This window comes from Sceloporus occidentalis, unplaced genomic scaffold (genome assembly GCF_023333645.1).
Source record: "Sceloporus occidentalis isolate IW3139 unplaced genomic scaffold, rSceOcc1.0.p SCAF_89, whole genome shotgun sequence".
Lineage (NCBI taxonomy): Eukaryota > Metazoa > Chordata > Lepidosauria > Squamata > Phrynosomatidae > Sceloporus > Sceloporus occidentalis.
This window is the reverse complement of record NW_028317069.1, coordinates 2,094,725-2,166,813: the sequence shown is the minus strand read 5'-3', so window position 1 is coordinate 2,166,813 and position 72,089 is coordinate 2,094,725. Positions and strand designations below refer to the sequence as shown.

General features: G+C 40.5%; 1 protein-coding gene across 7 annotated transcripts; it reads left to right on the top strand.

The window, feature by feature from the left end:
• The first annotated feature begins 24,715 nt into the window (after positions 1–24,715).
• On the top strand, positions 24,716–71,868 carry LOC149284693 (sodium/calcium exchanger 3-like). Of its 7 annotated transcripts, none has more exons than XM_089496272.1 (7): positions 24,716–26,481; positions 58,182–58,285; positions 66,859–66,876; positions 67,799–67,914; positions 69,388–69,487; positions 70,610–70,885; positions 71,492–71,868. In XM_089496272.1, exons 1-7 carry the CDS (start codon positions 24,716–24,718, stop codon positions 71,866–71,868), a joined length of 2,757 nt encoding a protein of 918 aa, XP_089352398.1. The 7 variants fall into 7 exon arrangements, with proteins under 7 accessions (XP_089352398.1, XP_089352396.1, XP_089352397.1 ...); XM_089496270.1 differs by having other exon boundaries at positions 67,790–67,914; XM_089496271.1 differs by lacking the exon at positions 58,182–58,285 and adding an exon at positions 51,663–51,769.
• The last annotated feature ends 221 nt before the right edge of the window (positions 71,869–72,089 follow it).

Here is a 72,089-nt window from a genome sequence, read left to right as displayed (position 1 = left end):
AGCCTCAAATGTTTAGGGAACCCCAATAATACAGATTACTGGGGTACACTAGCCGGGGCACATTTTGTATGCACCATGTCGAGATGCACCTGGTATTATATTTAGATCATAGCTAGGGTATCATGAGTTCACTTAATATCAAACCTTTTACTATTTTAATGAGAGGGTGGTAGATATGTGGAACAGCCTCCCAGCAGAGGCCGGTGAGACTAATACAGCGAGGGAATTTAATCATGCACTGGCTGGGCATACGGCTCCTAAATCTATGATGAGACCGACGACTGATTAGGTTCTGAGTCTTTACATCATGAGATGAACTGGTGTGAGCCACTGTCATCGATGTCATTCTATTATGGGAATTTTACATTGAATTCTTCCCTTATATTGGATCTAGGTAAACGCAGTGAATAGAATGAATTTTTTTTTTTATTCTACGTATATATATATATATATTGTACGGCAGGGGGGGTCTTCCCACTCTAATGTAAAGCTTGTAGTGTTGCTTTCGACACAGTCCCTGACAAATCCCTGTTATACTGAGCATGTTAAAATTGTTAGATGCTCCCCCAGTGGAAGTCTGCATAACATGGCTGCTATGCAACTGTGCTCTAGATATTTTGCAGCACTAAAGACTTTGCTTATTATGAGAATAGACTTTGCCAGGAGCCTGCGAAGAAAGGATGTCCCCCTGCCCAGCCCGTGCACACACGCTGCGTGAGAGGGGGCTCGCAGATCAGCCCCTCTGCCTCCCAATTCTGTGTCTTTAGATGCACTTCCCTGCTCCCCCTGACAGCTGCAAAAGGGAGAAGAGAGAATTTTTAGCAAGTAAGGCAATTTGGAGTGACATGCGAAGGCTCCCTCCCCCTACCCAGTCACTGATTAACCAGGAGATGCAATGGTCTCAATGCAAGAACCCTGAGGACCTGAATTGGGGAACAGCACCAAAAAACAGGAGCAGCCAGGAGAAGACTGCGAAAGGGGTAAGTGAAAGGCTGGCCACATCAGAACATGGTGCGCTCGGGTTCCATGGTCATTTCGGCCACCAGAAGCTTCAGGGTTCCCCAGTGTTCTATTGGAACACAAGCCCGGAATGCACAGGGTGCCACGGGTTCTACATGCGCTGGGACATACGTGTCATATGTATGATCCAATAGCCTCTACAAACCGGGGGTGCTGATGCCTGAGTCTTAACTTCCACCACCACTGTCATCATCATCATCATCATCATCATCGTCGTCATTGCTGCAATGTGATGGAAAGGGTTAAGGAGGTCTTTCCCTACACAAATAGTGTTACTGATTTAATTAGTGCAACCCTGGGCGATTCGCAATACACAGGGGCATCAGCTGCATTAACTCTTGGCGCAAGGGTGCATAGGTTGAATAGGGGGGTTGGTTAACCCTTGATGCTGTGGCAATGTATGATTTTAGGATTATGAGACTATTAGTTGCCCCCAGGGGTAGCGTGTACTTAAGTGTTATGGCTGAATGGGGGTTTGTATGAACCTGTCAGCAACTGAGAAGCTGCTAATGTGCCAACTGCATGAACCGCTTAAATGTTTTGCAGTATGTAGTACAAATAACAATATTCACCTGAATGCAAGAAATGCATCCATCCTAACCAGGGGAGGAATTACTAATCGAGTATGATGATGCATCAGTCTTGCAATAGACGAAAAGAAGGAACTGTTCTAAGGCATCATCAGAATCGAGGATTTCCATTTGCTCCATGATGGAATACGTATGATACAATATTCCGTGCGTTACGGGGTATATGATTAAATAACCCTTTAGGGGCCACAAGCTAGATAGCATGGCTAGCAGACATAATGGGGCTAGAATTTTTTTTTTTTAATTTTTACAATACTTCTCACCCCGGGCGCTCAAATGATTAACCCTTCGGCAGCGTATATACACCTATTAAGCGCATTGCTTATTACGACCCTTTAATTTAGGGCTGTTTTCAGCGTTTTTTGGCCCCACTGATTTGGAGCTTGGTCTGCATACGATTCCTACTGCATAGGGCTATGGGAGAGGAGGCAACATTAAGCAATGGAGTGATGAGCTGTATGAAAAAGCTAGGTCAACTATCACTGTGGTGGTGCGTGGGAGACGGTACCACTGGTGGGCAATTTTATACTGGAGTTAACATGAATGCCGCTCGCAGACCACAGAGAGGGGTCCCCAAATGTATTTAGTATACATGTATTCATGTATTTATTCATTCCGTCTATGTTCTATTTACGTGCGATGCCACGGGGAGGATTTATTTGCTTTTCCTTTGGTTTTCTGTCCTTTTTTTACTCATTCTGTAAGGATCTGATTACCTTTTATATAATGGATAAAAACAAACATCAGCGATCAGACTGGAGAGAGTATTGCATATACGGTGACTGATGCTGCTAGAACGAAATCTGTTCTGCGGCGGAACTTGCCAGCCACAGAGCCTAATGTGTTCTGGCCCAAAGAGCCGAACAGGACAAGGATTCCCCCATGTTGTTATAAGGCTATTGACCACTTATAAGGTCTGATGTATCCTAAGGGGCACTTGTGAATCCATAGCTACAGTGCAAGGGGGGGTAGAGGCTGCTGTTAACAAGCTGCAACCCTTGCCAGGTTATCCCTAAAGAGAATTTGGTTGCCCTGAAAATTGGCACTCCGTGGAACTACAACTCACATTTGTAAGCAAAGGATTGTGGAGCTGATAGTCCAACAGCAGCCAAATTACTGTTAATGCTATGTTGACTGGAGACAATTCACCGGTTTGTCTAGATGGTATCTGGTCGATTAATATGAGTCGGGGACTCATGTGACAGATGACTATATGCATACGCGCTCAATGTAAATGTTCCCATTGTTAACACAGCAGACATGTTCCCAGTCTTGAGGACCCATCATGTATGAGGATTTCATTGGAATGGGGACGTTAATCAGTATCTCAAAGGTTCTGGCTGACCCGGGATGAGTTGAGGAGATCCTGAACTCTTTCACATGGTATAGGATGATACTTTGTACCTATTCCTTCTTCCAGCTTTGGTCAGAAACTATCCATTGCCATTCCAGCTTAACCATAGGAGTGTCACGGTCTCTCCGACACATGGTTGCCCTGGCATATGGACCCTTAGTACTTCTGATGACCCCCCCCCCCACACCCATGCCTTGTACCGAGGTTGACATCAGACCAGAACATTGACATTCTCCACTGGAACGTTCACACGTCTGATCTGGGTCCATCTGGCCGGTACATCTCCGTCGCACGTCTTCCTTTCCCGAGTAGTGGGTTCTTTTAAGAAGTCGCCCAGGATTCTGGCGAGAATTGGAAGAATGCGCCAGAAAGGAAGCCTAGGTGTTTCAATCAATGTGTGATTCACGTCAGGCAGCTGCTGCGCTCCATCTAACGCCGAGGTCTTGTTTTCCTCGGGTTTCAAATATAGCTTCTGCTCCACGGTCTTCGCTAAATAAGGCAAGAAAAGTGGCTACTTGCAGGGAGTAAGGTTACCGCGCTGGAGAAGCCGGGCAGCTGGGGATCTTCTGGTGACAGATACTCTTACATTTAAAGGATATTTCCCAGCGAGCTGGAAGCGTCTAGCATTAAGTACTTTGTCTTTTACTAATTAAAAGCTCTCACTATGCAGACTATGGGCGTTAATGCAGTAACCTTATAGAAAGTAGCCCATTAAACAGGGTGTTAAATGTTAACCCTATGGAATGGATTTGGGCGACTTTTTGGGGTAAGGAGGTAATCGTGGACAAGCTTTGAATGTCCACATTTTTGGAATTATAATAGCCAATATTTTTTTCACTGTATTATCGCGACGTTGTGTTGACGTCAGCATGGCGTGCTCCTGATGTTGATTTGTACGCTTCTTGGTTGTGTCATTACTAGTCCTTCCGATCTTCCAAATTACAGGGATCTAGAACTTGGGGGCAAACAAGAAGAGCTTAAAGGGATCGTCCCATATAGCCCCACCAATGAAGAATGTATATTAATGGATGTTATAAGTGCTTTAATAAGCATTCATTACCTGTAAGAAAGAGAGGAAAAATGGCTTTCTGCACATGCACATTGGGGGTCCCATTAGACCCCCTGGAACTCTTGTGTGAACCGGCTGGTGGTGCGTCCGACCCCTTACCAAACTGTTATCGGGTGTAACTTAATGCCTGTGTCAGTGGCAGCGCAGGGTGGGCTCCTAGGGGCCTCGGGGCTTCTCTCTTTAAAGCTGGCACAAAAGGCATCTTGTGCTAATGGCCATTGTCTCATTACTTGTTACTCCTTACACATTCCCACCTAACCAGAGTAATACATGGAGTGTGGGGTTAGGTGATTAGATGCCCCTTGGGGGTTGGCTTGCAAGACTTCTGCCTCCAATCATTATTTCTCCTCCCCTTATAATAAAAGGCTCTGAATAATTAAAAAAACGACGTCCTTTTTAAAGGAACCGTGACGGTTTTATTAAATAGCGCTGTCAAATAATATATTTGAAATACCAAATTCCAGAAATATGACATTTTTACCCAAAGCTGCCCGCTGTTCCTATTAAGTAACGTAGGCAGAATTTTATGCTTTTGCGACGCGTGTCAAATATTCCCCCCAAAAAATATGAATGAGACAAAATTTTAAAGATCCCCCGGAAAGGTTTTAAATTTAATAGCATTTGGAATTACCCTCCTAATGCCGCATTTATCCACAAAAGTGTTGCGTTCAGCGCAATTTCTGTATCATTTTAATGAGTAAATTCAGGAGCCACATGCCTATCCCATGCATGTTTAAACTCCCTCACTGTATTAGCTTCTACCACCTCTACTGGAAGCCCGTTCCATTTATCTACCACCCTCTTTCATACACACAATGCACTCTATCCCATACCTCCCTTGCCTGCCCTCTACCACCTCTGCATAAAAATATAAAGAATAAATACACTTATTATCATCACTTTTTTCTGTCCATTTATTCACCGACTGTCCATTTTATGTGCTACGGAATTTGATGGCGCTATATAAAACAATAAATAATAATAATAGTTACAAATGAAGTAGTATAATATGTATCTTAAAATGTTGCAACATTTATTTGTATCCTCCAAATTGTTTTTCACTGAAGGCGTGTATTATAGATTCCTACACAACAACTTTCTTAAATATGATTTAAGATTTGTTATTTCTCTTTGACCCTTTCTATATCAAATTGCCCTGCAAACAGTTTAACAACACCCTGTACGAAATTTTTTTTTCTTCTGTGCAAATTTTATGAAATATGCCCAAATTCTTATTTAGCCCCGTAATTCCTTATCGTAGGATCTTCTCGAAGTCTTTGCTTCTCTTCTATATTCTTCACCAAGCTTCCTTAAAGTGAATCTGTCACCTACGTAGCCCCGGGCAACTTTCGAATCTCGTTGCCTATGGCGCTAGTCCGGTTTCTATCTCCTCTTTCATCTTTACATTCTCTATTCTAATATACAAGCATTAATGCAAGCTTTCTGGAGGCTACGTACCCCTACTTGACTCTAGAGAGGCGACTGAGCGCCTTCAACCTGTTGCTGTGCAAAATTGGTGACCTGTAAGATGTGACCGCATTCTCCTTTCAAGACCAGCCCCCCCACCCCAGAATAAGAAGAATGAGAAGTTTACCCAAAGTTATTCCTAATAGATACGCATGTTTTCATAGTATTTTCTATGTATTTGGAATACAATGTCATAAAAGTCCCTATTGGTGTAATGGCCAGGTGTCCCAATACTTTTGTCCATATAGTGTGTAGTGTATGTATGTGTGTGTGTGTATGTGTATATATATATATATATATATATATATATATATCACATCTACTTTTCTCGGGAGAGAACAAGTGTCAGAGAAGGTCTTCTGCAGCTTGTCTATGTGATGTGTTGTATGATGTGACCTCTGCACATCTCACCGCGGTCCCTGCTTCTTTCCACCCGTTGCTCTGAGAGTATTATTCTCTCTAAGTGTTACCTCTCTTTATTTTATTCTTCTCCCTCGGGTACCGCGGCGCCCTTTTCTTCCTTTGCTTTTTACCCGGCTGCTCGATGAGAATATTTTGTTGCTTTCCGTATAACATCGTGTGGCCTTTTACCGAATAAACGTTTTAGACGTTATTCACTCTCTTCAAAGACACTTTGTATGAAGACAAAAAAAAAAAGATACTTTGTCATTTCTCTATAGATCGCGGGGTCTAGGATAACTTTAGGTTTGAATTCTGTTGTGACCTATTGATGTGCTTTTCATGAGACATATCTGTAGGTTGAACTTGGTGCGCTCAGTGGTTGGTGATACAGATCTCTATTGGATTATTTTCTTATCTACCGTATTTACTAATTCTGCATAAAAAAATCTATTTTTTATTTACATTTTTAAATTAACTTTTTTTTTTTTCCTTCTTTTATTTTTTTTTTTTGTTTGCCATTTTTCAATGTAAACCAATTAATATGATTGCTGGTCTTGAGCTTCTTTCAAGTAAGATAATCACATTTTTAGAATTGGCTTTAAGATTTTAACATAGGGAAAACCGCCAGCGCCGTAATAAGCGTCTTCAGCAGATGTTAATCATTGAGAAGCAGAAGGAATCTGCGTGCATTGATCTGCGGTCCAGTTCTGACTCATCCAGACAGCATGATCTTATTTTCTCATGTCTAACGGGAAGGACTTGCGCGGTTTACAAATCTCATACGCCATTATTTTACATGATTTCAAGTGGCTTCAATAAACCTTGATAGCATGCCACGAAGGGAATTGTTCCTAAGGAATATGTGTCCTTATACAGTTTGACACGTGACCTGTCCTTCCTCGTATAATGTGGTATTAAGAGTGCTAGGAGCCTAGAACTTTGTGGTAGTAGCAAACAATTTAATATGAAAACAAATCCTATGATTTTAAAAATAAATAGAAATATTTTCCCCCCCAAAAAATCTTGAAGATCTGCCAACCTGAACAGTAATATTGCATATCTCCTGAAACAATAATATTTATTTAACTTGTTTGCATATTTTGCCCTGAGGGCAGGACTTCTACAGCCTCATATGGAGGGATGAAGAGGGAAAAAAGGAAAGAAGGAATGATTCTCTTACCCACCTATTGCCCATGACAGCTGGAGTCGATGTTCTCCAATAGGTCTTCTATACCATTTATTCAGACTGAAATGCTAGCCATGGGGTCACTTGTTCTTTGGCTGCCGGTGTATGGTGACCATGTGAAGTCAGCAAGTAGTCATGATATCTAGATCTTAGAGTAGACAGTAGGCAGGTATGCATGGTCATGATCTGATTATTACCATATATTATTAAGAAAGAATAACCTGTTCTTTAGTGGTATTATAACGGGTTACAAGGCAAACGCTATGTCTTAAGTCAACACAAAGATGTTTGTGTGTAGATATACATATATGGAAACCCTTTAGCCCCCGTTGACCTACAGATGAAAACAGTAAAGCAGACCGAAAGTCCCGTTCATGCTGGACAATGAGTAGCTTGTTTGCTGTCCTGATGGCTGCCTCCTGACCTCAGTCAAGCAGAGTACACGCTCCCAATGCATTGTTATTCATCAGGGCAGATTACGGTAACTGGAGAGGCCAAGCAGCTCTCCAAAGGCAGCACAAGGTGGCTCCATGGAGCTCTCCCCCCCCACCACTATTAATTAAATTAGTGGAAGAATATGTCATGACTTTTCTCTGTTTGGAGTTACTCTGTGGAGCTTCTTATTTGTTTGGTATGTAGGACCCAAGTGCAGTCAGCAACTTATTCTCACCATGGCCAACTAGGTCAGGTGTAGGGCGGCATCCAAGGTTATTGCGTCACGGACTACAGTTACGTCATTATAACAGGTTCGTTTCACCTTTAACATATTCTTTCCCTCTAAATGATCTCATAAAAACCTGATACTTTGTATCTATCCACAACCTTCCTGCTCTTGTAACGCCCAACGCATCCGGCGCGCCAAAGCAACCCGGCGGTTAGGTCTTTCGAGGCACACACGAGTTTACAAAAATAGAAGCGCTCTGAGCAATTCTGATAATTAAAAGTGATGCCTAATATAAAGACACCTAACAGAGTTATATTCAATAAAGCCTTGTTGACAGCCCCAAATTAACCTCTAATAAATTAAAATGTACCAACTTCTAGCAATGATTGATGATCATTTAAGTCTTAAAGCACATCTGTCACTTTTCCCAAATATTACATTCTGCGGTTCGGTACACTGAATCAACCCATGTAATTCTGTTCATACATTAAAACAAGCAGTATATATGTGTATTAGAAACCCTTCTTATGTGTATACCTTGGAAGCAGTCTGCTCTCAGGATCTGTATGATTAACCCCCCCCCCCCGCTATGTTTGTCCCCTTTCTTTAAGTTACAGCCTGCTTCAGGTAGCAGCTGGACTGCCTTTGTAAGGGAGGAGAAGGGTAATTAATGAAATTGTGAATTCTATCACTTTTGCACGCATATGTTAGCTCCCATAAAGTAAAATAGTTTCTTACTCTTACCCAAAATGCATAACCTATATGTTTATTATGTTGAATTTAATTGTGGCAACTGATCTCCTTAAAGTCCAATTACATATTTTTTATAGAGTTTGGAATAGTAATTTTGTGTTTGTTGACCCCATGAGAAATACCTTCAAAATTAAAAATGCAACGGTGTCTATAGCTGTGCATCCGACTCATATCTAATAGTCAGCCCTTAAAGAAAAAGCGTGAAGAACCAACCATATCTATATTAGTTCAATGAGTTAAACGTTGGTATTGTCAATTTTTAACGCTAGACAACGTTACTCTGGTAAATGAAGGAGGTCGGATATCATGTGATGAGCGGTATATGTAAGATTTGCCCGTCCTTTCATATCTCTGATGTTACATTTTGGCACAGTATTCTAAAAGGAGTTGTAATTTTTAAGACAGGAGAGGAAGCCCAAGAGATCAATATTCTTTGGCCTTTACACTTGGATTGAGAGATCCTAAGGCATGGCTTCAGGCAGTGTCTGCTCAATAAAGGAGTCAAAGTCATACAAGCAGAAAATGTATTGTGAATACTGAATGTGGGTTGTAAATATTTGAAGCCACAATGTTGATGGAAGACAATAATAACCAAAAGAACCCATTCTAAAATGTAAATGATAACTGGTAATTTACTAACAGGTTTGCTATAAGCACCCACCGTCGATGCGTTGTCTGATTGCAACTTGAAGAGAGGCCCGTGGGATGTTGGTCAGATGTTGGTGGGATGTTTGGCGGTGACCAAATTGTGAAAGCTGGCTTAGATCTATCCACCAAAAACAGGGACATCTTATTACTCTTGGTCCTGCACTATCACATAGGCAACCCAGAAGAGAGAGAACTCTGGGTAACCTAACCCATTAAGTTCCCACAGTACAGCTTTAAAAAATGACCATGATTCACAAGAATACACCAAGTTTTATAGTGAATAAACTGCTTAATTATTTGTCCAAATAACATAATCAAAATTATGTTTTGTAGGTATGAAATTATGACATTTATCTATCTGTGTTCTATTTACTCTTTGAATTTAGACCTCTCTATAGACCTTCTAGATCTTAACCCTTATCAGTAAACGTCTCTGCAGTCCTTCTTTTCTTTTCTAATACAGTAACATAATAGGTACTTAAATCGGGAGCTGTGTGAGTAACGTTGCTAGTGTCCAGGAGATGGTGTCAAAGAAGTTGAGGCTCAAACATTGACCAGAGTGTTGGAATGCAGAAGAGTCAGGAAGGGGTAGAAGCTCAGGTTTCTCTGTAGGGTTATGAATAATTATTTCATCCTTACTTGTCATATTGGATTTGTAGCTGGTCAGAGAAGGCGTAAGAGAAGGCGTAAGAGAAGGCAGAGGTCTTACACATGGTGGTTATAGATTAACGGCACGTAAGAGCAGTAGATGAAATGACTATAAAAGCAACCGTGGAGGTGTAGCCTTCAAGCTATGAATAGAGGAAACTGGGCTTGAGAAAAGCAGGACAATGCATCTGTGAACAGATGACGGACATCCAGTCAACAGAGTGAAAAGGCATCAAGTCTTTGTGCTTAGGAAGCATTGGTGAGTATGATACTCTGCTACATCTATTACTTTAAGAACTAAATAATGGCTTTGGAGTCATCATTCCTTGTACCGCTGAACACAAAAATTATTCCCAGAAATAATTCTTTAACCTTGTGAACTGTTGGCATGTTCGACTATCATGTCACACAAAAGCAGACACCGATAAGTTACCATAGAAAACCTTCTTAACAATTTGTATTTTTCACGTAATTAAAACACCAGATTAAAACATTTCTATTTCCTTAACAAGCTACATAGTTCAATTGCTGTTTTTTTTTTCTTCTAAGTGGGTAGAAACAGATATTTTAAGGACAACACAGCTGAGGTTTCACGTCACAAAGTTCTTCTGCAGAGACCACCCTCAATTTTATTCCAGTTGTGACCACATTTGAGAACTAACAATCTCAAACCAGGGGGTTTATTTCCAGATCATCTCTTGGTCTGACCTGACCACTGTCCCAAGTAATATGTTACATCAAAGAGCAACAGATCTTACGGGTAGTTACGAGAAACCAAACATGTAGTCTGTAATTTGAGAACTTTCCTAGTTTGTACTTCAAGGAGCTTGTTCCACCTCGGCTTCTTCGATACAATAAAAAGAGGAAGATACGTAACCTCTCTGCTTTCTTGCAATAAAAGGGACATTGTAAAGAACTTGTCTTATTAGCTTACGAGCGGCTGAGTCTATGCAGAATGTTCCAGCTTTTTCCAGTGGAATGCGTGACAACCTGCGGAACCCATCTGCAATGCCTGTAACCCATTCATGTTCTTCTGAAAAGTGCCGTCTCCAATTTCAAGGTCACGCTGCATATGGAGCCTCGTCTACAGCCCTTCATTCACGAATAATTTCTTTCTCTAAGGACGGAACAGGTGCTGGGATTAACTTGATGGCCTCTGCTTCCTTCTGAGTGTTGTCTTCGTTAAGAACATAACCTTGATGATGAGAGATTGCACGACGGGAGGACAATTTCCTGAATACGTAGATGTTTGTATGTGTAGGGCGTGCTTTATTGATCATGAGCAGTTGAAGGGAGCGTGACGTTTCATGATGGTTATTATGTAGGTCATGATAACGTTTTACAAATGCCCTTCTTACTATATAATGACACTTTGTTACATGAATTCTCTAATACCGAACTATAACTAAATACATTCTATCTGAAAGAGTGGAGAGAAAAAAAAAAGTGCTCATCTACATGCAAAGTTATTGAGTAATTATTCGCCAATTGACTCAATGAGACTATTATTCTAGCAGTTGAATAAATTAGGCTCCGATATGAAATGAACCCAAAAAAAACTTGACGCATTGTTGCATCCAGAAAAACATATTTTTGCTGGTACTTGTATCTGCAGTGAGTTTTATAGCACGTCGAGTGCTCCTTGAATAATCATTAATATTTTTTCAGACGGAATTTTATTTCAGCTTCAAGCTTCCTATTTTTAATACAAAATGAGTGTTTTGTAGAATAAATAAGGGTGACTCATAATTTCACTAGTATTACTATATAAATTAATTTGCAGGGCAGAGCATAGCGATTACAGATGGCCAGACGCAGGTAAACCACGTACAGCGGGGTGTGTGGACTGAGGCTGCCACAATCATCTGAATAATAAGCTTAATTATAGTTTTATACAGTGTGTGTGTGTGTGTGTGTGTGTGCATGTGTGTGTATATATTTATATAAGCGTTGAGCAAGGCTGGCTGTGCTGATCCCAGGAGAAAGATGGACGCTTCTCTGATTGGCCATTCTTACCCAAAGGAAAACACGGAGAATGTAGGCGCTTCTCTGATTGGTCGTTCTTACCCATAGGAAAACACGGAGAAGGTAGGCACTTCTCTGATTGGTTTCTTTCCCCCAGCAGGGCGGAGATGATCCTCCCATGAGCCACACTGGGCAATTGTTTGCCTCTACCGGTTGGTTGCTTTGTAAATCCATCTGCTGTTTAATCACCTTCTCATTGTACTGCAGTGTATGTGGGACACAGTTTTGTTCCTAATAAGTTTGCACTTGTTTAGCAACACTCAGTACGAGTAGTTGTCTACTTTATTGGGTGGGAAAAGCTGATAGCAAGTCACAAGGTCAAACCTGAAGGACAAAGACAGTAATCCCCACATCGGCCAGGAATTATATGGTCGTCTCACTGATTTAAAAGGACACCCCATCTATCATATGCACTTTAATGCGTGTGAAATCTGTGTCCCCTTTAAATAAACAACCTTATTGGCTCTTGTTCTGCCCAGTAGCTCCCTTGCTTGCAGGAGATGTTTCACCAAAACACATCTCCTGGTCACAAGTGTGCACGGACGCTGTACAGGGGATCTAATCGGGCCCCCCCCACCTGTTCAGACGTTGCTTCAAAAACCTAGATGTGTACTGCAGCTTCTCCTGAAGGTTCATTTTTTTCTTTATTTCTTGGAGAAAGCATAATGAAGTCCAAAAGTATTATTATACATTCTTTGTTGGTGGGTCTGCATGAGGCACTTGAGTCTCCTTTAACTATGCATTAAACAGGGACAGCTTGTTGATCCTACTGGGGCAGCAACTTTTGTTGACACGTGATTATCTCTGAGCTGACGATTTCCATCTCAGATTATTCACTAAATGTTGTAAAAATTGTGTTCTGTGTAATTATTATTTAAATTGCTCAACTCCAACTCCATCACTTGTGGGGATTTAAACATTCAGATGCTCAGCAAGTTTACACAAGTGTTATCCAACATACACTAAAGTTAGGGGTAAGTAATCCCCCCTACTGTGACTGTCCAGGGTCCCAAAGAGCCCATTTACTATCACGACGCAACACAGAAAGTCTCTAAGTGTCTCTGTACAAGTGAAAAGGATTTGCTCCTTACTCCCTAATCCAGTTTGACAGGACCCTCGATGATGCCACTTACGCTGCTTTGGGACTAGCAAACAGCGGAAAGGATCCGTCTATCATCCGAAGAGTCAGGACTTCAGCTACTTGTGCTTCTAGTCAGGTCTTGCAATTTTTCTTAATAGGTACAATTTTGTGCTCAGGGTTGAACTTCGGCTTAGTGTTTGCAGATTTCGCACCGAGTAAGCTCGGGGAAACACAATTCGTGGATTAAAATGAGTTTTTAATCCTTTTGTGTTTACTCTATTTTCTTTGGAACACTCATTTGTAATGGCAAAACTCCGTCCTGCTGTTTGTAATAAGAAGTAACTGCGCAAGGAACCGGATGGGGCTTCATGGACAGCCGATGCTCCGCGAGGTGTTTTGGTCTCTAGTCTCTTGATATCTCGAAATGTTTTCCGCAGTTACTTTGGCATAAGCGATATTTATGTCAGGATTGATAAGGTCACCGTTCTTTTTCTCTCCTTTATAAGGAGTTCTTGCATTGATCTTCCCGCCCACCTGATAGAAATATACTTTATTTTTGTTGCTGAATGTCTTCTGGTCATGGTTCCATTTTATACATAATAATCTAAATGCGCTGTCTGTGGATTTCACTTTTCCGTTTTCAATCATTGAAGATCTCGAACCATTTTTTTTCTTCTTTAAAGGGACACTCCTGGCCACCATATGCTCTTTAATGCATATAATAGCTGTGTGCATATGCATATCCCTTTAACACTTTTTTTATTTTATTTATTTCCCACCTGTACTCCATTCTTTTTCAACAAAGCCGTTCTTGCCTCTCCCCCCAGCCTAAAGCATGGCTCCCAGCTGTTCTGAACGTCATGAGACAGGACTGACAACCAGCCACGCCATCTGTCAGCTGTCCCTGCAACTGTCCCATTCATTGGAGTTGCTGGCAGCTTGGCATGTCCAGCGTTAGAACTGGGCACTGTACACGCTAAAAAAGTTGAGTAGATAGAGCTATGGGACTGTGAGCTTTGGGTGGAGATGTTTGTGGGGTAACAAGATAAAGGTTCTTCTGGAGTGGGACATTCATGCAGAGATCTCCAGGATGCAGGTCTTGGTGTTGGGACTGCCAAATATACCAGATAGCTGTCACGGACGTGCTCTTCATATAAAAAGTGAAGCTGCATGCGTAAACAACACCACGAAGAATAGTTAATTTATATATCTGATATAACATTTAGATATCCACATTTTAAGGAGAAGCCACGGACAGAGCTCTAGAATTGCTCTAGCTTTCTTTGATAAAGTTGAAAATCCTATATTTGGACTAATTCATGAGTTCAACGTTCCGTTTGGGTTCTATGGTGTGTTTTTCCAGATGTCCTCAAATTTTGTCTATCTGAATTGCTTCAGTTTTACTTTGATAAATATGGCAATTCTTATATAGCCAGCAGATCACGTCAAGTTTATGAGCAGCACAAGATAGGTTTTGTGTCATTGGCTTCGGGTAGACAGGACCTCCGTTGCCCGTATATCATATGCACGTACCAAGCAACGCAGTGGAATAATGTATATATAGAATGTAGATCTATTCACTTGTTATACATTTGAAGAACTTTAGCCCGTTTTAACGACCTGTCTCCGCAATACGGTCTTGGACATTTTTGTTTGTGACATTAGATCTTGCCAATAGACATAGTTTAAAGTGCAAATCGTTCGTGCAGTTTTTGAACTGTCACATTCCAGCCTATGTCCATAGGAAATGCTGTTTTTAGATTTAAAGTTTATTCCTTATGGATCAAAGTGATTTATTATACATTCTGTCCTTTTGGGTAATACTTTGTGGATAATGTCCACCATTACTGGTTGATCCAACCATTGCGATCAGTACGGCTTTCCTTCTCGTGGATGATATGGCCACCACATCAACACTCCATCTTCTGTATCCAAGTATTAATGATGTAATGGCTAATTCTATGTTCTCTCAACATTGATCTGCTCGTTATATCTTCCCAGATGTATTTTACTCTATTAATCAAAAGTATCGCTAATGCTTGACTTTTTTATTTTTTTTTTTAATGTTGTCAGCCTCTTTTATTATATCTGTTCAACATGCCACTGTCTTTAGTTCCCTTTAATCCTTAAAGGAAGCAGCTCCTTTTCTTCTATCTGACTTTATTAGTTTTTAAGGAGTAATTTGAGGAAGAAAAAAGGCCAGATATAATGGCCAGATTTAATGGTGTGGGTTGTGAATTTGCAGCCTTATTCTTCCGGTGTAAAAAGAAGCAAATTGAATGGCAGACCGCTGTAAATGACTTGGCACTGTCAGCCTTATTAACCCCAAGGTACTTAGCTTGGAAAAGAAAATATTAAACTATATATATCTATATCTATATCTATATATATATATATATATACAAAACACTTTCAAAAAGATGGTCAGCACTCCAGGTCTTTAAATTGACAATTTCATTTTATTCAAAGTCAAGTCGACGTTTCAGTCATTACTGACTTTCATCAGGACATATATATATATATATATATATATATATATATATATATATTGGAAATGCATGTTTTGAAGCACTATATTTAAATCTTATTATTAAATGTAATTATTATTGTGCAGGTTTTTTTTTTATTAGCCTGTAGTAAAGGAAGTCCCATTGTATTAGCTGCTACGACTTCTGCTGGGAGGTCGTTGCACTTACCTACAACCTTCTCAGTAAAGTAAAACGTCCTTACATTGCCCCCAATCCAGTTTCCAAGTCGAGTACATTAGTTGATTTTTTTATTTCACATGCAATATAATGGAATGTGCTCGCTAGTTTGGAATGTTGATTAACCTCTTATACCATGTACCCTTCCTTCCTGTTTTTAGAAACGGTCATTAAGACGCTGGTCCCGGATGAAATTTTAGAGCGCGTTTTTATATACCAGCTTTACTAACCTTGACACATCGGATATTTGTAGCCATTTCCAGACGCAATAAGCCAGATCAAGGTAGCCTTCCTTATTGAATTCGTTTTGCGGTACAGACCGCCCGTGAGATGCTTGGCAGTAACAAGCACTTCATGATTTGGTTCTCCACACTCAAATAACCTTGAAAAAGCTTGCAGCTTTGTAGTCGTTGATAAACAAGGTCTATAAAGTTGAACTGACAGGTACGTGGACTCCGAGCGCAGAGATCTAGTTGGTCCTTTTTAAGTATTTGTTATTCCCTCGTTTTAAATTCATACATTTATTTCCTTCTGATCGTATCAGTGTTTTATGCCTTAAGGATAACCGTAAATTACTTTGGACATCGAAGACATCTCCGGATCACTTGTATTTTCCGTCCACCATCGGAAACTCTTTGTGAAGATCTTTTTTTTTTTTTAACCTCCTATGGATATATATGTGGAGTAGATTGTCAAATGCAATTCCTAAGTGTTCTACACTAGATTACAGGCTTCGGTTCTTGCATCAAGTCCACCAACTTCACCCCTGCTGTAGATCTAGAAGAAGGAAAAAAAAACCTGTCTAATTGAAGCAATTTCCAGTTGTGCTTGAAAAAATGGGGGAAAAAAATTCTTCTTGACTTCATCCTCACTGGATGGAGAAGGTCAGTTGCATGCTTTTCCACAAGGATAACTGGGAGACTCTATGTACGACAACTGTAGTTTATCAGAACATATCCAAAGCGTGGTACACCATGTCATGCAAGGTCCACCTCCCACCAAATCTGTTGGTGGCTTGAAGTCGTTAAAACTAACCGTGGTGACCACCCAAAAATATAAGGCTCTAAGCACTGGCTAAATGCATAGAGACTTTGCATGCCAACATTCGGGAGTCGTGTCTTCACAAGCGCTTGGTTCTAGTTCTGGAGTTGGTTATGGAAGCCAGTTTGGGAAAGCTTTAAGTGCAGAACAAAAGGTGTAGGGGTAGGACCTATTGCAGATCCGTTGGGTAACTAAAATAGCATTTGGTTAGCCACAGTTTTAAAATCCCAATAACCATATTAAACAAAATTCATGTTCCTGGGTGCATCAAGATGGCTAGGAGCGGGTGTCTAATGTACGTATTTGTTGTGCCCAAAGCTTTGTGGTAGCGTTGTTTCACCAGGTTCATGGGAAGGGGTGCTCCCATCATTTTAGATTTAATTCGAGCATGATTTGTTTAAATAGTTATTATTCATATTATTTTATATGGGGACTTCAAATTCTAGATTGTAAGCTCTGCTCTCTCTACCTTTTGTTTTTGTAAATCCATATTGTTACGTGACGCACTACTTGTTATGTCTTGTTTACCCATTGCACAGTGCTGCGGAATAGGACGGCGCTAAGTAAATCAATAAATAATAATTCTTCTCCGCATGGAGATTAACCATTTGATCGCTATTATTTTCTGGGTTTAGAGATTTCAAGTCACTTTGTTTCTGCGTCTGCATTGCTCTGAACCTGCCAGCGCGTGGAAGACGAGGCTGTCCATGGACATTAGTCTTCTTTCTGTCGGTTAGGATGCAGTTGGCTTGGCTCCCAGCTGACACTTAGGTTTACGTAGAGCTCGGCTTGAGAACAAGGAGCATTAATGGAACTTCAAGTTCTGGGATTCTTCCAGCGACATCATTTCTTGCATCATCTGGGAGTCTCTGACGACTCTTGGACCATATTTACAGACGCAAAGCCAAACATTTTTGTTGGTTTCTTTCGTGATTGCTTTACATTTAGCCCTAAGATCCCTAATTGCCCCAGTTGTGCCTGCATAACTATGGTTGATTGAATTTAAGCTTCTTCATTTTAGACCCTGCCAAACGTGATATTTACCATTAATGTACGGCTCAAAATAGGTTAAAACTTCTTGTAGATCCTCCAATTTTAATTAAAAGCATGCCAGGGGCAATTGCCCCCCTCCACACACACCCCATCTGCTTCAAGATCCATTTTCATATCTCATCCAAAGAACAAAATAAAGAAGTAAAGCAGAGCCGTATATTGGAACAGTATTTCACTCCAAAATTCATTTATTGAGACCGCTGCCGCCTTTCTGCTGTAATACCTTTTGTGTTCAACCAATTGACCTCTGTTCCAGGACAAAGCGCGCGTCTGCTTAATAATGCGTCCAAATAGTAAGCAAGCTTTCCCCACCAAGATAAAGAAAGTTAAATGTATGGAGTGAGCGACTGAAAACAAATGAAATACGTTTGAAACAAAAGCATAAGCATGTGATGTAAAGATCCCATCTGTAATGATTTAAATCGTTATAGTGGATTGAACATTATATCTATAGGTACTGGATACCACTGATTAATTTCCTAAAAAAAAAATGTATACAAAAATAAATAGATAGATAACTAGATAGATAGATAACCATAAAAAGCACAGATTAGTTTAAGTATAACACAGAGAATGAAGATACTTTGAAAAGCATTTGGAAACAGCAAATACCCCAAATAGGGACGTTTTCACCCAGTTCATGTATACATATGAAAGCCAATGTTCGTACACATATGAGTTTGCCAGTGTGAATTCGTATAACTGTGGCGATATAGGTTTGTACGTTTGTGAATGTATTTGGGTTTTTTGGGGGTTGGGGTGACTTGAGTGTTGGGTACAGGGCTCTTGATGGCCCACATGGTTTTGTTTCTTAGACATATTATGTGTATCACTCCCCTTATGTCTTTCTCTGGACCACCTAGAAACATCCCATTGACTGTATACTCGGAGAGTGGTAGATTAAAGGAGCAGTCTCGAAGCAGAAGTGGTAGAGGTTAATACAATGAGGGAATTTAAACATGCAGAGGCATATGGCTCCTGAATCTAAGACGAGACCAACGACTGATTTAGGTTGGAGGCTTCAGAGCAGAAAAATGGGCAGATTAGATGGGCTGGATGGGTCTGATTTGCCGCATATTCTATGCTTCTATGTCTCTGTACATTCGTGGTAAAGCTGAACCTTTTTATCATTCTCCATGCAGCCATCATCCAAATGTTCTGCCAGAGCTCATGTCATTTTTCTAAACTCATTTCAGCCGGAGCAAAATCAATATTGGAATTTGCATAGTGTGAAAGACGTGTCCTTCTACCAGAACGACTTAACGCGTTCCAGCTTTATTAGCGCTTGGACGAGGAGACTGTGTATGTGTTACTTGAGAGGTCACGCGATTGCTTGTTGGGACGAGAAGCCTGGCTTTGATAGGCAGCATATGTGATACCTTCTGGCGGGTCAGGGAAGCTGGACTGGCATGGAACCCAAATCTCTTACTGTTTATAGTAAGGATGACTACGACTCACGTCAAACCACCTCCAGTATCAAAACCTGTACTTTTAATGCTATTAGTTGGGGAGTTTTGTTTTTTTATAGCAACTTTTTTTTTAAATTACTAAAAATAACCATCCCCCCCCCCCACATTTAGTCTAGAGAGAGGTCACAATTATTCTCTTGGTTTAGTGCCTTTGAAAGTGAATTTGCTTTGAGTTCTATTATTGCCAGAATAATAAAATGTAACAATGTTAACCAGAATATGTATATCTCGGATCAGGCTTTGATAAAATTCTGAATTTGAATCAAATTCTTGATTACCAAACAGAATGCTTGATATTTTTGCAAAGTGCATATAATCATCTTGCATTGGGTGGCATTTTCTTTATAAGTAAGAAGTGGTATAAGCAGAAAAGATGAAATAAATGGGGTGCCAACCAATAAGCCAATAATTGAAAAACTTTGGGGTTTGTAATGTTGTATGTCTCAAGTACCGAACAGAATACCGTAGGTGAGGTCTGACCATTGATTATGGAGAAGCAGGGCCACCTGCCATTTACTGCTATTACAGGGACACCACCCATGCACATGCACACCTATTTTTTATTTATTTGTGAATAGTAAGTACTCGTATTCTGACAGTCATAGTTATTGCAACGCTTTCCAGCAAAGAATTTGTAAATGTAACTTATAGCTGTATTTTAATGCCATCTGCAGTGACCAAATAGAGCCTATTGATGCCAAAGTGTCCAATTTAAGGCCCCAATTGGAGCCGGGATCCACCAGTCTTCATCTTTGGGGTGGGGGTCGCACTTCTCAAAGAGATATGCGACCTCTTCCTTCACTCCTCAGCAAGAAGGCCTGTTGGAGGGTTAGATCTTCTTGGTCCTTCTTCGCAATTTTTTTCCCCTTAAAGCCTAGGATGCCGTGCTTCCATTGTCCTTTATGTTAAGGTCACCTGGAGACCAGATCCCCCGTTCTTCTGTTTCTCTTAGAGGGACTGCAGCCCCTCCCCTCCCAGACTGAGGTCAATGGAGGGCCAGATCTTCTAGGGTCCCCTCCTCCGAGGAGGCCTACTGAAGTCTTCAATATTTCCAGGGCTTTTTTCTGCAGCAAAAGGTACCAGGTCACCCAGTGAGCTCCACATAACACCACATACATTTGGGGTGGGTTAAGGTTCCTCCATTTAATTTCTGTGTGCACCATTATCTTTACATAATAATACACTTCTGCTTCTAAGAAAGGCAGGATAAGGCATGATTCATTTCTGGTTAAATAACCCATGTGGTTCTTCATACATCGTAGTTCTCTTTCCATTCACACAGAAATGGATAGAGGACGTTCTGGATCAGAAGTCACGGTACCCGACCAGTCATAGTAATAAATGTTCTTTGGGTTCGATTTAGTCAGCAAAGCTCTTGGCTGCTCGAGAGTACATCTCATTTTTCAGAGCACAGAAGAAGTCAAGCCCTTTTCATTTACATCATAATAAATATATTCACGACTCGAGGTTAGACCTTTAAATCATATTTGTTTACTTAATCTGGTATATTTAGAACCAGAGTGATGTTATACCTTTGCTCCTTGATGCATCCTACTGTACTCATAGAGATGATTACTAAAAAAATATTTAAGTATAATTTATATATATTTTAATTACAGAAGTTATAGTTGGTAAAGGTGATGGAAAACCCCACAACAGATAAAATATGCGATCGATTTGTAGAAGACAAAGTCATACAAGGTCACCTTACATGTACTTTTCTATTAAATACCAGAGGATGGTTGTTTTTTCATAGATGGTCTTACCATAGGCAGCTGCATATGGTCCCGTCCTTCTGTACGATGCCCCTGTCTGCCGTAATGCTACGTCCTGTAATATATTTTAAGGAATATATGTATCAACTGTATTACTGAATGAATTAGTGAATGGATCTCTAAATTTAAAAAAAACAAAAACTCTGGTTATCCTGAGCAAATAAGGTCCGTAGAGTTCGTCCCTGGCTTTTAGAACTTGACCAATTTTCTATTAGTTTATAGAATAACGACATCCACTTGATTAATGTTGTACTTTTGGCTTGGTTAGATTCTATTTTTTTTTGTTGCACATTTTGACTTTTTTGAAAAATGTTTTCCTGACACAAATTGTTCCCGTAATGTTAAGATTTAAAAGGGCAGCGACATCGTCCTTCGACTGAAGAATTTTTCATTTGAAGACCTTACAGAGCTCTTGATGGCATTTTCTAAGAGACACGCATCAACCATTAGAATTTACATCAGATGAAATCGGCTTCTTCCTTTCCAAAATGACCTTATGAATAAAGCCGAGTTAACGTTCAGTGCACATACCGTCAGTGTTGTTGTTGCTAGACCTGACCTTTCATTCCTTGGCTTGTTTGCTGTGTCCGGTCGCCATCGAGACAGCCGCCCATGTACCAGTTTAAATATTTAGATTAGGCACCTCTGTGCTTTATGAAACCACATCTATTAATCTCCTTTTTTCGTTTTAAAAATGTTTAGCATAAACACTTTAGCAGATCGGTTCTTCATTTCTGTGAAGGTTCAACCTCACGAAAACATCACACAGAAACCCTTCAGTGTCTGCTTTTGTATTGCGCAACAATGAAGCATTTCTGACCAAAATTCTGAATAAGGCAACATTTAATATACATTAAACTCTAATGCATATGATAGCTGGAAGGGGTCCCTTTAAATTTATGTGAAGTGCCTGTTGCAATTGCATGGGGGTATTCTGCAGAGCCCATCTCACCCCCCAGCTATTTGCTCTGCAGGAGGTGTGTTCGGGCGATCGCTTCTCCTGTAACGTGATCTCTTTTACCACCAGTCAGCTCCAGTTCATGACCAATAAAATGTCCTTTTGAAAAGAAGAATATATCAGAAAACAATGACAAAAACGTAGTTATATGTACTGAGGCCACCTACCATTTACTGCTGGAGACTATCTGTAACCTCTTGCTGGGTGGCTTGGAGGCTACCCTCGCAGGGCAGGAGTGAATGTTTTCTGTGTGCTCTATGCTTCCCACTCCTATTGTGTCTCCTTTCCATTTGTTCCTACATCCCCCAATGCATCTGAAAGCTGGTTCTTCTTTTCATGTCTGTCTTTGCAACTCCTTCTCACAACCAATCAAATTGTTGACGTCTCCGCTTTCAACATCCCTTTGTCATACTCCTCACAACGTTCTCCATTACTGCATCCTCACACTTGCTGTGATATCTGTCATAGATTTCCTTTCAGTTCTCTCCATTTATCACAACTACCTATTAATTGGATATCTACATGCTTGCTTCAGACAGCTTCTCAATTTTCATGCCTTCAGTTGCATTATCATTCTGTGCATTCTAATGGAATCTGCTTGTGAAACGTCTGCTTCTATACATTGGCCTTTAGGAAGTCGAGAGACAGACAGTTAGCTCACTTCTTGTAGTAGAAGTAGATTGAAGCAAAGAAGTAAAATACTTCTGACCATCCATTGAGTTGTCAGTAACCAGTATTTCCACCACAGTCATTAAGAGGATCATGGATTAATTTCTTAATTTTAGGTGGGCCCTAAAGTTCCATCACATGTCACAAATGATAACAGTCCTACCTCACAGTGAGCTCCTATACATTACAACAGTGATGACTCTAATGTATATTAATACCCTTCAACCAACAAAGATCGAAGGGTAAAATTGCAAGGGTCCTTGTTGTCATTGGAAATCCTGAGGTTCTCACGTGTGACATGTTAAGAGATCAGTTTCCTGATGGATTGAGAAGGCAGTTTGGAACCAAGTTCAACTGTGAATGTTATAACAAAACATGGGTTTGGGGCATAATAGATTAAAAAAAGTAACCCTTGAAATTGTGATGCCCAGGACCACCTGTTAAACCTGCCGACTTCCAGTATGGGTTACCAGCTGGTCAGGGGGGGATATGAAGAAGCCCTCAGCCCATAAAAAGATTGTGTTACTGAGCATAACCCAGACCGAAAAACTCTTCCCTTTTAAATAATCCAGATAAAAAATATCCTTCCTCCCGCCACACATGATCAAGCTTGCCCAGGTAGGGTGAGTAAGATGAGGACACCCAACTCTTGGCCAAAAAGCTTCCATATCTGAAGAAGGAGATTATTTAACTTGTCATTTAATGTCCAACCATGTCTTCTAGTCCACCTTTCCATGGACGTCAGTCACTCATGGGTTTCCTACGTATGGTATTATATTTCCTATGTGTTCTTCCTGCTATTTCTGAATACTTAGAATGTTGACTGCTTCAGGAAAAGTTCTCATAGAAAACAACCAAGAATTGTGATGGAATAAATGGTTCTTAATAGTATGGAAGTAATGCTACTAAACAGCCCTCTAAAATAAAGTGATGGAAAAACACCGGGTACCATACCCGTGTCTCCCAAAATAACCAACCCTTTTCCAGAAAGTGGTTGAGTTGTGTGGATGGCTACCGAAACTTATTGAAACTGCTGGCTGTATTCAATTACCGAAAGAATGATCAATACTATTGTCCATTACTGCAATAATTGAGTGACAAAGCCTCAGGGTACGGTGATGGAAGGGCTGCTCAATGATGTTGAAAAAAATAGCTTAGTAGCATTAATTGTATAAATGCCCCCAAAGGGTAATCGTCGCCTGGAAATCACTTTGCTTATCCCCGTAAGATAGATAAACAATACAGTATCAGGTGACTTCATTTTCTTTTTTTAATGCATAGTCCCACTGCATAAGAATTCTACCATTTGAAGAGAATGGTCTGCATACAACCTATATAATATGTATATATATCTATATGTATTACATTCCTTTCGGCTGTGGCTATTGTGATAGGGACAATAGAGATTATGTTTGCTACTTGGAGCTTCCTTAGTGACTTGTTACAATATTCCATTAGGATGCGTTTACACAATATGATTTGCAGTGACATTTAAGATATCTACAGAGCTGAGCTCTTTATCATAGTATGATACTTAGTAGTGATATTCTATATGCCCTGTACCTTAACCAAAGGTTGTGCTGTATTATTTGTGTGTTCATGATCAAGTAATTGACCCAGATGGTGTCCATCATGTGCTGGGGCAAGTCAGTATTTTAGATCACCCAAAAAAATTGGATTAAGGGTAGTTCTTTGTAAATTGTTTTTTTTTTAATACCCCTAAGGGCTTTTATATCAGAAAAGGCAAGTACATCCCCTGTCCTATATGTCTTTATGTCTTTGTGATGAAACAAAGACCTCAGTACGTAGCCAAGAGGCATCATTTTTAACATTGTCGAAGTCCCGGGAATATGGACATCATCTGGCTAATCATGAAATATGTGAATTACAATATGTTTGCGACAGGTTTTATGGTCCAGTGGGTTAAAATGTGTGAATTTAGGATAAGCAGAGGTGCCCTGCCAATTTTGCGTTAAAATTGTGGGCAGTTTAATTCCTCGTTGATATTGAAGCCAAATGCCAAATAAATGACAATGCATATATTTCCACATCTGATATATTCATTTTCTTTATTGCAGGTTTGTATCCGGTGTTTGAGGAGGAATACTTGGCTCTAAGGTTTCCAGCTAAGCATATGTATGGCTCGATTAAAGCTACAGCCTCTTTCCTCCTTGTTTCTCCACTTTGGACTTGCTACCTTTATCCTGTTCCTTCAGAGTTTGCATGTTGATGCAGCTGACTCTGGACCTTCTCCAAGCTCTGGACAAAACAACACATGCTCAGGGTCCTATGATTGTAAGCCAGGGGTAATTTTACCAATATGGTACCCAGAGAACCCATCCCTCGGGGACAAAATTGCCAGAGTCATTGTGTACTTTGTGGCAATGATCTACATGTTTCTTGGCGTGTCTATCATCGCCGACAGATTTATGGCATCCATAGAGGTCATAACATCACAGGAACGCGAGATTGTCATAAAAAAGTCAAATGGAGAGACATCTACAACAACTATCCGGGTCTGGAATGAGACAGTGTCCAACTTAACCCTCATGGCTCTTGGCTCCTCTGCGCCTGAAATCCTCTTATCTCTGATTGAGGTATGCGGCCATGGATTTGTTGCTGGAGACCTTGGTCCTTCTACCATTGTTGGAAGTGCAGCTTTTAATATGTTTATCATTATTGCTATCTGTGTGTATGTTATACCAGATGGGGAAGTCAGGAAGGTCAAACACCTTCGAGTATTTTTTGTCACAGCTGCATGGAGCATCTTTGCCTACATTTGGCTATATATGATTCTTGCCGTGTTTTCGCCAGGAGTGGTTCAAATCTGGGAAGGTTTACTCACCTTATTCTTTTTCCCCATATGTGTGGTCCTTGCCTGGGTGGCTGACAGACGTCTCCTCTTCTACAAATACATGCATAAAAGGTATCGCACTGACAAACACCGGGCAATCATGATTGAGACAGAAGCAGAGCATCCCAAAGGTATTGAAATGGATGGCAAGGTGATGAATTCTCACTTCCTTGATGGAAATCTGTTAAACATGGATGGGAAAGAAGTGGACGAATCCCGTAAAGACATGATTAGAATCCTTAAGGATTTAAAGCAAAAACATCCAGAGAAAGACTTGGATCAGTTAGTAGAAATGGCCAACTACTATGCTTTATCTCACCAACAAAAAAGTAGAGCATTTTACCGCATACAGGCCACCAGAATGATGACAGGAGCCGGTAATATCCTGAAAAAGCATGCTGCAGAGCAGTCAAAGAGGAGCCCGAGCAGGCCTGATTTATGCTTAGAGGAATCAGAAGAGTTTGTGTCGAAGATTTCGTTTGACCCTTGTTCCTATCAGTGTCTTGAAAACTGTGGTGCTGTCTTGTTAACGGTGGTGAGAAAGGGAGGGGACGTATCAAAGATGGTCATGGTGGACTATAAAACCGAAGACGGCTCTGCCAATGCTGGTGCTGATTACGAGTTCACGGAGGGAACTATGGTTTTTAAACCTGGAGAAACCCAAAAAGAGTTCTCAGTTGGGATCATAGATGATGACATATTTGAAGAAGATGAGCATTTCTTTGTAAGGCTTGGCAACGTCCGAGTAGTTGAGGCTCCAGAACCAGTGGAGCTCAACAGTTTTAGCTATCCAAAAGTGGTTTTATGCCCACCATATGTTGCATCAGTAACTATCTTGGATGATGATCATGCCGGCATTTTTACGTTTGAATGCGACATCATACGTGTGAGTGAAAGCATTGGCGTGATGGAGGTTAAAGTTCTTAGGACATCTGGCGCCCGTGGCACTGTCATAGTTCCTTTCAGGACGATAGAAGGGACTGCAAAAGGAGGTGGAGAAGACTTTGAAGATGCATATGGGGAGCTAGAGTTTAAGAATGACGAAACTGTGTAAGTAACCAACTTTTGTTTACCTTTAAATGTATTAATACTGGAATCAAGAGATAAGTAATTGTTTTATACAAGCGATTATTTCCATACAATGTTTATTTTTCTCCTTGGCTATTCTTATGCCTGGAGAAGTTTAGAAGAGTTTGTTAATCTCTGTTCCCAATACCTGATACCCTGGGGTTTTGCTCAGTTGAGGTGTCTTGTTGGGATTATGTAATGCAAGTGAGCACTACAATGTGTTCTTGTTACCATGGAATCTCTCTGCTGATTGAATGATTCCACTCGTTTCTATGGTGATAAAATCACTTTTCAAACTTTACACCACAACTTAAATGTATACATCTGTTGGTTTTTGATAACATTGAATGTTTTATGGAATCGTAATGGGTTCTTGAAATCATTGTATCCCAGCAAAGTTTCATACTATGTTAGGGGCCACACACATACATTTCCCTCTGTAACAATTACTTTAAAAGTGCTTGGAATAGCCTTATGCTTGGTTTCTAGTGTTTAGAATATAAAAGCGGTATCAGTATTTACCCAGAGCTGTTATTAAGTTCAGTACAATAAATTAAACTTTACAGATTAAAGTAAGTTTCCCATCCTGTTATGAGAAAACCTGTGAACTACACAGGGAAGGGAAATTAAAACTATCTTCTAGGGGAGGGGCTTCGTGAAGGGGGCTGGACTAGTCCCAGACTGTCTTTAGTTGGTTGTCCCCTGCCCAGAAAGAAGAAACTGACCTGGAGACCCAGGGAAGCAAAGCTTTACCCGGAGACTCCATGTGAACCTGGAGGGTTCCCATGTGATTATCATGGTTTACATAACAATTTTTTCCCGTTATGTTAATTTTACCTTTTTGCCAAGTTGCTGATGCATTTTGGTGGCAACTTTTCTGGTCGTCGCAGCGTTTGCAAATGCGGGATGTGATTGAAGGAGCAGATTTCAATACAGTAAATAGGTATACTAGATTTGCTCTCCTTTGCCATAGAACTTTGCTTTACTCCAGTAAAATACCCCTTACTTTTAAACCTAGTATCTCCAAAATAGTTTGTCTCTAAGAGAACCATCTATTTACCCTTACCTTATGAAACCATCTCGTTCAGGTTTTTCCTTTATCTTTGTCGGTTAATGTGTTGTCGTATTTTCTGGTCCAAGTAGTTGAGGATGGCCTTATTCCGTCGATCTTTACCGGCTATATGTACTGTTGACTGTAAAGATACATTTAAAAGAAAGAGGCTGTGGAAGACATCTCCTTGTAGCAAAAGACAGAAGAGATCTACCACTTTACCGGTCCTAAAGATTTGTCTCTATAGATCGCAAGGCCTTCTATACCATTTCTGGCTTCCTTTGATAGGATGGGGTCAGGCGAAGCAAGAGGCTTCCGAGACAATAACATTATTATGCTAGTTCTTCCAACTTTTACCACGTTATCCCAGCTGCGCCAAGGCCATCAGGTCCTTTATTTTGAACTTAATATCTCCCAAGCATTTATACTGATTACAAAACAAGCCGAGGCACGTTTTAATAATTTATTGATAAAAGTGGTAAGTGGACAGTTTGCTCTAGGACACCATCTACAGCTGACGCAGGCTGTAGCTGTCATGCCATAAAAGAATGTGCCACAAATGGGATCTTAACATTGTAACTATTATACCACGTGTTCCTCTTTAGAGAGCCTCTTATGTCCCATTTCTGTTTGGCGTACTAAAAAAAAAATAATAATTAGCATTCATGAGTTTCAAGTTGATATCCGTACCAGTAGGCACTACAAAGAGAGGCTTCGTAGTCCCTTTAATGCATATGACGGCTGCATGGTCCCTTTAAATACAAGGTGCCTTTAACTGGAGGGATCCATAATTAACAAAGCATTACGCTCGAAGGCTTTTATTCTGCTTAATGGAAAATTAATACAGATGGTTGTGCTGTTGTAGTTCACTTTCTGGTTTCTTGGCACCAAGTAGGATGTTTAAATAAAAGTAACACATGCAAAGTGTGGACGCCTGTCGTGTGGGTGGCATGGAGTTAGCGGGGTACGCGACTGTCCCATGTGAGCGCTGAAGCAAGTTGGCAATTGGCTCATTTCAAAGCATAGCAATGCCAAAAAAGCCTGTGGTGCCTGCCAGTGGAAACGGGATGATGACTAGTTCAGCCGCGATGATTATGATTCAGCAGAGCGTACAGTGTGTAATCTATTGTTTGGAACAGTTACAGCTCAAGGAAAAGAAAAGTCCAAGTCTTAATGAATCTTGTCATGTCTATAAATATCTGGTTATCTGGCCATATATGAGTCACTATTAAGGACTTCTTTTGTACAAGTTTTATACAAATGTATATTTCATGCAGGAGATAGAAACATGGAATGTGGCTACAGATCAGACCCATTCGGCCCATCTAGACTGCCCATTTTGCCTGCTGTAAAGACTCCGACCATAATCAGTCGTTGGTCATATGCCTATCCCATGTATAGTATGTTTAAATCCCCTCGCTGTATTGGCTGTAAAATGTTTATTGGTGGGCTGTTATTAGGTTTTTATGCTCGTATCTAGCTGGTGGCCACACACCAGAGAACCTTATCGGCAGACCGGGTGCGTATGGAGTAATGTTTGGGCATTTGCTCTGTGTGCCAGACGGAAGGTTCCAGACGTATCGCAGGTTGGGGAACCCACTGTAAGTAAAAGGGGGGACATATAAGAAAATAAACTACTTGATGGGGGAGTTAAAAGAAGAGGCGCAACAAAGAGGAAGATAAATATCAGGTGCGAGTAAGAGACACTGGAGGAGCAATGAAATGCCGGGTGGGTTGAAAGCTGAAGGCTTCTTCCGAGGACATGGGCATGTTGGGTAATATATGGTGTGGTTGGCTCATGTAAATGTAACCAACCTCTCCGTTTCCATCCGTGTGATGAATGTGGGTGTCCTTGCTTCATTTTTTTTGGCTTATGGGACTCTACGGACTCTTCTCCCTGCTATCGGCTGTAATATAATACACATTCAGGAACTGTACCAGAGCCAGAGAATTTCAATCTCTTGGCCTTGCATGACATGACTGGTGAGGATACACAGACATGCGTGTGCCGGACAGCAAGAGCTAGCATAATTAGAATGTTCTTTTATTCTACACGGATGGCTTCGTTCCAGCTTAGAAGAACTTGCTGATGTTAGTTATTAAGTTTCAGATGACACTGGTGTGCCTATGACATCATACTCTGATGCCATGCAGTGCCCTTGTTATAAGGGTCATGGTGTGACATCACGGAGCGTTTTGTTAGCATAATCGCAAGTTGTTTGGACGAATTCCAACTGTTTTTCGAACTGTTGGCGGTTATGCTTGTCAGATAATACAACAAACAAAAACCTTTCAGATAATAGTGACAAGATGAGGCTTTTTTATGACAAATGCAAAAATAGAAAAGAATAGAATTTTTTTTTATGGATCAAACTATGGACAGGATCCATATGGTCCATGCAAATGTATGGTCTAGCTCCGTGTAGGCCCCAAAAAGTTCAACACAGTGGCGTCTGTTCACTAAATGCAGCCCCAAGTGAGCTTCTGCTGCAGGACGAGCTTGGCTTACCTCGTATAGTTTAGCGTTAACTAGTTCATTTCTTCTAAGTCTCCTCGTCCATTGAACTATACATTATACAGGGCCAGTATAGCCCATGATGCTGGAGAAACCTGTCAGTGACAGTTCTTCATAATGAATAGCAGAGTGAGAGAGTTAATAAAACAAAAACCCACAACTCTCCCTTTAGTGAATAAACCTCAGCGAGCCATCAGAACATCCCTACATCAGCAGTAATCAGAATTAAATGCTGACTTTGTAAACCACTTAGTTTTAAGGGTTCTCACGGCGGCACAGAAAACATTACATTTTTTGGAAACCAACCTCTCCAAGGAAATGTTTTCTTTGTCCAAGTGCTTTTAAAACTGTCCTCCTGAACTGTTCATATCTGACAACACATCAAAAAGCTGTTTTAAGTGGAACCCTCCATCTGTGACAGACACAGCCGCGGTAACATTATTTCCCTCGTGTTCCGAGGATGCTGAGTGAGGGACTACTATACAAGTCAAATTCCATTTCTGAGAAGAATGTCGCATATACGAGTCAAGTTTTTTGGTCTCTAATGCCCTCTGCGTATTTCTTTCCACGTGCCCACAGTCCTCAAGGATTCTCGAGCATAAAAGACTTATAATTACGGAAGTCCATAAGAACATGACTGCTTTGTAACACGCCACTGTTATGGTTAATTATATATGTGACACGCAGATTATACAGGTGTTCTTGCCGTGTAAGAGCCCTGAATAAGTGAGACCTTGTTTGCATAATTACAGGGATGTATGTGCTGCTCCATGGGGCAGGCAGACGCCCGCAGAGTGGCAGCGCTGGGAGCGAGATGGATTTCTACTGCGTGGTCCGCCACGGGGCGCGTGATCATTGACAGAGCTGATGTCTGATTGAAATCTATGAGTTGGGGGCTACTAGAGCATACCTGCCAACTTTAACCTCCCTCCCCCCCACCCCGGTGAAATGTTCATCGTCGGAATGAAAAAGAGGTATTTGCTGCCAGCAGGGGTAGGGTGCGGTGATTAACATGTACACATCTCTGGTGATAGTGGGAACCCCTGACAAGTAGAATGGCAACCTTGGACAGAGCCTGGAGATGCAGAGGCTGTTTTTAAAAAAAAAATGATGTAAGAGGAATATAAATATCAGCCGGCTAGTGGCCGCCTTTCATCCAGAGGTCTGGAGTGTATTAGCACCTGGTTGGTCTGATCGCGTTTCAGCCGCGAGGAAAGCATTCCCGGTACATCAGCAAGTGGCCCGGAATAGAGCAGCCAGGCTGATCTTGGGTCTACATTTAAAAAAACACATGAACGAAAACCCCTTAACCCCTGCCTGTACAGACTGCAGCTGCCAGTCTCTTTTATAAATTCCAGATCATGAAATCGTCTGATTAAAAAAAAATATGTATATGTTTTGATTGGAAACAGCTTCAACAATAACCTATTTCATACTTACTAGAAGTCCTGATTTGTCTAGGACTGCTTGGGAACTTAACATAAGCAATGACTTGTAGGTGCAAACTAGCAAGGGTTGCTGTTGAGGGACCTTATTACCTTGCCCTGCTTCCAGCATTTGTCAGACCTTACTAAGCATACTAACACCCCCCCACACCCTAATATTTCAGGGTCCAAATCAGTTCACCTGTTGTTTGGGGGGGGGGGCAAGAAACAAGGATGAGGCCAGGTTGGAGGAGGTCTTACAGCTCATGGACTGGTCAGAGAAGATCAGAAGATCTCCCCAAATAGCCCATGATCTCCTCTGCTGGCAAAAGCAGGACAGTGGGGCAGCTGCCTGAAACCACATGGCAGTCGCAAAAAATCCTGACTGTTGGGAGATATGAGAATGAAGAATCTGAACCTTCATGATTCTGTGTGAAGGTATATCTATGTACCCTGAACCTCAAAAGAATATCGTGAGTCAGGGTAATGTTATGAGGCTGACTGCATATTGTGGAGGCGGAGACAGTACAAAAAAGGATTGTTTACAGTAAGGACAATAAAGATGTGAAAGGCACTACCGACAGAGGTTGTGTTATCAGATCCAATAGATGTCTTTAAATATAATATATAATATGATGAATATACATGGATATAATATGTTATAAGGACAGAATTAGTTATAGCTGTTGATTCAGAAATTGGATCCTATTTTGGAGTTCAGAAGGAATTTTTCTCCATTTTGAGGCTCAGTTGGGTTCTTTGTCTTCTTCTGGATCAACAGGGGAGTTGAACTTGATGGACTTATGTCCATTACGATGTTGCGTGCATTTTCTTGTCCCAGCAAGGGAGCATCCAGGGCCGTAGGAAGGGTGAGGCGAGAGAGGCATTCGCCTCAGGCGCAGCTGCGAGGGGGCGCACAGCCACTCGATCAGCAGCCTGCAGGACTGGTTGGGGAGCTCATGGATCTCCCGAACCAGCCCAACATTAGGGAGCATGAGATCTGTCACTTCAGACCTCGGCTTCTGTGCTCCGTAATGACTACATAGTGACTACATAGTGATAAGGGAGCTCTAAAGCCTCTGCTGGAGCCTGGAGTGACAGACCTTGTGCTCCCAAAATTGGATGGAGGATGGAAGATGAGAAAGATAAGAGATGGGGAGAAAAAGTTGTAAGGGCAGTGTATGTGTGTATATACGTGTGTGTTTGTAAGCTTGTGTGTGTATGGGCAGGTGTGTGTAAGAGCAGTGTAGGTATTTGTGTGTTTGTAAGCTGGTGTGTGTATGTGTATGTGCATATGTGTGTGTAAAGGCAGGGGTGTGTAAGAGCAGTGTATGTGTATATGCGTGTTCATGGGCAAGTGTGTGTAAAGGCAGTTTGTATGGGCAGATGTGTGTAAGAGCAGTGTACGTGTTTGTTAATGGGCAGGTGTGTGTAAGGGCAGTGTATGTGTATATGTGTGTTTATGGACTGTCATGTGTAAGGGCAGTGTATGTGTATATGCATGTTTATGGGCAGGTGTGTGTAAAGGCAGCATGGAAGGGCAGTGTATGTGTATATGTGTGTTTATGGGCAGGTATGTGTAAAGTCACTGTATATGGACAGTCGTGTGTAAGGGCAGTGTATGTGTATATGTGTGTTTATGGGCAGGTATGTGTAAAGGTAGTGTAGGGCAGTCATGTGTAAGGGCAGTTTATATGCGTGTTTATCTGCAGGATTGTGTAAGGGCAGTGTATGTGTATATATGTGTTAATGGGCAGGTGTGTGTATATGTATGTTTATGGACAGTCGTGTATAAGGGCAGTGTGTGTATATGTGTGTTTATGGACAGTCGTGTGTAAGGGCAGTGTATGTGTATATGTGTGTTTATGGACAGGTGTGTGTCAGGGCAGTGTATGTGTATATGTGTGTTTATGGACAGGTGTGTGTAAGGGCAGTGTATGTGTATATGTGTGTTTATGGACAGGTGTGTGTACGGTAGTGTATGTGTATATGTGTGTTTATGGGCAGGTGTGTGTAAGGGCAGTGTATGTGTATATGTGTGTTTATGGACAGGTGTGTGTACGGGGAGTGTATGTGTATATGTGTGTTTATGGGCAGTCGTGTGTAAGGGCAGTGTGTGTATATGTGTGTTTATGGACAGTCGTGTGTGTAAAGGCAGCATGGAAGGGCGGTATATGTGTGTTTATGGGCAGGTATGTGTAAAGGCACTGTATATGGGCAGTTTATATACGTGTTTATCTGCAGGAGTGTGTAAGGGCAGTGTATGTGTATATATGTGTTAATGGGCAGGTGTGGGTAAGGGCAGTGTATGTGTATATGTGTGTTTATGGACAGGTGTGTGTAAGGGCAGTGTATGTGTATATCTGTGTTTATGGACAGGTGTGGGTAAGGGCAGTGTATGTGTATATGTGTGTTTATGGACAGGTGTGTGTAAGGACAGTGTATGTGTATCTGTGTGTTTATGGGCAGTCGTGTATAAGGGCAGTGTATGTGTATATGCATGTTTATGGGCAGGTGTGTGTAAAGCCAGTGTATGTGTATATGCGTTTTCATGGGCAAGTGTGTGTTAAGGCAGTTTGTATGGGCAGGTGTGTGTAAGGGCAGTGTATGTGAATATGCGTGTTTATGGGCAATTGTGTGTAAAGGCAGTTTGTATGGGCAGCTGTGTGTAAGGGCAGTGTTTGTGTTTGTTAATGGGCAGGTGTGTGTAAGGGCAGTGTATGTGTATATGTGTGTTTATGGGCAGGTGTGTGTAAAGGCAGCATGGAAGGGCAGTGTATGTGTATATGTGTGTTTATGGGCAGGTATGTGTTAAAGGTAGTGTAGGGCAGTCGTGTGTGTAATGGCAGTTTATATGCGTGTTTATCTGCAGGAGTGTGTAAGGGCAGTGTATGTGTATATATGCGTTAATGGGCAGGTGTGTGTATATGTATGTTTATGGACAGTCGTGTGTAAGGCAGTTTGTGTATATGTGTGTGTAAGGGCAGTGCATATGTATATGTGTGTTTATGGGCAGGTGTGTGTAAGGGCAGTGTATGTGTATATGCGTATTTATGGGCAGGTGTGTTTAAAGCCAGTGTATGTGTATATGCGTGTTTATGGGCAGGTGTGTGTGAGGGCAGTGTATGTGTACATGTGTGTAAGGGCAGGTGTGTGTAAGGGCAGTGTATGTGTATATGTGTGTTTATGGGCAGGTGTGTGTAAGCCCCCCGCTAGGTACGTGTGTTTATGGACAGTCATGTGTAAGGGCAGTGTATGTGTGTTTATGGGCAGGTGTGTGTAAGGACAGTGTATGTGTATATGTGTGTTTATGGGCAGGTGTATGTATATGTGTGTTTATGGGCAGGTGTGTGTAAGGGCAGTGTATGTGTATATGTGTGTGTAAGGGCAGTGTAAATAAAATAGCCTCTGTAAAAAAATAGCTGAGGGGCACAATTTTCCATTCTTGCTTCCGCTGCAGAAGGAGTTAGCTAGCATCGGAGGGTTGCTGTGTATTGTGATCCATACGTGGTGTTGTATATTACAAACATTATGTCTTCAGCATATGACTCGGTGACTCCATTCTCCACATTTTCTAAATGTATCCTTTTCACCAATATGTAAAAAGGCAGAATTTGTTCTAAGAGCTTATAGAGCAATTTGAAGATTTTGGAAGGCAATCAAGGGCAATTGTAATAAGGGGATTTTACAAACTCAGATGATACGAAAGGAAATAAATGAGGGCAAATAAAATAAGTGAGAGAGTTGGACTAAATAAGACCAGAACTGTGTTTGAAAGGAAGACATATTATTTTAATCTTATTTTCTTCCCCTACCCTGGAAACATTTCTGTGCTAATAATGGAGTCTTTCTTCACTCGAAAGGGATGAATGACATTAACGGGTAGCAATTGATAATTCGTATTTAGAACTGAATGTTATTGTTAAGTAACATTTACAGTGTTTGGCACATTCTCTACTTCTTAACATATCAGATTCAGATGACCAAAGAAAGACAGAATCAAAACCTGGCACTGACTTAATCAGCCGAACGCTTCAACACTTCAAAGGGAGAGCAGTTTGATTTTTCTCCAAATCTTTTAGGAGATCTGGATCATTATTGATCTCTTCCAGTAAGAAGAGATGAACTGTATCTACTTTGTGTGTGCACGTTACAAGCTTAATTTTAAAGTATTGTGGTTGCAGTTGCCTGACGAACAGACAAGGGTAGAACTTTGGGGTGTAGAAAAGTCGTTGTTGGAGTACGGCAGAATTGAGTTGAATGTGAGTTCTTTCCTGATGCTGACTGGCTGCCCAAGCAGCGGCTAGGACCATGGAAGAGACTTTCTTCCATAGCTCTGGATCTGCAGCTTCTCCCAAAAGGCAATTGCTTTGCATATTAATGTACTTACAAAGTACCTTAGTATGATTTATTTGTTTAAGAGTGTCCTTTAATGACATGCTCTGTGTTCTAGAGTATAGAAAACCATGATATTACGGCCGTAAATTTAATTATGCAGTTTTTGTGGCAAGCCTGGATCCTTTTAGCTGCAGGAAACTAGTATGTGGTCCCTGGTAAATAAAATTAATTAATGTAGCATTGTGTTATTCTCTTGGTGCATAAATGGTTAAAGAGGATCCAGTTAGTATAAGTTCTAGTATAACTTAAAGAGTAGGTGCCATGGCTAGTACTACCAGCCTTCCCGTTTACCTGGGGCTATTGGGGCTCATGGGCCGAGAGGGGACATCCTCCGATCAACCTTGATCTGCTCACTGAGGTGTGAAATCCTCGTGATGTAGCAAAGCTATGTGTCTGGATATGATGCCATAAACAGGTGTTTGGCGTCACTACCTTGCCACTTGACTTTGCCTAACCAAAAGGTGCCCTTCTCATTAATGTTTTGGTTCTCCACCAATTCAGGTTTTACTGAATGAGATAAATATATTTCATATATATATCATATGTATTTTTGAAGGTAAATTTTATAAGCCCCCCAAAAATCCCATGACAAATCAAAGGCCATTTTTTAGTCAAGAAGGATTTTTTCCTCTTCTTTGGGGCACAGTTGGGGGTTGTCTTTTGCCTTCTTCGGGATCAACAGCAGGAGTGACCTTGATGGACTTTTTTCAGCCTAAAGTTAAGATGTTCTCATCAGCATCTATAGGCGTACAGTGAATTTCCAGTACATATACGTTGCTTAGACAGGTTTATTTAGTAACTTGAGCTCCGAAATGTAAGATTCACTTAGGTTTTATTGCCACCTTTTCACCGCAGCGTTTTAAATGGCCTACACAAAAGTGATATCACATTAATGAGCCGAATATTAAAAAAAATTTCTTATCGTCCGTAGTCATAAATTCCCCGTATTCCTCGTTTCTTTATACAATGCGCCATTGTGAGTTTTTCTTGAGTGTTATTGTTACTTTGAGGCTAGCAAAGATTGAATAACAGTAGGGATCCTCTGATGCCATGCAGATCGGCAGCATGCACCTTCCATAAGAAAACCATTTAACAGCCACTGCTTGGCAAAATCGACACTATTTCACATGAAGGAAATGTAACGTTATGAAGTGTTTGAGCTTTTAAAGCTTAAATGTGCTACAAAGGGCCATTTTGAGAAAAGGTTGACAATACAACAGCAAGGAACAATGATGTATCCTATTTTTGCCAATCTCTGATTCAGCTTTGCTCATGTAAAAGCACGATCCTCGTTGACCCATGTAGTGTAGTGCTGTTAAACTACCGACCACGAGGACCACACGTGGGTCAAGAGGCTTCTTTCAAAACAAATGGAGCAGATTGAAGGAATATCCAGGTCCAGGGTTGTTTGTGACCCTTGAGAGTCCGAGATCCGTTGATAGCGGTATATAATATAGATAATAGTTAATTCCCTCTTCTCCTTGTATATGTTGGTTTATGCCTTCCAGAGGTAATCACCAGGCCCAGACTGGCCATCTGGCAAGGGAATATCTGAGAACTCTCCAGGTGTGACCAGGAGTCTCCGGATGAATCACTGCTTCCCAGGGTCTCCAGGTCACTCTTTCCACTTTACTATGCCTGCCATTCCCAATTCTCCTCCCACTCGCAGTGAAATTAATGACTAACCATCCCCCTTCTGTCACTAGCCACACCCTTATGTTTGGCTAGTCCCACCCCAGCAAAACCTCTCTCTCAAAAGGTAGCGTACCCTGGACAGTTCCCAGGTATGCCGGGGGGCCACTGGCTGGGTCCTGCTGTGTATGACCACTGGCTGGATATGAGCAGCTACACGTACACCATTTAGCAGTCTCTTAACCACTCTCTATAGGGAGCTTACAGCAGTCTAAAAGTATTGTTTCATTTCATGATGTCCACCTTATAGACTTCATGGTAATTTTCAGTTAAAATCTTATTGGTTGCCCCCCATGCGTTATTTAAGAGTATCTGAGACTCTCCAAAACTCTGACATATATCTGTCTAGGTTCACATTTTCTTTTTTCACAGTATGTACTTTTTATGCACAGAGCCGCGGGATACACCATTACTACTGGAGGATTAGGTCCTTAATCGTTGATTAATCTGGGTAGCGAGTCCCTCCGATAACTAATATGCTAACCATCTGCTCGCTGATCCTCTCTGACAGTAATATTTACTGTTGGGAAACACTTTTGTTGCAAACAGACTTGTCTGAATTATCATTGAATGAATTTTCATTCCAACAATTTGAAAGCTTGGCTGCAGACTTGGACGAGTTCACTGCTACTGAATATTGTAGTGTAATAAACTTGAGTTAGAAAAGAAAATAAATAAATATATATATATATATATATATATATATATAAATGGGGAATAATTTTATTTATTTCATATAATAGTGAATTCTGTAAGATGAGACTAACAACTAATTAAGGTTTGATTTCCTACCTTAGGAGAAATGGGTGGAATAGATGGGTCATCAAAATTCTATGTTTCTATGTTGTTTAGTATATAGTGCCTTCCGCATCCCCGCATGCTGTCCCTTTAATCACAAACATATGGATTATTGGTGGTTATACTTCATCTAAACAAGACTTAGGAAGGATAGCGAGTCAAACAAAGTCACAACTTTCTGAAGAATTTCTGGTGCTACAATGTGGTGGTGGCACTTTTTAATGTACGTGGAAAATGGATGATTAATAATAGCAAAGAAATAGATGTAATTTAATATTTGTCCAAAGAACTGGTAGCCAGACCGTACATGTTTAAAGGGCTGTGTCTTTTTCGTCATAGCTACAAGAGAAACGGTCAGGTCGGCAGGGACATTCTGTTGGTTGCTATCGTGATAAGAGCGCTTTTCAAACTTTATATCAAAATAACTTGATAGATGATGATGAGGAGATCACCAAGAGGTTCTCCCGACCTCTGGAGGTCCTGACTCTTGTAGACCCAGTATGTTTTCATAATTGAGCTTCATTATTTCTAAGCCTTTGTGTTAAACATGGGCAGGACTGGCCCTTTGGCACTCTGGGTGCTGTTGACCATCGACACCCCATGCTCGCCCTATCTGGAGAAGGATAATCTTGGCTTTGTCTTTGTCTGTGTCTAATTATTAATTTATAATGGACTCTACGCTTCGTTCCCCAAATATCTTTATTCCACCATATCGTGGTTGGGAATCAGTGGCGAGAATCGTCCGATAGTCTTCTTCAGCACATCATTTTTATTTTGTTTTTAGTGCATATTAAAATGCAGATAACTTAAATATGCTTTTTTCTTTAAACATTTCTTAAAGGGTCCCTTTAAGCAATTATGCTAAGTGAAGAATTCAGCTTCATATGGATCTGATTTGTCCTTCTCTGTTATGTAGAGTTTAAAAAGTCCGCCTTGAGAGCTGTCAGTAAGATTTCTTAGTAGTTTTTCTTCACGTCGTTCCTTTTGGCTTTGAGACTTCACTTCTCTGCCATTCCTTACTCAAGAGGAAGGAGGACACAGCCAAGGTGGTAATGAAGAGGATGTCAAATTATATTATTATAGCAGCCTCTAACGTGTGCACGGGAGCGCAAAACAAAGCCGGTGAAGTGATACTGATGTGCCTTTTCTATTTTTACCACCTGCCGACTCCGGCACGTTGAAAGGTTTTTATTTTAAGAAGAATTATGTTTTATGATGCATAACATATTGTAGAGGAGCAGCGGGTTATCTTTAGCTCCCGCGCAGGAAATTCTTGTTTTTAAAAGTTCCTGTTATATATGTCCCCTAAAACTTTGGCTGGAAACAGCTTAATACGGATAATGTATTAATAGGAATATGACGTGCGAAGGACGGTAGTACACCTGCTCCTAAAATGCCAATGAAAAAGGTTGGTTAGTAATCGGGGAATGTTGCTATCTTTATACCGTCAGTATTCTTCTTCTTTGGGGAGGGTGGGATGTTCTCAGCTTCAGTTAAATGTCAATAAATCCAAAAACATGCTCTAGATCTTGCATAGAAGTGGGCTATTATCAGCGACGTGTTCTGGCGTAGGCGTAGGGCGGCAGATCCAGGGGGCGGCAGTCCTCGTGGTCAGCAGATCCAGCCACCGGCAGTCCTCGTGGTCAGCAGATCCAGCCACCATCCGAATCTGTCTCTGGATAAAAACCGAAAGAAGGTGCTTAAAAAGTTGCCACTACGTCATGTGTCTCTTCCGTCGCTCTCATCACCAGCTTTCCTCTAAAACGCAGGCCTTCTGGCAGAAATAAAAGGCTGAGCAGTCGTATTATTGACCCCTTAAAATCTTAGCTTGTGTTAGTCACCAGAAGTCAACTGGAAATAAAACACATTATGTCAGAGTATTTATGCTACAAACGCTAGGAGTGTTTTGCGGTGTATATATAAGCAGACGCGGTGTATGTATGTATTGTTAGCATGTCTGGGTTTCTGTGATATCGTCTGACGTCCATCCCATGCATGTTTAAATTCCATTACTGTATTAGCCTCCGCCACTTCTGCTGGAAGCCCCCCAGGCTGATCCGAATACTCCATGCAGAGTCGGTCTTCTTAAAGCGTGACGTTTCGTTCAGGACTGGGCTGCTCAATGTTACGTCGTTGCGAGACTCTCGCATTAAACTGGAAGGGGGCAGCTGGTGGGGGGGGCATGGGGCAGTCCTCGCTTCCCCTGGACGCTTCACATGGTTTGCTGTTGGTAAACGAAACGCAGGTGCCCAATATTTCCCCCCCACATCACAGACAAGGGTTCGCCTGGTAAACAGAGTCAGTCCTGTTAGACGTCCCTGTCTCTTTCCATTTCTGCGCAGCGGCGTGGCGCTGGCTTCCGGCTAGAAAACTGTCGGAAACATTTCTCTCGTCCACCCTCTGCCAGCTCCGGAGCAGAACGTAACGTCTACTGTCTTAATTCTATCTGGGTAAGCAGTAGGCACCAGCGCAGGCAGCTTTAACCAGGTTTACCATTGTCTCAGGACAATGATTCGGAAGCCATTGGGATGGAGCGGCAGGCGGCATGGCGGTGGACTTGCAAGCATCTGTACGAAGTCTAAGGCGACGTCTAACATTAAGCAACATTATTGAAGAGATGACCCAGAGTCACATGATTAAGTCTATCATGAATTTAAGGCATCTTATCTTTTTTTTTGTTTTCTAAAACTAAAAAATTCAAATAGGGGAAATAGACAATTCAAGTAATGGCTGCATGCGCGCAGGTTGGGAATCAATCCTGGCACCCTGATAAGCATCTGATCAGTTCCATGTCTAATCTAATTTAACAGAATAACATGTTTATTCTGAATGTTTGACTGCGTTGTATTCCCCCCAACAGATAGCTGAATGTAGAGCTGTGTAAGTAAATCTCATATCAGGAGTGGAAAAAAAATGCACAGTAATTAATGGTTAGGGCATTCAGCAGGAAGCCGATTATTTATGCTTCCCAAGGAACAATATTTAAGAAAAAAAAAAAAAGAATGATTAATAATGACATCATTCCAATACTTCCTGTTAATAGAAGACCTCAAACTGTATATCTTTCTCATAACCCCTTTTGTAAACTGATTTTTATAACAATTATCTGTACTGTGTATTGAAAAAGCCCTGTGATATACATTATTTTTATACCTTCTATATACATTTCTGTACATTCCGCAATGTGTTACGTTTGTATCTTTCCATCCTGATGCGCAAAAAATAAAAATGTTAACAAAAACTAGACGCTGCAGTTAATAATGACATTTAAAAGATACAGAATAGCCGACGCCGTTGAGTAAACAATGTAATCATTTGAAATAAGGAGTTGATTCGGGATGACCAGAGCCCATTTAACACATCCATTGATGGCAATGTCTGGCTCTACACTGCCCCCTAGTGTATAAATGGGATTTAACGGCTGACACAAATCATCATTCCATGGGCTACTATTTTTTATTTAGCTCAGTGGGGTATTTTTCTAGAATAACGTTGAGTTATTGCTCTGTTGACATATGTCGGTTGACATAGTATTTAACGCGGCATCTAGTTTGGTAGATAATATTCCATACAGTAGGATCATTTGTATACTGATCCCTTATTTACTGAATGCCCATAAAACAGAATGTGATGGCAGGTAAGATCCGTCCTGACCATCTAATCTACCCGTTTTTCCTGCTGTAAAGACTCCTTTTCATACCTTGATTAATGTGGTAGCACATGCTGGTAAAGCACAAAATAAAGTGCTCAGAGCATATACTGATGCAGTCAAAGACCTAAAATGTCAGCAGAAGACTCCTGCCTGCTGATAATAGGAATGTTGGCAAGCACAGAAGCGCTACAAGGACATACACCAGCTTTAAAATATCCCTTGCCAGGAAATGAAAGCACATGTGACATCACACACTGCCATGATTTGTGTGTGCAAGTTACTAGCAGTCTCGGATGGACTGGAGGACGGACAGGGGGAATAGACAGATAAGAGATAAATGGACAGGAGGATAGACAGGAGATAAATGGACAGATGGATAGACGGATGGATAGGTGGATGGATAAATGGATAGACGGAAGGATAGGCGGATGGATAAATGGATAGATGGATGCATAGATGGATATACGATAGGCATATGGATAGTTGAACAGACGGATGGGTAGATGTTAGATGGATAGTTGGACTGATGGATGGATAGACGATAGATGGATAGTTGGACAGATGGATGGATAAACAATAGGCAGATGGACAGAAGGATGGATAGATGAACAGAGAGATGGATAGATGATAGACAAAAGCAACAACACCTAATCTGTATAAAAATGTAAATAAAAGCAAAAAAAAGTAGTAACATATATGAAAATTATAATTGAGGCAAAAATTAACAATTATAGTATCAACTTTATCTTTGATGTTGATGGTTTTCTTTGTTTTGTCTCTGTAGAGTGATCCTTGGTCATTGTACATTATTTTGGAATAAGCAGGAGGTTTTAGACCTGTTCAGTTTTAATTAAGTTCTCATCAATATTTAATTGTATCCACCATAAGAGGGATCATTGTGCCAGGTGTTTGTGGCCATAGAGTGGGAGCGTCTTGCACAGTTTATTTGTGCCAATTCGTCAAGCCCTACTGGATCTCTGTGATGAAAAACCCATGATTTTGGATGCTTAGAATGCGAACCTTTTTAAGCCATTAATATATTCGACTATCACTAATTTCCACAATAAGCATTTTCTTCCTGGACAAACGAAGCTTGTTCTTAACCCTCCAGTTTCCCAAGCTAGCGGTTTCGCTCGTGCTTTGATTCCGTGGCCATTATGGCACTTTTAATCCGTCTTGTAATTCTAAATCACTGAGTGCTTTTGACAGAAAATCATTATTTAATCAAAGCAGTCATAAAGGACAGGCTTACACTTCAGCGGCTCCGAGGCTTCTTTTTCATGGACCCCATAATCTCCCCCTCCAGCCATATTGGTGAAGCATTGTATATGGTGGGGGGGCCTCCTGGTCATCATGTGGGTTACTATCTACTTACTGGTCTTTATACACAACCTTCTATGTTATTTCAGAGTAAGCTGGGGTGATTGTGCAAGATAAAAACCTTTATGATAAGATGAGCGCTGACCGACTTGTCAGATGCAGTACAAAAGCGTAAGGCTGTTCTTATTAAATGTAACTCCGGGACACCTTACACCTCTAGAGGACCTCAGTACATGTTTACTTTGTGATTTATTGATAGCTATTTATATAACAGAGCAGGTTTTTTTTAATGAGTAATAGATTTTGTATACAAAGTTTCATTTGGAAACACGTTTCCTGCTATTTCTAAACACATCATAAAGACTGTTAGGTCTGGAGAACCCTGTGATTGCCTAATACCTGGCAAACATTCTGAGCTCCTACAAAATAGGGGCATCAGGGGAGGAAAAGAAGGCATTTGGGTCCCAAAGAGGGGCTAAAGTTGGAAGGTACGGGCAACATCTCCCTCCCTGCCCCTTCCAGCAAACCCCGCTGACCTCCCCTAAGAAGCCAGGATATTATCTCATATCTAGCTCTGTTCTCTTTCTAAGGTGGCCTGTGAAGGAGCAAATGATAAAGATATGTATGAGAAGAGGCACAGATCTGTTATCTAAGGGGAAACCGGCAACAGTCGAATGGCAAGTCTCCCTAGGTCTAAGCCTTATCAACCCTAGGCTTAACCTTTCCTGACTTCTACTACACATGATTAGTGAGTTCATCCATTGAAGTCCCCAGGAAATATTCATAAATATTGTCAAAAAGCATCAATTACACAAAATACATAAAGCACCAAAGCAGCTCATGTTTTATTTCTGCTTTAACAATGCCATTGATGGGCCATCCATTTAATATTTCCATTGTGACATAACATTGCATTTGTAAAATAGGAACTCAAAAGCCTTTCTCCTAAGTCCTCGCACACCTGATCTCAGTTTGCAGACATGAACTTTAAATATTAAAATGCCATCTGGGATCACAGGCGTAGCCAGGGCCGTAAGAAGGGTGAGGCGAGAGAGACACTTGCCTTGGGTGCAGCTGTGAGGGGCGCACAGCCGCCTGATCAGCAGCTGCAGGACTGGTTGGGGAGATCACAAACTCCTCTAACTGGCCCAACATTAGGGAACGCGAGGTCCGTTCGGCTTCCGTGCTCCCTAATCACTGCGCGCCGGCAAATTATGTCATCCCCGCGGTGTGTGTGTGTGTGGGCAGGTGTGTGTAAGAGCAGTGTAGGTATTTGTAAGCTGGTGTGTTTGTATGTGCATGTAAAGGAACTGTATGGATATACATGTGTGTGTGTATGGGCATTGGATGTGTAAAGGCAAAGTATGTGTATTTGCGTTTTAATGGGCAGATGTGTGTAAAGGCGGTGTGTATGGGCAGATGTGTGTAAAGGCGGTGTGTATGGGCAGGTGTGTGTAAAGGCAGTGTATGTTTATATGTGTGTTAATGGACAGGTATGTGTAAAGGCAGTGTGTATAGGCAGTCATGTGTAAGGGCAGTGTATGTGTATATGTGTGTTTATGGGCAGTCCTGTATAAGGGCAGTGTATGTGTGTTAATAGGCAGGTGTGTGTAAGGGCAGTGTATGTGTATATGTGTGTTTATGGGGAGTCCTTTGTAAGGGCAGTGTATGTGTTTATGCATGTTAAGGGGCAGTTGTGTGTGAGGGCAGTGTATGTGTGTTTATGGGCAGGTGTGTCTAAGGGCACTGTATGTGTATATGTGTGTTTATTACAAGGGTGTGTAAGGGCAGGTTATGTGTATGTTTGTGTTTCATGGCAGGTGTGTGTGTAAAGGCAGTGTGTATGAGCAGTGCATGTGTGTTTATGGGCAGGTTTGTGTACGGTAGTATATGTGTATATGTGTGTTTATGGACAGGGGTGTGTAAGGGCAGTGTATGTGCACATTTGTGTGTGTGGGCAGTCGTGTGTGTATGGGCAGTTGTGTGTGTATGGGGAGTGTATGTGTGTTAATGGGCAGGTATGTGTAAAGGCGATGTGTAACAGCAGTGTATGGGTTTATGCATGTTAATGGGCAGGTGTGTGTATGAGCAGTAGTGTGTAAGGGCAGGGTATGTGTATATGTGTATTTATGGGCAGGTGTTTGTAAAAGCAGTGTATGTGTATATGTGTATTTATGGGCATGTGTGTGTAAAGGCAAAGGTGTGTGGGCAGTCTTGTGTAAGGCCAGTGAATGTGTTTATATGTGTTTATGGACAGGTTTGTGTAAAGGCAGCGTGTGTGCAGTCGTGTGTAGGGGCAGTGTATGTCTATATGTGTGTTTATGGACAGATGTGTGTAAGTGCAGTGTAAATAAAATAGCCTCTGTAAAAATAGCTGGGGGGGCATGATTTTCCATTCTTGCCTTGGGCGCAAAAGGTGCTAGGTACAGCTCTGGGCGTAGCATTAGAATTTCATATACTTGGATGAAGAATGATGCCGTTGACCAGTAAAGCTCAGAATATGATGCACAACATTCATCATACAAGAGATGACTACAAAGCCCATCATCTGCCTTCAAATTGGCTTCATGGATACTCATGTCATATCATGGAACGAGTTACCTCTGTAGCACCAAGCGACTGACGAAAAGTAGAAGCCAGTAAAGTATGTTACATTGAGAAAATGAAATTAGTCATTTAAGTATATAATTTAAAGGCAGATAATGACTATTCAGCCCACCTACTGCCAATTTGTACGAGTTCTCGCTCTGTTATCTAAGCCCAATCTAATAGGCACCCCTGACTCCTTATTGTACTGCTTGTGGTAAAGGATAGAATTGCTCAGTCTTAATCACCCAGCATGACACTGACTAATAAAAGCCTATATGGGATAGGGCGCTTTCAGCCTGTGGCCACCAGGAACTTCTTGATGTGCCAGATTAACAATTTAAGACTCCTCTACAAACTTTGAAAGCGAGGAACAAACAAATTGTTGGCTGGATTTCATGTGTGCTCCTGGTTCCTGCTCTCTTTATATTCCTAAGAACACTCATTTCTGCATTATTTTTTTTGTTTAAAAATCATGTGTTTAACAACGTCAGCAACTCTCACTGCATACACATATTCCTTCTAACCCTTGACTAGTTAGGTTTTCTTCTGCAGAGTTTTGCCAGGACTTGAAATGGTTTTATGATGTAATAAGGATATTTTGATCTCGCAGTGGCTTGGGAATCACAAAATAGCCTGTCTTCCTTGGTTCTGCTCTTCCCCCTCAGGTGTCTCCGAGCTCCGTTTGATGTATGGCTTTCTCCTCTCAGTGACATGTTCCTGCTTAGCGTGGCTTCCTCGTAATGTCTGCCTTGGCATAGATCACCGCAGAGAAAGAGTCCCTCACTGCCGAGCAAGATCAAACCCGTTCCACAAGGAATACCACGATACATGTTATTATCTCAACTTGCTTCGCACTCTTTTTTTCTTCTTTCGTTGCCTCCCTAACATCGCCATAGCAACGCAGGATTTCAACAGAAAAAAATAACTCTAAATATAGATTTCAAATCCCTATGCTTTCAGCTAAAAGCCCGAAGCCACAGTAGATGGCCGGAAGGATTAGGAACCGAACGCAGAAAATTTTAGACAGAGTGGATTGAAGTGGAAGGGAAAATGGCAGATTGTTATCTTGGAAGCTTCAGGTCATTTCCGACTGAATGCATGCGCAAACAGACTTCCTGCTTTCATGTCCCGTCGGCCGTGAGGCTCTATAGCGGATACATCATCGTATAACATCTAGGTTTCAGATCTGTGGTGGTCAACCCCATGCAGTTATGACTATAGTTATATATTTTGTCTTCAATACTCAAATGGAGAGTTTGCAGGAGCAAGAGCTTGGCTGGCCCTGTATAATGTATAGTCACATCGGTGACAGTTCTCCATGGTCTCCTTGCCTCTATTGCAATTATGCAATATACAGGACCAGCTGTGCCATTCTGGCTGGAGAACCTGCCAGTGTTGGACCTTCGTAATGAACAGTGAGATGAGAGGATTGAGACCACAACTCTCCTGCCAGCCCTTCCTTTAGTGAATAGAACCCATGGAGAACTTAACTTTGTAGATCAGAAATTTCTTTACTTACCACTTCAGCCCTTTCTCTCTTCTTTTTGATGGATTACTCTTCCACATTCTCTTTTTCCTTCTACTAATTCTCATTTTTGGTCTTCTACTACTAACCGACCCCTTTACATCATGGTGACCTACTCAGAAACCTACTTCTTTTTTTATGCCTTAATGGTTTACAGAGAGGCAGCAGGGGCTTCCATTTTATTTTTGGTCACAAGGACGTTTCATAACATAAAAAGTACTCTTCTATTAACCAGATTCTTCCTTCTGCTGCTTCTTGAGTATTGATTATTCTTGAAGACTCCACTCTTGACTTGAGCTTCTGCCTCTGCCTTTATACATAGGAGACTAGTTTTTTTTGTCTCTCTCCAATGTAAACGAGTACTAGTTACTTGCTAGCCACTTGTCTTTAACCAGACCAAATAAGACGCTTCATTATATTTTCTGTTCTTCTCTCCCATAACTCCTGGCAGACCAGGGTCTTGTCTTGTATATCTGCAATCTCAAAGATATTCATTTCTGTTACAACATTGGCAATTCATGTTACTTTTGTTTCTTGTGTTCCCAGCGTACTGTGTTGTGCTGCGGTTCCTTTATAAATAAAAGATAATTATATGAACGGTTTTGTCTGTATGAAGAAGGCTTCCCAGCAGCATTGTCAACTCTGCTTATATTCATCTAGAACAAACAAAAATGCAAATGCTCAAGGTTATTCTTTACCTAGAAATGTATTAGGCAGAACTGATCAGCCCGTTGAAAAGAAGAAAACCAAAATCCATTATATGTGCACCAAGCCTCTGAATTACAATTAAATCAAACAATAAGGATTTAATATTTTACCAGTAAATGGGCTATGTGATATGTAATTTGTCATATTGGACCTTGTACTGTCAAGCACTCTCAATAGAAGTTTGGAACTCTATTGTTACAGTGAAACAATCTAAAATATTTCCGTGCTTTAATTGTAACCTTCTAAATGAAAAGTATATCAAGTACTTGTTATAACATTAATATTTTACAAAAAGTTTGAAAGATGTCATAAACCTTTCTTTTCTCAATTAACCTTTACTTATTATTTTTGGAAGAGCTGTTACTAGAGCTCCATTTGCCTTGGGCAGGATCGCAGGTCCCTCACCCACATCTTATTGCCACCAGCTGCCCCTCTTGCCTCATGGAAGTCACAGCCTTGATTCCTGGTATAGAACTAAAATATTTTAAGGTTTCTTACATGGTGTAGAGTAGTTCTCTTGCGTATTTACTGCCTAACGTTGGCATGTTGACCAAACCTGCCTTACATTGTGTTACATAATAAAGAACATTATCACCATGCACAGGTATTCCTTTAGAATTTGTGTTGGCATAGTCAAAATATGAGTTTGACATCTACAAAAGAGAGAGGGCGAAACTGAGCTAAAAGAGAGTGGACATGTATGTAAATGGCTGCAACCACCATGAAGCCCATCTTCTTTGGATTGCTCAGTTTATGTTATAACTTGTAAAAAGAATAAAGCTTGCAAAACTAAGTAACGAGTCTTCCAGTCCAAGTGGCAAGCCTTGTCAACAGGGCCAGTAAAATAGAAGCCCAGAACATATTTAGCCAACCACATGTGTATCCAAAAAAAGATCAACCAAGGATGTAAGTGCTGCTCATGTTTTTTTATGTGGAATCTCAAGTAAAACATTAAAACTTTGTTTTAAAAATTTCCAGTAGTTGTCCTAAAACCAAAGCATCCCAAAGTGACCAGAAAGTAGGTTGCCCTTTGGAGCTTTTCAGATGTCACCAGTGATGAAGTCTGTGACCCTACCTGGCCACGTCCTTCGTGTCCCACCCTGCCCCCTGCTGTCCTATGTCTGCCTTAGAATCGATTCTGTTAGATTTAACAGTGTGATTTTGGGCTTGTGAACCTGGGCTTCATTACCTACCTGCTCCTTTTTACTTTGATCTTGATGAACTTGGTCTTCAACATGGCCATGCTTTGCCTAACCCCATCTCAAACTACTGCTTTACTACTGGACCAAGTAAAGTCCCAACATGAGACTTGTTTTATAGCAGCCATAAAGCAGGCAACACATAACAGATAAAAGGCACCAAGTGAAACAAATGAAGGCTAGTTTCAGTGAAAAAAACAGTGCTTATCACATCGGTAGCAAATGGATATCACCATGTAACCTCTAATACAGTAGCAAACATTTGAAGATACATTTAACAGAATATTAGTAATAAGTTCCTTTTAACAGTGTTTTAAAATGAGAAATCATGCCTTTTTATTATAAAATCAGACACGGTTCCATTACTTATTGTTTTATTTTCTTTTAAATAGCTGTTTGACTGCCAACTAGGCACAGCCAAAATTGATTTCCAAGATGCATGGTCAACATTACAGTAACAGTGTTCAGCAGATTAAATTTCTCTGGAGGATTGAGACGTTGCTTCAGATCATTATTTTTAATGGTCCTCTTGGAGTGGGTTTGTAATGATAGATGATTTTCAGCATGTGATCTTTATTACAGGTTTCTAAACACCAAAAGGAGGAAGCATCCGGTAATCAAATAGCCTTATGTTCACCGGTCTCGCCCAAATATTTCAGACATCATGTTTCTGTTATATTCCAAACAATCATTGCCTAAATGTAAATACAATATATTTTCCTTTTCTTCTACTCATGGTTTTGAAATATAGGAATACTTTAAAGGGTAACCAAGAGCCTTTTCCAGCAATACTGAACATCTTTTGCTAGATAACAGAGAATCAATTGCAGACAGTTGCAAATGTCACAGGAACATCGCTTCATGGTTCTTACGATGGAAACATAATAGAAATATTAAGCACTCCTACCAAGCTGTCGGAATTGTGAGGGTGGAATAGAGTTGTGGTGGAAAGAAGCTTGAGCTCTTAAAAAGCAGCATCAGTATTCTGGAGTGCACACAAGGTTATTGAGTCAGTCTTCGGTGTGTGTCATGAACAATATACCTCTGCTGTGTCTTTCAGACAAAGATGTCTAGCAAAGAAGCTTGATAGCTCTTAAAAGAAGGTAATGGCTTATTTGCTGGTTTTGTCCTGTATGTTAGTAGGTTTGGTTGGAGAACCCATACAGCCTGGTCAACCACATCAAAACCATAGGGAATGAAACCTCAGAAGGCGCAGACATAGATAAGGTATTTGATAGCCTTGCCTATTATAAGGGTCATGCGTGAAATGATGTTGCGACGTTGCTGAAGTGATAGCCGTTTTAGTTATGGTCGTCAGGTGGCATATAGTCATACTTGGCAACGTTCATCTTTGACCAGCTCAAGCGTGGACAACCAGAGACGTCATCAAGATCTAGAAATAACCCATGCACCTTAAACATTAGCCAAGTAGACCATATACATTTTATGTTTGTGTTTTGTTGAAACTTAACATGTGAGACCCAGAGATCTTCCAGTCGGTTGTTGAAGAAAGTAGATTGTTGAAGGGTATCTGTTCCAAACCACAACTGGGTGGTTTGATTACACTTTACCAGTGCTGTCCAACTGTCAACCATCAGAATGTGAATGCATCTTATAGTTGCTGCATTTGAATATGGCTATTAATATGTGTGAGAAAAAAATGGTATTTATGACATGAATTGATCTGCGTAGTTCTGATTAGATACAATGGTCACGGTAAATCATGGATATCCACTGGAGACCATTAACGTCCTGCAAAATCCAGCTCAACTTGACAACTTTAATAGTGATATTAAACCAAAACTGTTTTGGTGCAGCAGAGTTGTTGTCCAACGAAGTTTAATTTAGTGCTGAATTAATTATTGTCTGATTCTTGCTAGCGATTGGCAACTGGGGAATAAACTTGGGGTTCAATGAGTAGACCCAAGTAGGCTGTCCACAAGAGGAGAGGTCGGTTGTCCTTAAACCGAACACGGTTATCGATCAAAGAAACAATGTTATCAGCATGGAATGTTGACGATCAGTTCTTGATCTATTTCATTGTAGGGTATTGATCCAAGTACTGTCTTCTGAAATATACTCAGCTCATCATGAAAAGAAAATTCAGATTTTTGGTAGGGTCTAACTGCTTTTCTGCTTCCCTTTTGCATTACTTGATGATGGCTTCTTAACCCTTATTACAGTGTGAGATTAGTAACAACTGGGGCTTTCACTTTCACCCATTTCTCTCCTTTCTTTTCTGATTTATTCCTTCTTCTTGCCTTGTGACAACTATTATTTTTCCATCCACAGCAAAACTATTCAGCTCAAAATAATTGATGACGAGGAGTATGCGAAAAACAAGACTTTCTCCATTGAACTGAGGGCGCCACACCTTGTGGACTTGAGTGTGCAGAAAGGTGTAGTAGCTGCACTGCCACACTAACTGCCTTTGCTCTTTGCGCTAACCTTCCTACTACCTCTAACTCATCCACCCTCCCTGCCGTCCTTTCCCTGAGCTTTTCATTTGCTTTAACTGATTTAACAAATCTTTTCTTCCTAACAAAGCTGTGCGTGTATATCACAACTCACCCCTTTTGCTGCCAGGGGGACAACGTTTAGTTTTTTCTAATAATTAGCCAAATAACATTAAATAGATTGTTTCAAAAGATATGTCTGAGGGATTTTAGAAGACTATAATAGGGCAACGCTAACATATAACCACATTTACCAATGAGACCCATTAGAAACATGGCGACTAGCCCTGTCTCCCCACCATTTTTGGACCCAAAGTCAGCGGTCCTCAGCTGACTGGTCAAATTAACAGCATTGTGGCTTGTGGCAAAGTGAAAAGAGGCCAAGATGTCTCTAATGGTGTCACACAAAGGATTCCATTCCTTCATTCTATCCACTGTCTGATACTAAGAGGGTTATGTTTTGTTTCTTTCTGAAAAAACCTTACCCCCTGAAAAAACCCTTACATAATTTTTACTTTTTGCGCTGCCCTCTTTACAAAAATAGTAAAAAGAAATATGATCTGCTGAGCTACACACATCTCCTTCTTCTCTTTCATTTAGACAACCTCCACACTGTTTTTTTCACTCACCTCTTACCTTTCACGTCCCCTTCTCTGTCCATTTTCCCTTCTTATCCTCCTGCAACCCATAAGAGTTCCGGTAAAGCCGGCTTCCGTGATCTCCGTTCTCCAGTCATGGTGCTGGACAGTTAAAGATGAAACAAGGACCTCAAAATATGATTTAGAAACTGCACGCCAATGAGCGATGGCAGTGATGTTTAACATTAAACCCCTTGGCAGTGCACATTTTAAATCGAGGGCAGGGTAATTATAGCGGCCGCAGAGTTTAGCCCCTGCGGACCACAGCTATCCGATGTTATTTACATTTACTTGCAGGCGTAACATGTTGCTTTCTATGCCATTAAAAGGTATATGGGTCAAACCAACTGAGAGCTGCATATGTAAAAACATGAATATTTCAGTGAAATAAGAAGTTTCCCAGACGATCCATTGATACTTAATTCTAGCTACAGTATTATTTAAGGTAGCATAGAGAATGCAGGGATACATTATTAAAAATGGGGTTCTGATCTTTTTTTTTATCACATACAACCCATCCTAAAGTTATTAAACGGACATTCCAGTCATCATATGCTCTTCAATGCATGTGATACTCAGGTGTCCCCTTTTTGAAATGCAAGTAGGGATTCCTCAGAGAGTGTTCTAGGGGGTTAAAGGACACCAGACCAGCTGCTTCAAGCAGCTAAAAGTGGTGGAAAATCAGACTGTAGCTTCTCCTAAAGGTAAGTTGCTTGATCTGTTAGTTCCCACAGGTGTCCATTTGTTTTTGGACAACAAATTCAGATTGCTTTTTCCATTGACAAGCTAAATTCATTGTCACTCACCCTTGTTCTCACAATGTCTCCCTACCTTCACTGACAACTGATTTTCTGTCCCCCATCTCCTTTTTTTTTTCTTTTTTCCGCAGCTCTGCTTCTTGTCTTGCCTCTTCACGTCTTCTATCCTCTTTCTTGGTCTGCTTCTCCCCGCTATCTGCTGTGGAGCCACCATTTGCGGAAGTACTCCAAGACGCCAGAATAATGCAGATGGATTTGCGGTGATAGAGGTGCAGAAATGCTTCTCTTTCTTTGTAGACATATCTTCATTATTCTGGCCTCTTGGAGTACTTCTGCCCTGTTGCCGAAACTCTCCTGGAGGCGAGGAGCGGATAGCGGGGAGAAACGGACTAAGAAAGAAGACAGAACAAGAAGAGGCAAGACAAGAAGCTGAGCTGCGGCAAATGAGATGGGGTACGGAAACGGTTGGTGGGTAAAGTACGGAAACTTTGAGAGAGAGGGCGTGAAAGAGTGAAAGTGAAAAAACAAAAATGTGTTCTGATAAATCCCATAAGAACCTTGGATTTGTGATGTCAGCTTTTGGCAGAAGCATGTTACCCTCTATGTTAAGATTGCCATGGTTGACTTGTTTGGGAATGTCGTGAAAGTAATTCTTGTATATTTCTTGTTTTAATGATCACTCTTTAGATTGAGGATGGTTTTTTTAACGATATATGAAATGATTTTGGGTCCAACTGGCAGCATATGTGCATATGGATGCTTCTCTCAAGGGTTTTTGGACTAGCCTCGATTCTTTGTAACAAGCTAATTATTTTAATTGCATTACATAGATAGCTTTGTTTTCCATTATATGCAGCGCTTATCACAATAAAGGTTGGACAACGTTAGTCTATGAGACACCCGCTATTCTAGAACTAAGTGATCATATCTGTCGTTGCCAGTACTCTTACGAATAAAATGGAACAATGGCCGTTGTAGGAGGTTGGCTGGTTTATCCTGTGGGACATTTGACAGATATGACACAACCTAATGTACTAATTTTAACTGAAAAATCAGATACTTTGGCTGTCCTTGGGGTAAGATTTTGTCAAAGGGCTGGAAACTTTCTGGCATTCGGTGCCTATGCTGGATTAGCCATTCCCGTTCTTGGAGGAAGTCCTGATATGCAAGAAAAAAATCAACCCGAACCTTCTTGGTGAGGGTAGGGACACCAGACAGATCTTAGATATGTCAGATTATAGTGATCATCAAATGAAATGGCAGGATGGGTAGTTTCATGGTGTTCCATTCCTCTGTTGCCTGCTTGAAGAGTTCAAGGTCCAGAACATAAATTTTTAAAACATTTTTATTTATTTCTTTATTTTTTTTTACATAAGACAACTAGGGTATGCATGTCTCCCATGTGGCTCTTTGGCAAAGAATGACCTCCCTCACTGATCTCTGGGTCCTCTATTCCAAGGGAATGGAGACATCGTGAGTCAGCGTGGACTGTGTGATTTGCTGAATATGTTCTTGAAAGAGATGGAATTCCCACTATCCCTGTGAAGGAAATGACTTTGTCCCATATGAAACTGCCAAGTACGCAGACCCCAGGAGTCTAGGGACTGCTTTATATATTTGAACGCACTTAATTTCTATAGGGTGGATCTGCATGTTTTGTAGAATTGCTTTTAAGAACTAATATTGGATAAAAATAAAGGAAAAAAAACATTGTTATTGGTCTTTGGGATGAATCGTGACATAATGGAAGGCCACCTCGGATGTTGTATTGGTTTCATCTACACCATTTTGTTCGGTTTCCGTTCCTGAAATCTCAACAACCTCTACATTTGTGTTCAGTAAGCCTTACTTTGTAGGGTTAGAAGAGGTTGAGAATCATCATAGCTGTAAGGCTGCTAATCAGGCCGTGTAGCCCCATGTTCTATACAAAGGGAAGGGTATTATGCATGCCTTCAGTGTTTCCGTAACCTGCCCTTTAAGTGCTTACAGTATGTTAATTGCGCGCTGAATATATTGCAAAGGCAAGAAATTGCTCAAGACGACTTTAATCCTATTCACTTGACTGCGTGGAGCTTGAAACAGAATGACGATACTGAGCCCAGCCTTTTGTTACAGAAATTGTACACAAGCTGCTGTGAATTGCTTCTGAGAATTAATTACTCTCACTGCGCAGTCCTGACTGGTAACAGAATTTAGGACTAATGACCAAAATGTGTTTTCTCGTTTGTGCGTTTTCTGTACTAATCGCTCAAGAATCATCGTGAGATCTAATGTCGGCCATTAACACAAATAGAAGGAAAAAAAAAGACTACTTTTTATGGCTTTTATGGTGAAAAGAAATTTGGTGCTTAGTGGTGCTTTTCTTCTCTTCTTTCTCTCTGTTACATTACGGTCTCTGGTTTTTAAAATGGGTAGTTTTGCTGTAGATTATCAAGTTGGAGAGCTAAGAGCATCTCGCTGATCACCTCATCTGCTCTTTTTTAATCTTTATCCATCCATAGGAACATAAGTAGCAATATAGAAGGCGGATGAGGCTCATTTAGCCCGTCTAGTCTGCCCATATTGACTTCATTGGTCTATTTATTGGTAAGAAGCCCTCTCTGTGATCTGCCCATCGCCACAGAAGGTCGTCTATGGCCCTCCTGTATTTTAGGAGTAGCTCTTCTCTGCATCTTGGAGGAAGAGGACAACATAAGGCAAGTTCAGCCGTCGAACAGTAAGGATCCAACCTTATAGCCACTATCCTTTAATAGTAACCTTTCGTTGTGACCTCATGTTGCTTCCACATCTATGCCCAATCATTTTTTTTTCCTATCTTGGCTTGTTTTTGTATTTTTTTTTTTGTTATCAGAATGTAGATAACAGATTTCGATGGAACACACGGTCGTGTTTCCATGACACCAACTGCCTTAAAACAGGTAGCATTGAAGCTGTGACTCAGTCCCTTTCCAAACAGATACAACGCTTAGTAACATTACTTCAGCAAAGACATGACAGATGACAGCAGTAGCATTCTAGGGGTTTTTCTTTATTAGTCTGGCTAAAAATAACTTGACTGCCTTTCACAATAACAGGGATTGTATCATTAGATCAGCCTCGCTGGAATTCAAGGAGGTTCTGATCATTTTTATATTGGTTGATGCCTGATGAAGGTCACTGTTTTGAGGGGTGAAATGTCGGCTATCTCTAATGCATTAATATTTTTTAATTTCTTTTAGTGGTGACCCATTGTATTTCAGGGCTGTTGGTGAGGTCCGGTGGGGCTCAGGGTGGGATTCATTTGTTTGAATACAGAAGTTCTTATTAGACATTGTGTTTTCCAGCTGGTTCAGCCAGGATCAGATAGGACTCGACATAATGGGGGTACTTTGACATAATGGTCGTCTAAGCAATATATAGCCATATGGTGTGATGGAATATCTTGCCTTTAGGCATAACTGGGGTATTAGATTTTCCTTAAGGGGCAAGGATATAAAAAGACTAAGACTAGAAACCTGTTATATTTGACGATTGACTCCTTGCAGATAACCTACCTGTTGTTTGGTGGGACACATCAAATGTACATGGAGTTAACACACAACGGTGGGATATCTCTTGCTAAATATTTGCTCTTGTACCAAGAATCAATGAGCCCTATTAATAAACAAGAAAACAATAGAAAATCTCCCAATTGTATCTATTTGGGGGGTATGGTCCCTCTTTTACACCCAAATCATGGTGTTGCTCTTTTGTCCTCTGATGTCCTTCTTTTGTAGGAGTCAGAATGTTTGGTGGGTATGAGAGTATCACAGGATGCTACAGTTACAATAATATGTATAGAAAGAGCAGTAGGCCCATTCGTGAAAGTGAAAATTAGTCTTTTCCTAAATGTCTTAGTTACATGGGGTCAGAACGTGACATAAAAAGTCTCTGCCCATTAGCCACACCCCTAACCACACCCATCGAAACTATGGCATCTCCTGTTGGCCAATTTAAATGTTAGGGGGAATGACAGTTTGAGGGCAAAGTTCTAAATATGGAACTTGGAATATTTGTGCCGAGTGTATAAGGTTCTTAAATTATTTTTAAAACCAAAAAAAAGACTTTCCAATCATTTATCTAATTTTTTAAGAAGAAATATTTTAGATAAGGCTTTTCTGAGCAACTGTAATGTTGTGTATAATATTTTAGAGCCGTTGGTGTTTATATTATATTATATTATACTATCGTTCATTGGATAAATATTTACAAAATACGATATATCCAGATTATCAGTGGTCTAATTTCACAATATAATCACAAGATTAATTTCCATTGAATGAATTACACTTATATCTCATATTGCAGTTAAATAGCATGGTTCTGTCGGCAAGCTCCAGAGGTGGATATAATATGCAGTATGTATTATGGATACGTATTTGTTCATGCTATAGAATAATATAGAAAAGTAAGCCCCGATTGGTCCATATTGGTGGATTCTTGAAGGTTAATGAAGTCCTGGCCTTTTGAGTGATACTAGTTGTATGCCTAGATGATGATGATGATGATGATGATGATAATGATACCTCCATCCCTGGCAGAGGGTTAGAAGTACCATCAAATGGGCTTATTCCCTCTGGTTCATATACTATGGACTGGGGATGGCTCAGGGGTTCTTCCGATACCAATCACACTAGATTTTCTAGTTCTTTGCCTTAAGTTCCTCCTGGGTCTCGTCATATGAGCACATACTCAAACTTAGTGTTTTGCAGACCTGCGGGAGCAAGAACTACATTTTTGGTGGTGCTGGGCAGCCTGCATTTGGAAAATCACCAAGAAATCGGCATTTGACAAACATTTTGTGCAGGACATTTGGTATGGCGTATTCTCCGATAACGGAATAGGCATTCGACTCGTATCCATGCATAAGCAAGGTGGCAACTTATTGGAAAATACTGACTGTTCCCTCTATATACCACTGTTTCTCTTATGTTCCTACAGGAAAACCATAAGGGTTAAAATAATAGATGAGGAGGAATACGAGAGGCAAGAAAGCTTCTTCATTGCTCTTGGTGAACCGAAATGGATGAAACGCGGAATATCAGGTGTGAGACAGCTACCCCCCCCTTCCACCTAAAACCAAACCAGTTACAGCTTTTATTCATTTTTATTTATTTTTTACTTTGGCTTTCCCTGCTTCCGCTCCATAAAATCAGTTCTGTTTTCTTTTTCCTCCTGTGTATTCCAGCTCTCACCCTTTTTCGGTCATCTACTTTTGAACTCACATCCATCATCCTTGCATTCTTCGCATTTATTTATTTTGCGGCCCCTCCCTCCCCACCCTTCATCATAATGAAATTAATTCTTGTCAATTGTTCTTGATCTGGTTGACGGTAACAGTTTTATAACGCAACACATGTCAATGATATTATATGACGCATGGCTTATATTTGCAAAGATGTTTTTTTTTATTATGGGGAAATTGAGTGGTTACATTACCATTGTTATATATAATTCATTAGAAAAAAATATTGATATTATTGAGAACATCATGTAGAGGAAATCGTATACATTTGGCAGATTTTTTTATACATTTTTGATTTTGAAACTAATTTATCACCATTTTTTTTGTTTTTTTTTACATTTTATAATCACATTAAAATAAAGTTTAAAATAAGTTTAAAAAAAGGCTAATTGATCGTTATAAAACCCTTTTGAAATTATGGTACAGCTAGAAATGTCCATTTCCAGGTAAGTGACCCCAAACAGTAGTGTGTGTATGTATGTATGTATGTATGTATGTATGTATGTATGTATGTGTGTGTGTGTGTGTGTGTTCTAGGGCTCTAGAACACTGTGATACATCTAGACACATCCTGAACTCCTAGAAAAAAAAGAGATATTAGAGGAGGAAAAAGGGTTAGAGAGATGCTGTATTCCTCAGAGTCACTCTCCCTCCTAAAGAAGCACACTTGGGAGTTCACAACAACCCCCCCCCACCAAAGAAACCCAACACATTTCCCTTTAACTAGGTCATGGACTTGCTCGCTCCCCAGCAGTGTCATTCTGTATGTTTAGTCACACACTTTGATCTCGATGCAATTTCCTCGCTGCCTGACATAATCACATAATCTTTTAAACCTTTGCCATTTATACTTGTGGAAAAGTTACAAAGAAATGGAATAAGCTTCGGTTTCCTTGGACATTCATGTTTAGGTGATGTTTATCATATCCGAACATTGTTTAATCTAAATAATTTGTAACCATAGTAAGAAAATAACCACAAAAAAACTGCTACAGATCTTCAAGATCTCTTGAAGGCATCTTGGCTGTAGTCATCGGACTAGTGACCATCGCTATTGTTATGTAGCACCACCAGCACAAAGCCCTCTTTTGGCCAACATAAGCTTCTACTGAAGTTACCAAAATATGGAAATTGGCTACTTTTTGAAAAACTTTTATTACAACACATTTAAGCCCCTTCAATTTATATGATAGCTGAGTGGTCCCTTTAAATTTAGATGGTGCCCACCTTGTAAATGCATAGAGGGGTTCTACAGACATTGGGACATTTGGCTCAATGGCCAAAGGAGAAATAGAACTTCTGAAGCTTGCCCCCCCACCCCACCCCGGGAATCCCAGCTGAGCCAGACATTGAGTCTTAGTGTACTCTTGCTTACCCAGCTCTATTTAAACCCTGTATAAAGGGAATGTTGCATATTATCATGTACTTGAAACATATTGTGAAGGTAGTGATTATGTTTCCATTCTGCGTTCTGGCCCTCCCTTGATGTCTGACAATGTTGTTCTTCCAAATCTCCCCTGCAGATATTTTTTTATGAGTCTGGATTCTGATTTGTATGGATGCCCAGACGTAACGGGCAAACACCAGAATATATTAATTTACAGTGTAGGTTATTTGATTCAGATCGCCCAGCATAAACATTTTAGTCTTTCCTCTGTAAACATTATTATTTTGGATACATAGATAGACACACTACAGCTGTGATACTTCCATTTGGAGATTTTAAATACCATCCATATCGAGACATAGAATCATAGGTTCAGCCCATCTAGTCTGCCCATTTCTTTTGCAGCAGAAAATATAACTCAAAAGTACAAACTAAATAAACAAAAAACAAAAAGTCTACGAAATATTTCTGGTGACTTATATGTATCGGGACTTCGCTACTCTAGATATTAAAATCCGGAAAATGTTTGGGTTTCAAGTTTTGTTAAATAAAGGTATTTTCTGAATAGTAATTTAACAGAGAAAAGGTGTTCTGTGCTGCTATTTTACCTAATTCTGGAGAAATACACATCAAATTTGACGGCAGATCAGACCCACTGCCCGTTTTTCCTGCTGTAAGGACTCTGACCTTAATTAGTCGTCGGTCTCGTCTTAGGTTCAGGAGCCGTATGTTTAAATTTCTTTGCTGTATTACCCTCTACCACTTTTACTGGGAGGCTGTACCGTTGTCTACCACCCCCAGCCTCTGACCCTCTTGTTTCCGATTATGGCATATAAACTTTGCTCCTGTACTTTGTTAAACCCGTTTATGTATTTAAATGTTTCTATTCCATCCCTTCTCTCCTCTCCCCCAAGCCGGACATATTGAGGTCCTTTAGTCTCTCCTGATCCTTTTTATCCTGCGAACATTTACTATGTTAGTAACCAATCGTCGTCCTATTAGCATATTTAGAGGCACTGTCGGGGACAGCAATACCTTCAGCTTTCTGCGTTGGCGGAAGTAGCAGCACACAAGAGGTTTTATCTCATAGCGCTAAAGAAAAGATACAGAAAAGATTCCTCCTAATCATACACGCTAATGCAGCATAACCCAGCTGTTCCCAGGAAATTATCAATATCGGAGATTATTTTCAAGGCCCATTAAATGTATCCATTATTGTGATTTTCTTCCCCAAGGAATGTTTAGCAGCCCTGCCTAAATAACCGTAAGTACGGTTCAGTTGCAAAACATCCTTCAGCGTTCTGTCTGCTTATTGTTTTGTATTCAGCTTGTAAACCAATGCAGGCAGGCAGGCAGGCAGACGGAAGGAAAGTCTTTGCAGTCAGTTTTGCCGAAGCGAGTGAGAACGAAGACTTGAGTTTCACGTAAGCTAAGCACGTAGAGAGTATTAATGCGAGCTTCACATGGGTGTCAGAGCTTTGAAGAGTATACAGACAGCAGTGTGTCGGCAGTAGGTTCTGTCGAACAAGGAACAATTGGAATATATCTGGTCTTTGGTGCTAAACTCGGAGCAATCAGTATAACCACCTCATTTCTCCAAATGTAGCACTTTAGTTCTGAATTGCCTTGATAAATATAGCAGGGTCCCTGTTACGCTGAGGTGTTCCTCCTGTGTGTTCCCAGGAACTCTTGGGATTTGACCGTAAGTCTAAGGCTTTTTGACCCAAAGTCAGGGTAAAGGGTCTCTCAGGGTCACACAGCCTGGAGGTGGACTGGAAGACTCCTTCCTATTCTACACAGCTGTGCTCATATTGTGTTTCTTTAAATAATGATAGCTCAAGGATTCCATGAGGTCCGGTATTAGAGCCATTTGGTTAAGCCATTTATTGAGTCACTGCATAGAATCGTTACTCTCAGTGTCTGCTTATTTAGAAAGTTCCCAGGTATGATCTATCAGTGATGACACAGCTGGAGGGGAACACCCGAACATCCCCTCAGGCATTTTTATCACTTTAATTGTAACAGCGCTCACAATGAGCACTGTTTCATTGAATGTGCCAGCCAGTGATTTTGTCTTTTACTGACATAAGGGAGAACAGGTTGTCAACAGCCAGGTTGTCAACACAGAGGTGTGCTGTGATCATTAACCTGCGACTTGCCAAAGCATAGTAGAAAGGTTAGAAATCTCTGCTGGTCCTGACATCTCGATTTTTCCATGGCATAGCCTACCTTAACAGAACTTTAACAAAACCTTTTTTTCCCCAAATTTTGCATTATTTTTATTTTTTGGTGAGGGAATGTGTGTCATGTGACACAAAAGCAGTAAGAGATATGTAGTTGCCATAGAAACTATACAAAATGTTAAGTATTGGGTTCTGCTGTGCCCCATCTACAAAACTCCCTGCCCTCTCCCTAAGAGAATCAATGCAAAATCAAATAAAACATGTATTTGTCGAGCTGCCTTCGTAGAAGGGACAGAAGCCGCGTGTTCCCTAAAGGACTGATAATAATCTCATTTACAGCGATTTAGACAGAAGGGGCATATTTCAAACACATAAAGCAGTCATTGGACCAAATGTCCTCTAAAATTTGCAGAGCATTCTAGGAAAATTATTCTAAATCTGGGTATTATCACAAAAGGATAATCCAGATTACATCAAACTAATGCCATACATGCAAACCTAAATATAGTAAAACAAATACTGAATGGGTAAGAGAAAGACAAATTGCTTGCAAAGAGTAAATAGGCCAAAACGCGGGGCTTTGTAAAACATGGAACAATGGTCCTTGGTGCTTGAAAAACAGATATTTCTTATTCATTTGCACCTTTTTTCATTTGCACAGATTGATTGGTTTATTGTTACCGTGAAATTGTTTGCGAATAAACATCAACAGAGATATTCTATGTAGGGTCTCTCCAAATGCAATAGGTGACCCCTGATGTTGAGCTCCTTGCCCATTTATGTCTATTCACTAAAGGGAGAGTTATCAGGAGAGTTGTGTTTCCGCTCCTTGACTTCATCCCTAGCGGGATTCTGCTCCAGGAAGAGCTTGGCTGGCCATGTATAATGTATAGTTAAATCAGCAAAATTTCTTCAGCCTCCTCGCCCATTGAATTACACGTTTTGCCTGCCAGAGTTGGCTCTCCTACAAGCTCTTCTGACAACTCTCCTTTTAGTAAATAAACCTTGCTTTGGCTAGAGGAATACCAATGAAGCTCCTCTCAACGGCCAAGGAGAAGTCGAAATCTATATCTGGTGTTGCTGGTTTCTTTTGTGCAGCAGAAATGTGTTCCTCTTCTAGACTGCCCTTGTGGGGGGGATTAGTCTGATATGTTTTTGCCTAAAATGTGAGACCGAACATCTCACTGTGTAGGGCAAGTCATTTAGACATTTTCCTTCATACACTAAAGACTTACATGCCTTGGTAGAGATTTTTTTTTCACATCTGAGTGAGGATAGACATTACTACCCCAAGAGGAACACTTTTGTTTTAGGAGTGTGATTAGATGCATGGTCAGGGGAGAACGATATACTGACACTTTCTATGTGACTTTGTAATAGCTATGTGTGAATGAGACATTTAGAAGAAGAGATAATTTGGAATGCATTCTATTGTGATGATGAAGGCTTTAGAATGCTGTGATATATCTAAAGATTCTAAGTGCCTCAGAGAGAATTACATATAAGGATAGGAAAGAATATTTTTGCTTGGCAAGCTGGGAATGCCTATGGTGGTTTTATCCAAGATGATAGTGGTGGCAGGGCATTTTTGACATCTTTGTGGATCCTGTTGGTCCATACGTTTTGATCCAAGACTTTGTTATTCCAGTAACTATGTAATTAAGAATTTTTCAGTCTCTCACGCCAATTTGCTCTCTTAAAGCAGAGGCTACGGGAAGTCTTAAGATCTGAATGCTGGAGAGGGATGTATTGAGCAGTTTCTTTACCTGTAAAACTATTTTTCAGTTGAAGTTCCAGTGCCAGGAAGCTAATGGAGTATAATATTTCTTTAATGCATTCTGCCCCTATGCATTTACTTATAAACATTGACTGGTATTTAGTTCCTGTCTGGGGAAGACAGCCAACTTACCTTGAAGGCTATGTAAGGGACTTCATGTCCCTGTGGCTAGACATGTCCACATTCTGTCACCGTGCTGTATGTCACCGTGACATTTCATTGTCACTGTATCCACTTGGAATCAAGTGTCACTTCTTAGCACCCTTTTCAGAAAAAGTTGCAGAGCTCGGAGACATATGATCTGCAACAATGGAAGTTTGAAGATCTGTGGCTCTGTCGAAGCACTGTGGCCTTTATCCAACAGTTATAACAATACTTCTGCCTGTGCTTCAAGATTAGAAAGCATGAGTTATTGAGTTCTTCAGGGTCTGCCCCATCGTATAGACAAGCTTGATTGCTCTCTCTCCTGTGTTTATATGGATACATGGTTTGCCAAGGCTCTAGAGCAGGTAGGTTTGGGAGTGTTGAAAGACACGTAGACTATTTTAATTAAAGGAGGGTTTGCAACTTTCAGCCCGGTGGGGATTATGGGTCCAAGAGCCTGCCCCAGACAGGACTGTCTGATTATGAGTAGATGTTATGATTTTCTGGAAGAGTTGACCCAGCCATTGACACCAAAGGATTATTTTTCTAGTTGATTATACAAAATATATTTTCATAGATCAACTTCATACACTTTTTAATCCATTGATAAGTCTGCAACATCTGGACAAAAGTAATAGAAAATCACATGGCACAGTATACCACTTCTGTCAGTTTCAATAACACATCGGCATGTCTATAATCATATGGTGGAAGGGTTAGGTTCACCCCTGATCCCATGCATGTTTAAATTCCCTCACTGTATATGTAAATATGAATAAAAACTAGTATATTTTCACTATAGTGTTCATAACATTGTAAAAAAGGAATAATTTATAGGCAATAAACACGAATATATAAAAATTGGTACAGTTTGGTTAAAATTGAGCTTGTGCTTGCCTTAAAAATAAACATTTCAGACAGAATAACCAAAAGCGAAGGGAAGGTGACTCAGTTTTATGTGTATTAAGCTGTTTTAATGATGATTTAAAAACTGCATACGCTTGATTTTGGATACTAACCGTATTGTTTGACATATTGAATGTTTTTCAGAGTTGGTATTGCTTTGTTTCTGCTGGAGTCTGGGCCGCAGCCAACATGGAGCTGAGCCATAGACTCAAATTTTAATTAGCCGGATCGTAAGAGGAAGCTGCAGGTTTTTGTAATACTCTCTACTTGTGTGTCCGAGTGACATTTCTTAATGACATGTGATTTGGCAAATAAGAGTATGGGAGATACAGAATATATACAGGTCAGGCTCCTAACCAAAACTCTACACGCAATAAGTAATAGGTCATGTGGATTATGCCTTATAGTAGTGAGGTCCTCTCTAAGTCTCCATTGCTAGATGTCCAATTTTAAATTCCAAACATACCCTATAGAGATTGGCAGAATAACCATTACACCGTGCCCATCGGTCCAGCATGACACATAGCCTATAGAGATTGGCTGGATGGCCATTACACAGTGCCCATGGGTCCAACACCTTACGTAGCCTATAGAGACGGGCAGAATAACCATAATACAGTGCCCTTGGGTCCATCGCGTTACATAGCCTATAGAGATGGCCAGAATAACCATTACACATTGCCCATAGGTCCAACGTGACCAGACCAAGCTCAAGTCAGTGCCAGCTCCTCTAGTGACACCAGTATGGCAGGGCTTCTAACTACGGCTTCAATAAATAATATAATTACAGTGATTTAATAATACATATAGTATGGATTACAGTTTTTGAATGTCATTTGTTTTCTAGATTATTGTTCTTACCGTTAATGGACTGTTAGTAGGCTGCCAAATGGCAAATAGCTGAATGATTCCGATGGAACCTTGATTGGAATGTTAATTATTTTGTATAAATTCTAGATTATATTTAATAAATTGAAATATATCAAGCTTTCATTGCCTATTCTGCCTTTCTTTGACTGTGAAAGCAATACAGTAGCATTTACAAAAGCCTTAGACCCGCCATTATACTTTTTTTAAATGTATGGAGGCTTCTGTATTCAATGCTTTTGCAGAACAATTTCCTAATTTCATAATTACTAAGAAAAATATGAATTAGGTAAAACTTGACACTATTGAGGAATTATTTTGTTTGTATTCAGCAGTACTAGAAATGTTATTTCTAAACCTGTATTTAGTTGCTAGCGTGTTATATTCAGTAGATTCAATGGAATTTTAAAGCCGAGTCACAGCATATATTTCCAAATGGGTCATGTCTACGAACATGCATGGGAACATCGGGACACGTGTCAAGGGTGTGGCCAGAGGCGGGGTGGGGGCAGGACTGGGTGTGAAAGAGGGTGGGGTCGGAGGTGAGGCCACTGTCCACCTTACCCTAAAACCTCTTTGCGGCATAAGGTGGCCACGTGTGAGCGCAATAGCACAGACCTCCCTGGGCCAGTCAGGGGAGATCAGAAGTTCTCCCCAACTGGCCAATGCTCCCACTGGCCACAAAAGCAGGACAAGGGGGGTACATACACGGGGCAGCTGGACAGTGCCTGAAAATCAGGACTGGCCCATGAAAACTGGGACACTTGGAACAAATGTTGAAGGAAATCTTACAGGAACTTATACCCTATCAGAGTCATTCATGTTCAAGTTTTAGATTAATCTATAACATATCTTGGTATCCAAATAGTTAAGTCTGTAAAAAAGATTTTTTGGCTCATTACGTAAAATATAATATCCATAGCAGATAATGGTTAATAAATTGACCATAACCCATGCATAACTCTCCAAATGTATTCTTTCATGTGCATGTACCGTCCCATCTTTTTGCTTTATTCATAGAAAAGCAAATTATTTTCTATATGTTTTTGTTGGCTTCATTTTAATTTAATTCATATTTCTCTCTCTCTCTTTATGGTTTGTTCATAAAGCTCTTCTATTGAATCAAGGTAAGTTTTTTGTTTGTTTTTTTTCTTTTCTACCAGAATTCCATGTTTTATAATCTTTTTTGTGGATCTGAATCCTTCCACGTTATTGGAAATGTAGGCAAAGCTTTTTTTTAGGTGATTTCATGACATTTCGATGCCTATTAATGTAACTAATGTGTGTAGAGAAAAAATAAACTATCCTATTTCTGGTAAACATCATTGAAAAACAATAATAAGTGAAGTATAGCTGTAAAGATAACACAATTTCAGTTTAGTAATATAATTTATTTAGTAGTGATCAGGTCGGACTTAACGACTAAGAATATTCACCAACGACCCGCCGCTACACTGTATACACAATACACTCTTATATACAGAATGGGCATAATACTTGTGACCTTGATGTTATTAAGATGCTTGAGAGGAAGAGAAAAGATTCTGTTTCAAAGCAAAGTACACATACTTGGCCCCAATAACCCTCCTTATTTCTATCATTCTTCCTTTGGTTAGTTAATTCTATTTAAACCTCTTTATTGATATTTTACTTCACTTATTGAAAACTCATAATCTCTTGCCCATTTGGGGTCATGATTAAAATATTTCAACACACACAGTGATTCTGAAGTCTAAGGCTTCCCCTGGCTTCACGTATCATGTGATCTACTAATCTACTAGGTAATGATGGTACTTGTGGTTATCCACCATTACTCAGGGAGCTATATTTATTGACATGAAATGATACATTTTACAACTATTTATTGTTTTTTGTGATGGAAAATTATTTCCCCAAGAATCGCTCCAGTTTTGCCTTTATCCAACATAAACTTGAAAACCCATTATGTTTTAGATCTGGAAAAGATGTATGGTGGTCCAAGAAAGATATGGAATAGGATACGGATTTAACTTTAATCTTTTCTTCGACTTTTAGCTGCAGAGCTGGCAGAAAGAAAGGTTTCGGTTGAGGTGGAAGAAGCCAAACGGATCGCTGAGATGGGAAAACCAATACTAGGAGAGCATCCAAAGCTAGAAGTAATCATCGAAGAGTCTTATGAGTTCAAGGTAAATGTTGATCTGGGTAACCGAGGTGTTCTTTGGTTGTCAGAAATACTTTGTTTTGTTCATAAGTAGAACCTACTTTAACAACATAGATAGGAACATATGTGGTACAGGAGTCCTGAAGGTTTACCTGGCCAGATTCTAATAGAGCTCCACACTACTTGAAATGGGTCAATTTTTTATTATAATATATCTTTTTAAAAAACAGAAACATTGAATAGTTTGAAAGAATGCTTATTCGGTTTATGATGCGTTTACTTTGCCGTACATTCAGAAGGGCCAACCCCACCAAGTATCTCTAGAAAGAAGGGTTGAGGAGTCCTGCATAATGTACGGTTAAAAAGTTCTGAGGCATTTGAGGGAATCTTGCTTGTTCAGCTCTGAATTCTTCTTACATACAAGATACTTACAGGGTTTGGTTCTTCAGAATACACTCTTAGGTCAGTGAGCTGGAACCTCACTAAATCCACTATTTAGTGAACAAACCTCCAGAGACCTTTTGTAGGCTCACTCGACTGTGTAACTTTGCTTTTAGTTGACAGCTCTGCTTTAATGTCATGTTGTGGCCATCCATCAGTAAAAGAAGATGAACAAAGTAAAAAATGCCTTAAATTCTGAAAATAAATATTTAATGTTTCATCTGAGAAAGGATCCATTGACCCAGTTTCATATGCATTTCTCATAGGCGTAGTTGTGTTCATTCTCTTGATACGTAGTATCATAGGGATATGATGGAGTGAAAATGTTAGCGGCCATAGAAAGTTCCTCCTTTAACAATTAAGATGAGTAAGTGTCTGACATCAAAAACATTTATAGGAGTAGTTGATGAGAGTCCTCCAACTCTTCCTACTATTATTAATGCAACATTTTGAGAGCAACTACTCAGAAAATGCATGGATTTATTCATATAAAAAATTATTCTCTTATTATCTTATGTTTGAAATGTATTTTTCAATTGAGAGAGTTGGCTATGTTAGATTACCTACCTACAAACTCACTTTCCACTAGACATGAATTTGGCACTGGTTTCCAGTGGGGGGTGGTGGTAGAGTGCTGCTCAGTGGGATTAAATGACTTGTTGGAGACCCTTGCCTTTGACATTTTTCCAAGTGACCTTATTCTCAAAATACAAACGTAAATAGCATTTAAATGTTCAAAATAACAAAACTTTCTCAAACCTTCCCCCCATGAACTTCTGGTCCCATTTAAGTGTAGACCTTTTTCCCCTCTATTTTGTTGCATACGTTCTTCTGTTTCATTCTACCATTGCTGGTTCTGGCATAATGTGTTCATATTGTGTAGAACCCCGGATAGTATCACCCATCTATGGTGTTCCAAGCTCATGTTTTTAAGACCACTTATCATGACTAAACATTGAATTAGATGATGTGCTTTGCACACAACACACATACACACGCACACACCTCTATGCATTTCTCAAGAAAGTGTTACATTGTTTCCTGTGCCTTTCTGTAGAACACCGTGGACAAGCTAATAAAGAAGACTAACCTTGCCTTGGTGGTAGGCACTCATTCCTGGAGAGATCAATTTATGGAAGCCATTACTGTCAGTGCAGGTGAGAAGGTGACCTGGTGTGCGTATAGAATTATAGGGTCATGCAGAGCTCCATGACTTTTAATATTAAAGCTCACAACGATCTTAATTAATCCTTGTCAGTTCTTACTCTATTTATAGACAGTCGTCAGTCTTACCTCCGGTGAGCTTCTAAGAAAAGGTGAAGGACCCGTTGATTCGGAATTTTGCAAATGCATAAGCTAAAGTGTACGGTATAGTGTTATTTTTGAGTAGGGTCCATCTCACCTTTCCAAAATGAAAATGGACACCCTACTTGTTGTGTCCTGTTTACCCATTATACAGCCCTGCTGAATAGGATGCCGCTCTAGAAAGCGTTAAATAATAATCTAATGCGTACGTAATGATGTAAAGTGACTGAATCTGTCATGATATAACTTGACATCAGGTATAAAATGCAAATATATAGGGGGTTATGCATAAAAACTGATTTTGGTGCAAAGTTTGAAAAGTGGTGTTTTCATCATATAACCGGTACACATTGTGGTCAAACAATCTTATTCGAATTACATTTATTACCCACTGACCACCCCAATGCAAATCCATAGCAAGTAAACCTTAGCAGGAATATTGTTTCATTTGATGGTTTAATCTCAGAATAGCAACAAAGAAACCTCTTTAGTTTTTACGAGAGCGACCTATCAGCACCTGACTTTGTATCACATGACAAATAAGTATTCCCTGGAAAATGATGTGTAAGGAAAAATTTGACCTGGCTAAAGATTTATTTTGGCAAAGATGCCATTTATTGGTATGATATGTCTAGGAGCAACAAACAACAGGCCTTTGCTTGTTTCATTGGACATTATTGGTTGCTATGGTGCCAATATTGGTTGCTATGGTGAAAAAGAATGGTGCCATGTTTGTCCTTTATACATAAGCCCCACCATGCTTTTATTTTCCTAAAATAGGATATTTTTACCCCTTTGTGGCAATATGGCATTGGATTCACATTGGGTGCGTTAAATCAAGTGTATCTTAAATTCTGTCATTAAGGCTAGCATTTTATATAGTGAGATTATGGAGCCCAGGAGCAGGGTTGTCTCATTGACTAGAAAGGTGTATGCTTGCAGAATAATATTTAATTTGTCCAATGTTGACATAGCCGGAGATGAAGATGAGGACGACTCCGGAGAGGAACGCCTGCCATCATGCTTCGACTATGTGATGCACTTCCTGACCGTGTTCTGGAAGGTCCTCTTTGCGTGCGTACCACCCACGGAGTATTTGAATGGGTGGGCTTGTTTTATTGTGTCAATCATGATTATCGGCATCCTGACTGCCATCATTGGAGACCTAGCTTCACACTTTGGCTGCACCATTGGCTTAAAGGATTCGGTGACTGCCGTTGTTTTTGTGGCCTTTGGCACTTCCGTGCCCGGTAAGTTTCTTACCTGCTTTTGCTTGTCATGTAGCGTTATGCCTCTGTCTATCAGGAAGGGAGCACCTTAAAATAATGATATATCCACCATGTTTTAAGAACATTTTCAGACTGCTGGTTGCAAGAGTAGGAGTTGTGTGGTTTGGTCCAGTTGCATGATGGTAGCATTCTATCTGTAGATAGGCTATCTCTTGATGACGCCATCGAGGAAAGCCCCTACAACTGTTTTAATGTTGAAGAATTTACATGGAAAATGCTATTATCATTAATGACTTTAATAAAAAAATCTAGAATTCGCAGTACCAAAAGTTTCCCATACATCACCCAACACTTTCATTCTTGCCACCTGGCTTGTCACATCGTTTGAGACAACAGGGATTAAAACATTCAATTTGTAAAGCTATTTGATATGATTTACCTGTATGAGATAGTAAGATACCAAGCAACTCCCTCTTATCATTTGTTGAGAGACAAATGTACATATGATTATTTGAGAATAATCATATACCTCATATTTTGATTTCTAGAAATCTGTCTCCCTCATTCCCTAGCTTGTTGGTTCTTTTCCACATCGAGTGCATTTATTTTTATTTTATATTTTTCTAGATACGTTTGCGAGTAAAGTGGCAGCGACCCAGGACGTATACGCAGATGCTTCAATTGGCAATGTGACCGGCAGTAATGCTGTTAACGTGTTCCTCGGTATTGGTCTTGCATGGTCCGTGGCTGCCATCTACTGGGCCTCCCAAGGACAGGAATTCCACGTGTCTGCGGGCCCCTTAGCCTTTTCCGTAACCCTTTTCACTATTTTTGCTTTCATCTGCATTAGCGTCTTGCTGTATAGGAGGCGACCTCATATCGGCGGGGAACTGGGTGGACCCAAAGGGTGCAGACTCGCCACAATGTTTCTCTTTGTGAGCCTGTGGTTACTTTACATATTATTTTCGACTCTCGAAGCCTATTGTTACATCAAGGGGTTCTAAGTGGAACTGAGCTAAGCCAGCAAGAAGCCTGCTGCTTTTCGGCAGTGGGAGAGGCAACCCAGCAGAAAGAATACCAGCTAATGGAGCAATATCTCTGGGACTGCCAGAGATTACAACACAATCCAAAGGACGCTCGGACTGGTATCGTTGGTTGAAGTGCATTTACAAAAATAAAGTAGCGGTACTCTGAATACCCTGTCCATCAAAAATGCTGCAGCCAA

Bases quoted from the DNA above. Each gene is read 5' to 3' on its own strand.
- LOC149284693 (XM_089496269.1), top strand. From the start codon at position 24,716: ATGGCTCGATTAAAGCTACAGCCTCTTTCCTCCTTGTTTCTCCACTTT. The intron at 67,915-69,387 runs GTAAATGTTGAT...GCCTTTCTGTAG, and splicing joins AAGAGTCTTATGAGTTCAAG to AACACCGTGGACAAGCTAAT. The intron at 70,886-71,491 runs GTAAGTTTCTTA...ATATTTTTCTAG, and splicing joins CTTTGGCACTTCCGTGCCCG to ATACGTTTGCGAGTAAAGTG.